The sequence below is a fragment of the Saimiri boliviensis genome, chromosome 8, assembly GCF_048565385.1.
Source record: "Saimiri boliviensis isolate mSaiBol1 chromosome 8, mSaiBol1.pri, whole genome shotgun sequence".
Taxonomy (NCBI): Eukaryota; Metazoa; Chordata; class Mammalia; order Primates; family Cebidae; genus Saimiri; species Saimiri boliviensis.
The window spans coordinates 43438538-43510626 of NC_133456.1; the positions used below are offsets into that span (position 1 = coordinate 43438538).

Sequence of the window (72089 nt, forward strand, 5' to 3'; positions counted from 1 at the left end):
TTTGATCCATGGATCATTTAGAATTGTGTTAATTTCCAGATATTTGGTGATTTCCACTTATTTTTTGTGATTGACTTCTATAATTGCATTATTGTCAGGGAACACACTCTGTCTGATTTCTATGTTTTTAATTTTGTTGAGACCTATCTATGGCCTTATATGTAGCCTATCTCTGTGAATGGTCCTTGTTCAACTGTCTGGAAAGTGTATTCTGCTCTTTTTAGATGAAATGCTCCAACAATGTTGATTAAGTCTACTTGATTGGTGGCGTCGGTCAGTTCTACTACACATCTACTTATTTTTCGTCTACTTGTTCCATGTATGACTGAGATAGGAATGTTGAAGTCACACTCAAATGGATTTGAGTTATGTTTTCTGGATAATACAATTAGTTGCCTACTTAAAAACAAAACAAAAATAAGGATAAAAGGCTAATAACAGTAAGCACTTTTTTAGAGAGTTGTGTATTTCTGTCTCACGTGAACGGTGGATGAACAGCAACATGCTCAAGAATTTCTTCCTTGTTTTATTAGTTTATGGAAATATTAGGAGACAAGAAAATACTCGGAAATGGCGTCTTTCTGGGGGTCTTTACTTCTTGTAACAGGCTCCTGATGTCACGCCAAGTCTGGGAGTCGGTGGGAAGTCTGGTTGAGTTGGCTACAGTCTCTAGGCAGCAATGCTTCTTCTGGTCTACACTGGCATACTAAGACCAACCAGGAATGTACTGAAGAGGAGTGACTTGCTTACCCACTCAGCCCAATTACGGTTGTACCAAAGTGAGCTTTCACGGAAATTCACAGCACCCATGTTGTATTCAAAGCTCCTCTCCTTATTAGCACATTTATAAACAAAATTTTAGGCAGAAAATTTATTATAGCATTAGCTCTTCTAGCTTCACAATATTTCAGAAAGGAGCCAGGTATTATCTTGTTTACTAGAGAGAGAGACACTGAAGACCAGAGAAACAGGTACTCCCCCAGTCTTCTGAGTGGTGTAAATGTAATAACAACAGTATGTTGAAAAGTGATGTGGCATTGGGAAGCATAGCTTTGTCGAGCTCACATGCGTGCTCTGAAGTTCCTGTGATAAAAGTAAAATACTTTTAAAAATTATTTTGAAAGCTGCTGCATTTCTGAAATATGCCATAATAATTCCAACTTCTGGCAATGGAGCTGACATATTTCAGCTCAAAGCACACACATACAGATGTCATTTTAAAAGCAATAATTCAGCAATTACCCATGATGTGATCACATTTCTAACTTGATTGACTAGCAGTGCTCTGGAAGAAATGTTGGATTTTAATTGACGATATCAATATGAAGTTTCATACAATAAAAATGAAAGCAAGGGACAAAGGCAGCAAATCACTGCTTGACAATATTTAAAGGCAATGTCTGGTTGTGGTGAGATTCTCCTGCACGTTGTGGTTTTGCAGTGTGTTTGCGTAGACTAGAGTTTAATTCGGTATTTGAAAAATGTTGCCTGTTTTTGTTCTTAACTGTCATCATAACAGATCTGTGATTATTTGGTTTTATATGTAGTAGGATATTTTTTGTGGGACTCAGTTTCATTTAAACAAGCTGTCTTCCATGTAACATATGCTTTTGCTAGTGGATCATAATAGTTATTAATAAAAATTAATACATTATGTTTATTCATCTATTTCATTGGAGATAATTGATCATCTTTCTTAATTATAAGACAAAATGAATTCCAATGATTGAACTAAAAAGCTGAGACAAATGTAAGGAATAAAAAGAATTATTATCCTTGACTAAACACAGATAGTGATGTGATTTCTTTGTATATTGATGTGAATATTATCACTGAGTTAAATTTCGCGTTTTTATGTAATTTTAGGATTCACATGCATGCCCTTAAGCAACTTTCCTCAGAGTAAAGTTGTCGTGGAATATGAGCAGTTTAAGTGGAAGTTTCCCATATGGATATGACGTAGACAGGTACCCCAAAGTGTGGTCTGTGGACCCTCCTTGTCTTCACCACCTAGACGCTTGTTAGCAATTCAGAATTGTACTGAACCAGAACCTCTTTATTGGTGATGACCTCAGGAATTTGCTTTAACAAGCTCTTTTTTGTGTGTGATTCAATGAATGTTAAAGTTTGAGGACCATTGATCTACACATTATACATGTCAGTGCTGGTATCAGGTATAAGAGGTGACTCAGACTCTGTATTCGACAACCATCGTAAGATCTGGGTTTTCCCCTCCTCCCGTGGACACTTACCTGAATAAATAATCAGATTCCTTTAGGGAAGAACTGGTTAATTACTACCATTGTGTCTCGACTTCTTCCTCATGGGGACCTGATCATTCCTTCAGTAGACCGTTGAGTCAAAGAGCTGGCTCGGGATTGTGAGACTCCATTGGGGCAACTTTATTTATAGAGTTGTTAGTTTTGGAACTATCACTACGATACAGTTTTAGAACATTTCCATCATCCCCTACCCTTAACTTTCCTTAAGCCTATTTGAAATCAATCCTTGCTCCCACCCTTAGTTCCAGGCAGCCTCAGATCTGCTTTCTTTCTCTACACATTTGTCTTTTTCTTTAACATTTCATATGAATGGATTCATTCAATGTGTACTCTTTTACATTTGGTTTCTTTCAATTTGCATAATGTCTTTGAGGTTCATCTATTTTGTAGCACGTATCAATATTCTGTTCCTTTTTATTACTGAATAGTATTTTGTTGTATGAGGATCACATTTAGTTTATTCATTCTCATGTTGATGGATGTTGGATTGTTTACAATTTCAGAATATGATGAATAATGCTGTTAGGAACATTTATGTACAAATCTTTGTGTGGACATACCTTCATGTCTTGCGGGTAGATACCTCAAAGTGGAATTCCTGGTCATATTGTTACTGGCGGTGGATGTCCAGGTTCTTGGCATTTTGAACAAAGAATTGGACAAAACAAACAAATACAACAAGGAAAGAATGAAGCAACAAAAACAAAGATTTATTGGAAATAAAAGGACACTCCACAGTGTGGACGCCAGCCCGAGCAAGCGGCTCAAGAGCACCAGTTACAGAATTTTCTGGGGTTTAAATGCCCTTTAGAGATTTCCCATTGGTTGCTTGATGTATGCTCTATGTAAATGAAGTGGACAAAGTGAAGTTACAGAGTTATTTACTTGGTGTACAACCTATGTGAGCGATGAGCATGATTTCTGCCATAGCTGAAACTATAGCTGCCATAATTCTTTATTAATACTTGGGCGTGGAAGGTTGGGGTTTCTCCGTTTAACTTAGTTCTAGGAATTCTTTAGGTTCCCTGTCTGCAGAGCCTATTTACTGCCTCGATATCACTTCTTATCGTTGCTGTTGATTACCTGAAATCATCAATACATTTAAAAATATTACTTCAGATGTACAATTTGGCTGAGAAAAAATTTTTATACATTGCTTTACTCAGATCATGTCAGACAATTATCAAAGATTTTCTGACTGTACAATACTGGAAGATTCATCAGTTTTCAGAGAATTTTATTGACTTTGTCATTTTCTGAATAATAATTGGTCCTTTACTTTCTGTTCATAGACGCAATTCTGAAATAGATTTTTTTTTTTTTTGAGACGGAGTTTCGCTCTTGTTACCCAGGCTGGAGTGCAATGGCGCGATCTCGGCTCACCGCAACCTCCGCCTCCTGGGTTCAGGCAATTCTCCTGCCTCAGCCTCCTGAGTAGCTGGGATTACAGGCACGCGCCACCATGCCCAGCTAATTTTTTGTATTTTTAGTAGAGACGGGGTTTCACCATGTTGACCAGGATGGTCTCGATCTCTTGACCTTGTGATCCACCTGCCTCGACCTCCCAAAGTGCTGGGATTACAGGCTTGAGCCACCGCGCCCAGCCTTGAAATAGATTCTTATTTGACAGAGGCACCTTATCAATCATTTTGCTTGCTCTGTCCCCAGTCACTGCTTTTGCATTTATTTGCCAGTAGGATTATATGTGTTTCATCAATTATTTTACAACAACATAGGGAAGGTTTCTCCAGCTTTTGTATTCTTTTTTTTTTTTCCTTTTTTTTTTTTTTTTTTTTGAGATAGAGTCTTGCTCTGCCACCCAGGCTGGAGCACGGTGACACAGTCTCGGCTCACTGCAACCTCCGCCTCCCGGGTTCAAGCGATTCTTCTGCTTCGGCATCCTGAATAGCTGGGACCACAGGTGCGTGCCACCACACTTGGCTAATTTTTTGTATTTTTAGTAGAGACAGGATTTCACCATGTTAGCCAGGATCGTCTCGATCTCCTGACCTCATAATCTGCCCGCCTCAGCTTCCCAAAGTGCTGGGATTACAGGCATGAGCCACCGCCCTCAGCCTGTATTCTTATCCTTATTACACAGCATGTTAGTTTCTAGGATGCCTGAATGACCTTCTACCTTGCCTCATGAAATTTTAATAACTTTCTCATAATGTTCTTTGTATGTGTCAGATGATACCAGTATTTTGAGACACAACCTATAATGAAATATATTAACTCACAGCTGGCAATTAAATTGCAAATTTCAAACATTTTTTGTCATTTTTGTCATTCAAACATTTTTGTATAATATTATTTTTGTTGAAGCTTGCATTTTATAACACCAACAGGTGATTCTGTCATTAAGTTTTGCCATGACCAACACTAGTGCTCCTATTTGTTATAAATCTCTTCTATTATGTCTAGAAAATTTTTAAACCTCTTAACTATAATAGAATCATTTTTTTTTTAAAAAGGGTCCTTCAAAACCACAACGTGATACCATCTCACACCAGTCAGAATGGCTATTATTAAAAAGTCAAATTATAGCAGATGCTGGCGAGGTTGCTAAGAAAAAGGAATGCTTATACGTTGTTGGTGGGAGTGTAAATTAATTCAACCATGTGGAAGACAGCACAGCAAATCCTCAAAGGTCTAAAAACAGAGATAACATTTCACCTAGCAATCCCACTAGTGGGCATATATCCAAAGGAATATATATCGTTCTGTTATAAAGACACATGCATGTGTATGTTCATTGCAGTACTATTCACAATAGCAAAGACATACAATCAACCTAAGTGCTCATCAGTGGCACATTGGATAAAGAAAATCTGGTATATATACACCATAGAATACTGTGCAGCCATAAAAAAGAACAATCATGTCCTTTGCGGGAATGTGGATGGAGCTGGAGGCCATCAGCCCTAGCAAACTAACACAGGAACAGAAAACCAAACACCACATATTCTCACTTGTAAGTAAGAGCTAAATGACAAGAATACATGGACGCCTAAAGGAGAACAACACACACTGGGGCCTATGGAATGGTGGAGGGTGAAGGGTTGGAGGAGAGAGCGGATCAGGGAAAAGTAACTAATGAGTATTTGCCTTAATACCTAGGTTGCAAAATAATCTTACAACAAACCCCCATGACACAAGTTTGCCTGTGTAACAAACTTGCACATGTACCCCTGAACTTAAAAGTTAAATTTAAAACAAGTCCAACCTGGATTATAGTTCATAATAGTATAGCTGTACATTTGACTCCGAGACGTGATGAACTGATATGTCACTAAGAAACACATGATAATGAGAATGAAAACTCAATATATGAGAATCTATAGTGGTCATTTGCACATTCACAGTATCCTTACATCCAAGGCAGACATTTTAATTATTGACAGTTTGATCCATTCATGGGTCCGCATGAGTAACCAGGCTCCGTCTGTACTATGGATTACCGTGGCACTACCTATTCTGGCCTTACTGCAAGTAATACCATTCATAAATGGTATAACCTCACCAGCATCTGTTATTTTAAGTTTTTAATAGTAGCCATTCAGACTGGTGTGGGGGATGGTATCGCATTGTGGTTTTGAAGGACTCTTGTTTTAAAAAACTGAAGGTGTTTTTTTTGTTTTGTTTTGTTTTTGAGACAGAGTCTCACTGTGTACCCCAGTCTGGAGTACATATGGTGCAGTGGCACCATCTCGGCTCACTGTGTCCTTCCCAATTCTCCTGCCTCAGCCTCATGAGTAGTTGGGATTACAGGTACCTGCCATACCCAGCTAAGTTTTTTCTTTTTGTATTTTTAGTAGAGTTGGGGTTTCACCACATTGGCCAGGCTTGTCTCGAACTCCTGACCTCAAGTGACACACCTGCCTCAGCCTCCTAAAGTGCTGGGATTATGAGTGTGAGCCACCATGCCCAGCTGATCCTCTTTTCAGAAAAAAAATTTGTTTTAAATTATAGTTACAAGGTCTTAAAATATTCCTAGACATAACAGAGATTTATAACACATAAGAGTACTAGTGTTGATAGTTGTAAAACTTTATTAATGACTGAATCACTTGTTAGTGTAATAAAGTTTGTTCTCTGAGTTTGTTTCCTGATACATGTTAAAAATATTGGCCAGGCATGGTGGCTTATGCTTTTAATCCCAGCATTTTGGGACACCAAGGTGAGTGGGCCACTTGAGCCCAGGAGTTTGAGACCAGCTTGGGGAACATGGTGAAACACCGTGTCTACAACAATTTTTTTTAAAAAAATTAGCCAAACATGGTGGTATGCACCTGTGATCCCAGCTACCTGGGAGGCTGCAGAGGGAGGATCACTTGAGCCTGGGAAGTTGAGGTTTGCAGTGAGCTGAGATCCTGCCACTGTACTCCAGCCTGGGTGACAAAGTGAGACCCTGTCTTAAAAAACAGAAGATAACTGTTAAAATGTTAAAACTATATAGCTAGTAAATGTTCAAATGTTAACCTAAAGTTATGCTGAGGACTAGCAGTGCTATCTGGGGTATGCTTTGGGAAATGCTGCTCTAACCTATAACATCAGGACCTTGAATCACCTAAATAAACCTACTATCTTCACGTCACTTCACCATTCACATTGTGCCACTAAAAGATGTACACTGTTAGCCAGGCCAGGTGGCTTATGCCTGTAATCCCAGCACTTTGGGAGGCTGGGGCAGGTGGATCACTTGAGCCTAAGAGCTCAAGACTAGCCTGGGCAACATGGTAAAACCCCATCTGTAAAAAAATTAGCCAGCCGTGGTGGTACGTACCTGTAGTCCCAGCTACTCCGAAGGCTGAGGCAGGAGGATTGCTTGAGCCCAGGAGATTGAGGCTGCAGTGAGCTGTGAATGCACCACTGTACTCCAACTTGGGTGACAGAGTGAGACCCTGTCGCAATAAAAATAAATAGACATAAACTGTCATGAAGATTCTATCAGTATTCTTGATTCTTGCTTCTGAATCTAACTTATTAAAAACTTACCAGTAGTTGGAATGATTAATAAATGAAAGAGACAAAGGAAAATTTGAATAAAAACCTCTTTCACTCTCTCCTCCACATTCATCTAACTGTGGAGTAATCAGGTGTTTTAAAAAAAAAAATGTAACTTGAGAAAGCTGGATTCCAATCCAGGTTTTTTAGTTTAGGGCTCTCAAGTCGTTTAAGCCATTAAACACATAGTTTCCTCCTGTGTATGAAAATAATTATATCCATCTGGAAGGATTTGTGAAGTTTTAAGATATCAAATGTAGCATGCCTGGCACAGGGCCTGGTGCATAATAGATATTCAAAATATTACAGGTACTTTTATTTTTATTTTAATTTTAGAGTTGGGGTCCCTCTCTGCCACCCAGGCTGAAGTGCAGTGACCTGGTGATCACAGGTGAATGTAACCTCAGACTCCTGGGCTCAAGCAATCCTCCCACCTCAGCCTCTTGAGACTTAGGGCTACAGGCATGTTTCAACACGCCCAGTTAATTTTTATTTTATTTTATTTTATTTTTTGTAGAGACGAGATCTTGCTATGTTGCCTCAGTGTGGTTTCAAACTTCTGGCCTCAAGCAATCCTCCTGCCTTGGCCTCCCAAAATGCTAGGATTATAGGTAGTTTTAATTCTTCTTTTCATATACTGGTTGAGCTAAGACTATCTCCCCCATATACTTTGTGTGCTACTGTAGAAACTAAGTTATATTGTAAAATATTTTCCAAGTTGGGCCGGGCATGGTGGCTCACGCCTGTAATCCCAGTACTTTGGGAGGCTGAGGCGGGCAGATAATGAGGTCAGGAGTTCAAGACCAGCCTAACCAACATAGTGAAACCCTGTCTTTACTAAAAAAAATTACAAAAATTAGTTGGACGTGGTGGCATGCAGCTGTAATGCACCCAGTGACCCAGGAGGCTGGGACAAGAGAATCGCTTGAACTCAGGAAGCAGAGGTTGCGGTGAGCCGAGATCAGGCCACTGCATTCCAGCCTGGGTGAGAGATTAAGACTCTGTCTCAAACAAAACAAAACATATATATATATTTTTTTTTCCAAATTGCCTCCCTATTAAATATGAACAAAATTTTCTTTGAAAATCCCAAAGGCACCAACAAATCTAAGGAGGATAAAGAATGGAAAAAGTTAAATACTTCTAAAATATAGTACTTTTGTCACAGTCAGAATAGTTTAATAATATGTTCAAAATGTTGGATGTTTTGAGATCTTTAGATGAAAGGCACTGCAGAAATAAGGTGTCATTACAGTTCATTTGACTGCACCTTACCAAACAAATTTTTTAAAATGACAGAATGAAAATATGTTGCTCACCCTTCCTATCATATTATCCCTTCAAACATGCAGAAAATCTTAAACTATTAGTGAATTTGAATAACAATATATAAAATTATGATCCCCAAAATGAAAACACACTATTGTATCCCTTAAATAGTGAACTAATAATTAAATAATATGTATCTATTTATTTATTTTTGAGACAGTCTTGCTCTGTGCCATAGGCTGGAGTGCAGTGGCATAATCTCAGCTCACTGCAACCTCTGCCTCCCGGTTTCAAGCAATTTTTGTGCCTCAGCCTCCTAAGTAGCTGAGATTGCAGGCATGTGCCACCATGCCCAGCTAACTTTTTGTATATTTTTAATAGGGATGGGGTTTCACCATATGGGTCAGGCTGGTCTCAAACTCCTGACCTCAACTGATCTGCCCACCTTGGCCTCCCATAGTCCTGGGATTCCAGGCATGAGCCACTGTGCTGGCCTAAATAATATTTTATAGAGAGGAAATGGTAAAAGGTATTTGGGCAAATAAATATTTAAAGAAAATACTTGTCAACGTAAGATATGTAAAGCTAAGATGATCTCTCATCTTAAATATTGTCATAACTTTTATTATTTTTCTCTCCAAGAAAAAGTCAGAAGTCTATTTGTGCTGAGAAATCAGGAATGAATTTCCATATCATGTGGTTTAGTTTGATGATAGTTTTAGGAGAAACAGGCTACCTGGAATGATGTGATTTTTCTCAATTCATTTCCGTTTTCCTTCCATGTTCATGTGTTTTTATTCATCCAAATATTATGGGATGAACCCACATCAAAGGAACTTGACCGCAAAATGTTGAGAACACAAGAAAACCAGTGAAAAACCTTAACGCCATTCAAAGACCTTTGTCTCTTACAGGCACTGTAGTAACACAAAAGACTGTGGTCACCCTTCTGGAATAGTGAGTGAGCCAAGTGAGCTTGTGTTTGATTCAGGTCATGTGCCATTTGGCTGGGCTGTTCAACACAACTGTAAACTCGGAAGTGGATTTACCAAACACATTTATTTTCTCTTAGATTGTTTACAAAATCTTTCTAAATAATTTTGAAACTTAAAATGTATATTTCTTATTATAAAAGCAACGTGTGTTCACTAGACAACAGTAGAAATACACATTTCTACTGTAGTACAAATGCTAGACAACAGTAGAAAAAACATATTTTGGGTTCTGTGTTGAATATTTTTTGTCTAAATCCTAATCTGTCCAAAAACATTGTCATCTTTTCCTTTCTACAAACATTATTTAACTCTTATGAATAAACACAATGTTTTTTATTATTGGGATAATCATTTTGCATATTCTATGTAAAATTTACTGACCTAAGAAACAAGAGACAAATAAGAACATACAAATAAATCTCCACCACTAACCCTGTCATTAGATATAATCACTATTAACTTGTTAGCTGTCTGTTTTTCCAGAATTTTCTCAATTTGCAAATCATTGTCAGAAGCAATAGGTCTTAAGTTGATTTATTTGTAATCCAAAAATGCACTGGCTCTGTGCATTCTGAAGGTATACATTTTTCCATCTTCGACTCCATATCCTGCTAAGGACTGTGAGAAAGTCACCATTGACAAGTTCCTAGTTGGCAGTGGGCAGGGTCTTGCTGAGGACCCCAGGCTGGGCTGCTGCTGCTGGTTCATCTGCGTGTTCCCTCAGCTGCCGCCTTTCAACCTTGTCTATCCATGGCGGCCTCTAGTGCCGTGGTGGCGGTTCCTGTTCCTACAGCAGTTCTCCCTCCTTCTTCCCTCTCTACTAGATTGTGGAGTTTGCTTGCCATAGTTTTATCCACTGTGGCCGCCGGGCTCTTGGGAACCAGCAATACATCTTGTCTTGTTCTTGCTGCCTGGCAAAAGACGTATTGGCTGACCTGATAGCTAAGGAGCAGGCAGGCCAGACTTAAGACTTTCAGGAAGCAGCATGGCAAGGTGGTGGGCCACATCACTGCAGACATGATGTGTGGTGGCATGAGAGGCATTAAGGGATTGGCGTATAAAACATCAGTTCTTGATCTGGATGTGGGCATCTGTTTCCAAGGCTTTAGCATCCCTGAATTCCAAAAACCAGTACTGAAGGCTAAGGGTGGGGAAGAACCCCTACCCAGGGGCTTATTTGGGCTGCTGGTAACTGAATAGATCCCCAGAGAGGAACAGTTATCTTGGCTCTCATGAGAGTGGGCAAAGATGGCAGCTCTTCCTTCCTGTGTGGACATTTTCCCACCAATCTACACCCATGTCTGAGCTCAGTGCAGCCGTGGCAGCCTTAAATAACTGCTGAGCACATGTAGAGGGTGCCAGTGGAATCAAGTACTGGGATTTGATTTATGAAGACTGTGTGGATCTAATTGCAAAGCTACCTTGTGTTGCAGAAAAGGTCTACTGAAATCTCTACCAACAGGGCAATGGTATTGGGGCCACTGACTCGAAGCTGGACCTACAGTTTCACCAACATGCTAGGCTACACTGATGCTCAGTTCACTGAGCTCATGTGCCTGTAGCTCATCATCCACAGTAACCAGGAGGGCAGCAATGTAAGTGCTCATACTAGCCACTTGGCAGGCAGTGCACTTTCAGACCTTTCCCTGTCCTCTGCAGCAGCCATTAACAGGCTGGCTGGTCCTCTACAGGGACTGGCAAATCAGGAAGTGCTTGTCGGGCTAACACAACTACAGAAGGAAGTTGGCAAAGATGTGACAGATGAGAAGTTATGCGATTACCTTCAACTCGGGATGGATTGTTCCAGGCTATGGCCATGCAACACTAAGAAAGACTGAGCCACGATATACCCGTCAATGAGAGTTTGCCCTGAAATACCACAAAATGATCCCACACTTAAGTTGGTTGCTCAGCTATACAAGGTTGTGCCTAATATCTCTGCGAGCAGGGTAAAGCCAGAATCCCGGGCCCAATGTAGATGCTCACGTGGGGTGCTATACAGCACTATAGCATGCTGGAGACACATGGCCACATGGTCCTGTTTGGGACATCACAGGCATTGGGGGTACTGGCACAGCTCATCTGGAGCCGAGCCAGAGGCTTCCATCTAGAAAGGCTGAAGTCCATGAGCACAAGTGTTCTGATGAAGTTTGTGGACTCTGTCAGGATAAAACTGGACTGGGGGAAACTATCACCAAGTGAGGAAACCTTGCCCAGGTGTGGTGGCTCATGCCTGTAATCCCAGCACTTTGGGAGGCCCAGGCGGGCAGAGCCATGAGGTCAGAAGATCAAGACAACCCTGGCTAACATGGTGAAACCCCATCTCTACTAAAAATATAAACAATTAGCCGGACATGGTGGCACATGCCTGTATTCCCAGCTACTAGGGAGGCTGAGGCAGGAGAATTGCTTGAGCCTGGGAGATGGAGGTTGCAGTGAGCTGAGATCACCCCACGGCACTCCAGCCTGGGTAACAGAGCAATACTCTGTCTCAAAAAAAAAAAAAAAAAAAAAAAAAAAGCGAGGAAGCCTTAAAAAAAATGTATACTTTTGTTTCAGGTAGCTTTTAAAGACTTAACATTAGATTTTTTTCTGAGACACTGATAATATGTTTGAGGTTAAAATATAAATCAAGACTTTAAAAGATAAAAAATTATCCTTTCTTTCCAACCAGCTCCCTTCCCCTGCCTAGTATATGAGTTGCCCATCAGCTTCACTGCCATTAGCTTACATGAAGTGTATACAGAACATGGGAATGGAAGCAATGCTGCCTGCCTCTCAATATAATGTTTGCATTCATTCATTCACTCATTGATTCATTCATTCATCAAATGCTATGTGGCATGCGGTGCCTCAGGTGAGAGAAATATCACAAAGCACAGCACCATATCCCTAATGCTGAGAAGCTTACATTTTAGATTTGGGAGATGGACACAGGCTATATATAAGTTATTAAGTAAACATGAATGTAAGCTTGATAGGTATAAGGAAAAAAATAAAGCAGGTGAGCTGGGCACATGGGTGGGTGGCTCATGCCTGTGTTTCCAGGACTTTGGGAGGCTGAGGTGGGAGGACTGCCTGAGCTCAGGAGTTTGAGACAAGCCTGGGCACATAGTGAGACCCTGTCTCAACAACAACAACAAAAATAGCCAGGTGTGGTGATACATGCCTGTAGTCCCAGCTACTTGGGAAGCTGAGGTGAGAGGACTGCCTGAGCCGAGGAATTTGAGACTGCAGTGAGCCATGATCGTACCACTGCACTCCAGCCTGGGTGACAGTCAGACCCTGTCTCAAATAAATAAAGTAGGATAAAGTGTGTAGAAAGTACCAGGGTGTCAAGGGGTTGAAGTGGGTTTTTACTTTATTTAGAGCAATCTGAGAAGGGCTCACTTAGAATTTGGCTTGAAGAAAACATGAGAGCAAGTCATGCAATGTTCAAGTAAGATGCAGCAGGCAGAAGAAAAACCTATGCCAGGGCCCAAAGGTTGAAAGTGTTCTTAGTGTGTTTGAGAAACATCAAGGAATGTGCAAAAAGGCAGAGTGATAGAAGCTGAGATCAGAGAGGCGAGGGTTGGGGAGGGGTGTCACGTGTGTCCCTGGAGGCCATTGTGGGGCTTTCGCCTTTTATTCTGAATGAGGTGGGCAGCCTTTGTAGTGTCTTGAGCAGAAACATGATATGATCTGGTTTATTATTTTAAAGGCCCAGTTGGGTGCATTCAGGACTGGCTACAGTTTGAAGGACCTGGTGAGAAATGAAAGTGTGAGGCTACTTGTTCAAAAAATTATCAAGAATTTCAAGATGGGAACAGCACAGCATCAAACTGAGCACTGGGTCCTTGTGAGTGAGGGGCGCTGTGTGACCGCACATATCACACACCCATGATGCTGGCTCTGGATGTATTGAGTATAGGCTGCCAGGAGTGAAGGGTGGACGCAGTGAGAACTATGAATAGTCAATGCAGAAATCTAGCAGTGGGTGAGAGCATACAGGAAGTGACAAGGAGAAGGCTCACACTGTTGTTTTTATTTTTGAAGGTACAGCTGATGGCATTTGCTAACGGATGGGTTGAAATTTACTGACATAGAAAAGAGGAGGAGCAGGTCTTTAGTGTAAATCAGAAGTTTATATTTGGACTTTAATAAATGTGAAGGCCTTTGAAAGCAAGTGGGAAAATGACATGCGGGCAGCTGGATACATGTTTCCGGAATTGAGGAAAGAGATCCAGATTCTGGATCCAAATTTGGGAGTCTCATCTCCATAAAGAAAGCATTTAAGACCACAGATAGAAAAAAAAAAATGGGAAAAGAAGAAAAGAGAAGATAGGGAACAGATATCTAAAGGAGAAGGACAAAGTTTGGGTGTAAGACCCTCAGAGACCAGAGACATTTAGAGGAACAGACCAAAGAGACTCGAACTGTGAATGAGGAGAGATGAGCCTGAGGCCGCGTGAGGAAAATGCGTCCAGAAGAAAGTGTTAATCATGTCAAATGACCCAAATAAGTTGAGGACTGAGGATCGACCATTGAATCTAGCCACATAAAGGTTGTTTGTGTCCTTGGTAGGAACTGTTTTGGTTTAACAGTGAAAATAAAAACTTCTCTAAAGTGCAAATAATTCAGAATGAAGGGAGAGGTAATGAAAGAGAGCAAACACAAAACTCTCAGTTTTTTAAAAAGGAAAACAGGAATGAGTGATGACTGCAGGGAAACATGGGGTCAGGTGATTGCTTTTTGTTTTGTTTTTAAATAGTGAGAAATAAAAATGTTATTATTTACAGGGAATTATGTAGTATAGAAGGAAAATTTGACGATGGAGAAACAAAGGGGAAATATCTAGAGTGACATCCCAAATAAAAGAGAAAGGATGGAGTACGGGGCGCAAGGGAAATAGATGGCTTTGCACAGAAGCACAGACAGTTCATTTATATTAACAGGGTTGCAGGGAGATAGCAGGGTTATGGGTCCAGATGCAGGAAGCAGGTAGATGTTACATTGAGAGGGTATAGGAACTCTACTCAGATTAGTTCTCATTTCTTGACTACAGAGGAAGCAAATTCAACAACAGAAACTGAGGATAAGGAACATGGTGTTGCAGTTCAAACTAGTTCCAGCCAAAATAGACTCTAGTCGCCGGCAGTCATAGCAACCCAAGCTGGCTAAATAGACATCTGAGGTTTTGGGAGTCAAGGTAAAGGTATGAAATAGTTGTCTACGAGCAGGCAGAAGAAATGGATTAAAGAAATTAGAACTGCTACTTAGCGCTAAGGGGCCACTTGAGATTAGAGGTGATACATGAAGAGTCAGATTTCAACTGAGTTTTAAAGAATGTTAAGAACTTGGACGGAGAGACAAGGGAGAGAGCTTTAGACAAAGATGATCTGTAGACCCAAGGCCTGACATTCTCATCATTATTGTTTGCCGTAGTTTGTGTATCCTCTAAAAGCCCAAGTCGAGCATTTATTTGGAGGGAGATTTCAGGAAACACAAGTGAGGAAGTGAGTGAAAGAAAGGTGGGGTAATGAAGACAGCCAATAAAGGCAACCACTGTGTTCAAATGGCGCTCATTCCCACTGAGGATCCTCAGAGAAAGTTCAACCATGCCTCAGAATTATTCCACCAGTAGGGAGGGAGAGGCGGGGCATTCATCCACCAGCTATCACATACCCCTTCCGTGGTTGAGGGGTGTATCTCCAATATTTTAGTTTGTACGTGACTGTGGCCAGCAGCTCTTGAGGCATAAGAGAAAGCCTGCAGAAAGGGAGTTTCAGCATAAGAAAAACTATCCTGATTGCTCTATCACCTCATTAAGGCAATTTCTCCCTCAATCTTCCCCAGTTCAATAAATAGCACCACAGTGTACTCAGTAGCAGGAGCCAAAACTTAGCAGTCATTTCTTCAACGTTTACATTTAGTGAGTACTTATCCCATGCCCAGTGCTCATCCAGGTGCTGGGTGCCAGCAAGCCCTATATGCTGAATTCCTATAACATCCCGAATCAGTCCTCCACTCTCCAAATCCCTTTCTGTATCTATCGTTTGCAATGAGGTTGGCTATTTAGAATTGTTGCTAAAATGAGATGAAGGGGCTGAGTCTTCGTCACCCTTATTGAGCCACTACCATGCTCCATTTACGTCTTTTCCCCATATGTTTTTGTCTCTGACCTTCCAGATGCTTGTCCGCCCAACCAAATCATTCACCTTGCGTATAAGTCTTTGTATATTCCTGGCTTATGCCACTTCTCCTTCGACGCTCTAAGTCGATGACCAAGTGCACAGTTTAAAGCTATCCCCAATGGGAGCATTTTTCTCTCACTTCTGTCTTTCCGGGCACTGTGAGTGGAAATCTGTTCCCTCAGTGACATGTTGTAATCCTTACCCTTGGTACGATCTCTGAGTGCGATCTTAATTGGAAATAGGGCCTTTGCAGATACAATTATTAATATGAGTTCATACTGATAAGAGTAGTCCTAATTTCAATGTCAAAGCTTCTTATAAATAGAAATTTTAGAGACAAAGGGAAATAAGGCCATGTGGTGGAGGTAGAGATTGCGGTTATGTAGCCACAAGCCAAGGAATGCCAATTGCCAACAACTACCAGAAGCTAGAAGTGGCAAGGAAGCATTCTTCCCTAGAGCCCTTGGAGGGATCGTGGCCCTGCCAACATCTTAACTTAGGCCTTCTAGCTTCCAGAAATGTGAGAGAATAAATTCCCGTTGTTTAAGCCCTTTGGCTCGTGATGTTTGCTACGGAAGCCCTAGGGAACTAACAGCACCCTTGCTCACCCTTGAGTGGACTGGGATATAACAGCAGTCCATTTTCAGCTTGCATGTACTTATGACACCTCCAGCAGTGAAGCAAAGCTATTTTTCCCTTAATTGTTGGTCATGAGGGATCCCCACCACTTACGACGTGGCACAGGTGTGAACTGGGAAAGTGTTAATGCAGCAGTGGTACATGGTGTGAAAGTCTGGGCAGTACACTTTTTAATGCCCTCTGGCCCTACTCACAAGTGATTATAACTGATCCTATTTTCACCCCACAATGAACTGCAGCTGTACCACCTTACCTCATGATGTGACGAATCTGAGAGGATGCCACTCACGATGGGCAGCTCTCACCAACGGTCACTTCATGTCCTATGATCAGAAGCCTTTTCGCTACCAGGGTTCAGTAGCCCTAATAAACCAGGAAACACCAACATCTGTTTCTCAAATGGTGTTTACTTGTTTGCTGCAGATGGCATGGTCTTGCTCAGACTGTAGGAGCTCCGTGTTATGATTCTTCTCCTGTGGCTTCCCTAAACTCCACGTTACCCTTTCACAGCACAGATACCTTTAGCAACCTAGACTCTGCTGGGTCCTATGGCCCAAGACACTGGTCTAATTGCACTGCAGTCTGGACCTGCTGCAGATGCTTTCCTACTATAAGTTCCATTCAGGCTGGTAGCCTTCCTGTTTGCCTGGTCAATGGGCTAGAGCTGTATTTCCAAGTGTGAAACATGCTGCTCCCGAACCCAAAGACACCCAGCAAGCTTTATGCGTCCTTCCTAGTGCTGGAAGTGGTGAGATGCAGTAATGTGTCCTTTACTTTTAAATGAATGTTCTGGTGTGCCTCAAACTTGACTCCTGAGAATCTTGCTCCTCAGACTTGCCCCCTAAAATCTTTACTGTTGTAGTAGGGTCATTACGGTAGATATTTACTGTGAACTTACTTAATAGGGATCCAACTTATCTTTCAATCAATAGGTTTCAGGTCTGAGAATGAGCTCAGGTCTGGAAACTAGGGAAAGGATTGTGAGTTTTTGTTAGAGTGACTGACCCCATTTTTCTGCTAATGCACTCTTGATCATCTTTGATTATATATACACATCAATAATTACATATAGCAATGTCTTGTTGTTGCTCATTTATCCCGCACCTCTAAATACCATGTTTCTTATGACATCTCTGTAAGCCCTGCCAATCAGGTCATCTTGGCTGTCTTTCCAACTCTGCTATTCATTTCCCCAGCTATTCACACCTTGCTCCTGTCATTGTAGTGCTACCATCTGGACCCTGTTATTTCATGACTAGATCATATCCAGTGACACTTAGGGCCGGGTTTTCGAACAGCATCTCCTGCTGTTAGCCATGACTCAAAGAGGAGAACGTTAACTGTTCTCTGGGTCCTCCCGTAGAACGCAGTTGACAGATGAGTCGTTAGGTTTTGAGAAGTATATTCATTCTTGCATGCTGTCTTCTCTGAGTCTTTTGATTTCTTCCTCCACTGTCCTCCTCAAAAGATCTGGCATTTATATTGCATGTCGTGTGGGCCATTGATTTATTCCAGCTTCCAAGAGCTATCCTAGGAGATATTAGTAGCATCTTCTTTGGTCTTTGTTAGGGTGTTAAATTCTGTGTTATAGGAAGGTACTTCTGTATCAAAAAAACTCTCTTGTTCATTTTTATGTTGCATCTCTCAAACCAGCAATCATTTCCTGTTCTATATATACTCTCCTGGCTCCCACCAGTTCAGATCAGGTAACCTTATACTCTTTTAGTGTTCAATTCCTTTCCCTTCCTTAACAGACCCAGAAAATTTTCAGGTTATCCTGAGATTTGGCCCTAACTAGGGGTCTAGTGGATAGAAGGTAGGTAGGGGTAGATCTTGAGGGTGTGCTGTTCTTCAAGAATAAATCATTGCGTCAAATACAAGTGAGAGAGGCAGGCTAGCCTTTTTTTTTTTTTTTATGGAATCTTGCTCTGTCGCCAGGCTAGAGTACAGTGGCATGATGTTGGCTCACTGCAACCTCCACCTCCCATGTTCAAACGATGCTCCTGCCTCAGCTTCCCAAGTAGCTGGGACTATAAGCACATGCCATGACACCCAGGTGGTTGTGTATTTTTAGCAGAGACGGTGTTTCACCATGTTGGCCAGGATGGTCTCAATCTCTTGACTTCATGATCTGCCCATCTTGGCCTCCCAAAGTGCTGGGATTACAGGTGTGAGCCACCGTGTCCAGCCAGGCTAGCCTTTAACAGGGAGGCGCGAGACACGTTTGCCGGCCCATAGGGTTCAGCTATATTTGGGTGTACAGGTTCTCAAGTGTGATTGACCCAGATCCTAATCCAAGGGTCCTACTTTCTAAATGAAGCCTTTTTCCTATGTCGTAGAGCTGCTGGGGTTAACAGTTCAACCTTCTCTGGAGCTCCTTCTCTGGAGCTCCACTACATATACAATTAAATTCTTGCACTGACCTTAGCTTTCTTCACAGTTTAGCAGGTGATTCAGCTCAAAAATTTTATTTAAAATCTACTTTCTAGTACCCACCAGCTTAGACTGAGTTTCCCAGAAACAGATCTGAGTTGGAGATTTGTGTGTATGATGTTAATTGGAGAGCTCCCCGAGAAACAATTAAACAGAGACGGGAAACAACTGAACAGAGACAAAAATCCTACAGTGAAAAAACCATAACAAAAGTCTCAGATAATCCTTTGGGGTTCTCTGGAGCTAAAACAGCCCTTCAAAATTATCTACAAATGGATGCAAGAGGAACACATCTTTATACTTCACATTAACCAGCCATTGGGTGCAGGCGACCCTAGGAAAAAGCTTGTAACCTTGGATGAAGCAGATTCCTTTGACAGAAAGCAATTCCAGAAAAGAGATACCTATGAGATATCAGTAGCCAGCACTCCCAGAAGCTCACAGTTGAGTGCCTTTGTCCTGACAGAGGTATCTGAACAGTGCACTGTGGTATCCCGCCATTTCCACTTTTATCTTTTTATTTTAAGACAATAATTAGAATAAGCTCCAAGAGAACAGAGACCTTGTCTGTCTCATACATTGATATCCCCAGAATTGAGAACAGCTCAGTATTTACTCAGTAAGTATTTGTTGACTAAGTGATTGAACTGAATGAGTAATTAAAGTATATTTATAGGCGCCACATTTTGTAAACTATCACTTGGCATATCACAGAGAATACTAATAAATGAAAACACGAATAGGGAAGCCTCTCATAATGCTTCTTTACACTCACACTAAAGTATAAAATCTCTAACGTAAGATTTTTTTAAACCCCCAGTACAGCACAGCTGCTCTGTGAAAACGTGGCCAGACTACTATGTTGAGCAGGTCCCTGATCCCTTTCCTCCTGACTGGATGGGACCTCTAGGCTAGGGTCTCCAGCCACTTTCTACAGGTGCCTTGGGGCAGGCCACAGGCCCACACCTCCCCGGGACAGAGCTTTCGGAGGGGGGAGCAGGCTGCCATTTTTACTGTTTTGCACCTTCCACTGCTCATACCTTCAGGTACTGGAAAATCCAAGGTGACTAGGAATTAAAGCAATCCCCTTGCAGCAGCCCTACAAAAAGTGGCTAGACTGTTCCATGAAGCCTGTGTTCCCATATCTCCTCACCCGGCACGTCCTCCAGGCCTGGACCTCTACCTGCCCCATGCTGGGGCTATTAAGCCAGTAGCGGCTCTGCAACTACCCAGACCGAGCTCCCAGTGGAGGGAGAGGGAAGGGTGTTACACGTTCATCTTGCAACCCTCGTCCTTGCTGTCTCCAGGCTCAGGAGAGTCTGTGGGGACTGGGGACTGGGCTGGACCCCCAACAAAGAGCAACCACCACACAGAAAAGTGGCCAGACTCTTCTCCATGAGGATCCTGGTCCTTACTTCTCCTTACTGGGCAGGGCTGCCTGACAGGGGACTCCAGTACAACCACCCAACCCTTGCCTGATCACTGCAATCAAAGACAGCCCAGAATTTCTTCAAGGAGGAAATTACAGAGTCAACCCACAACCCTTCCACCACTACAGGTGCAGTGGCACAGCCTTTACAACCCTTGGACTGGGAAGGAACAAAGGGCCTAGTCATCACGCTGGCACCTCCAGCACACCACAGCCGCCACATGGAGAAGAGCCCAGCTCGTCCTCCCTGGGAACCACCATCCCCACTCTTCACCAGGCAGGGTCCTGGGCTCATGAATGCAGAACGGTTGCTCCACCTGCAGCTGAGCATACCCACTGGTAATGGTCCAGAGTTTTCCCAGGGAGCGGCTCCCAGAGGCATATAGCAGCCCCTCTGCCACGGCCATGGTAACAATTCTGTGCCTCCTACTCTTGGTCTGGGGAAGAAGCAAAGAACCTGAGGACTGCACATGAGTACGCCACAGCCACTATACGGAATGGAGACCAAGCTGTGCTCCCTGAAAGCCTTCAACCCCCTGCCCCGCAACAAGCAGACTTCCAAGCTCACACCAGCAGTGCAGTCACCCCACCTCACTGGCTGAACACTCCCCAGTAATAGTGGTTCTAAGTTTCGTAGAGGTGGAACCCCCAGGGGCAGCCAAAAGCCTCCCTGCCACTGTCTCTGCAGTTGAACTGCCCTTGCCACTCGCAGACTAACAAAGGAGCAAAGACCCTAAGTGCTTTATCCACACCTCCAACAAACCAAACTGCTGTCAACCTAAGGAGAGAAGGCCAGCTCGTCTCCCAGGGATCTCACACCACCCTGCCCCACTTGTCCCTAGACAGGGAACCACCAGGTTGGACCCACAGCACAAACACTCCATCCTGGGGCAATTGAACTGAGTGATTGCTGAACTGCATCTCTCTGGGGTGGAGCCCCCAGGAGACAAGCAAAAAACCCTTGACCACAACCACTACTAAGGTTTCTTCCTGTACTGCCTCCACGTCGGGGGAGGTACATAAACCCTGAGATTGCCCCATAGCTCTGGTGGGCAGCCCAAAAGTGCCAAGCCTCAATCTACAGCCAGCACTCGAGTGGTAGAGGAGCCTACGCTTTCAGAGCATTGAGAGGGAGCATTGCTGCAACAGTAACAAAATATAGGGGAGCCACATGACCAAGCAAGAGCCTGCAAGGGACGACTACGCCTAAGCATCACCTACTGAATCATACTTTAAAACTTCAACACCAAAAATACCTTGCTAACATACCCTCTTGTGTAACCAGACACAAGAAGTCTGCTGCAAATAAAGACCCTGCACAAAGCCTTGGCCCTGTGAAAACATCCAGCAAAGAAGTTTATTGACTGTACTCAATCTATACTGCAGTTAAAGGAACACTCACACACAGAGAGAAGAAAGAACCAACACAAGAGCTCCAGTAACTCCAATGGTCAGAGTATCATATGTCCTCCATACAACTCTACCAGTTCTCCAACAAGAGTTCTTAACCAGGCTGATTTGGATCAAGTGACAGGAATCGAATTCAGAATATGAATAGGAACAAAGATAATCGCGATTCAGGAGAATGGCAAAACCCAATACAAGGAAACTAAGAATCACAATAAAATTCTACAGCACTGAAAGATGAAATGGCTGGTATAAAAGGAACCGACTGGGTCTGATAAAGCTGAATAACACAATACAGGATTTTCACAATGCTATCACAAGCATTAATAGCAGAATAAACCAAGCTGAGGAAAGAATCTGAGAACTTGCAGACTGGCTCTCTGAAATACGACAGTCAGACAAAAATAAAGACAAAGAATGAAAAGAAATGAACAAAACCTCTGGGAAGTATGTGATTATGTAAAGAGGCCAAATCTGTGAATCACTGGCCTCCCTAAAAGGGATGAGGAGAAAGCAAACAACTTGGAAAACATATTTCATTATATTGTCCATGAAAACCTTCCCAACCTTGCCAAAGAAGTCAATGGTAAAATTCAGGAAATAGAGAGAATCTCTGCAAGATTCTACACAATATCATCCTAAGACACGTAATCATCAGATTTTCCAAGGTTGAAATGAAAGAATGTTAAATGTGGCTAGGGAGAAAGGGCAGGTCACCTACAAAGTGAACCCCTTCAGGCTAACGGTGGGCCTCTCAGCTGAAACCCTACAAGCCAGACAAGATTGGAGGCCTATATTCAATATTCTTAAAGAAGAAAATCTTTGACCGTGAATTTTATATACAGCCAAACTCAGCTTCCTAAGTAAAAGAGAAATAAGATCCTTTTCAGATAAGCAAATGTGAGGCAGCTTATTATCACCAGATTTGCCTTATAAGAGATCTTGAAAGGAACACTAAATATAGAAAGGAAAGACTGCTACCAGCTAATACAAAAGCACACTTAAATACACAAACCAGTGACAGTATTCAGCAACCTCACAAATTAGCCGTCATAATAACCAGCTAACAACACAATGACAGAATCAAATCCACACATATAAAGACTAACCTTGAATATAAATGAGCTAAATGCCCCACTTAAAAGGCACAGAGTGGAAAGCTGGATATAAAAGCAAGATCCAGTGATGTGCTGTCTTTAAGAGAGCCATCTCACATGTGATGACAGACATAGACTCAAAATAAAGAGACAGAGGAAAATCTACCAAGCAACTGGAAATAGGAAAAAAAGCAGAGGCTGCAATCCTAATTTCAGACAAAACAGACTTTAAGCCAACCAAAATCCAAAAAGACAAAGAAGGACATTACATGATGGTTAAGGGTTCAGTTCAACGAGAAGACCTAACTGTCCTAAATATATATGCACCCAACATGAGAGCACCCAGATTCATAAAGCTAGTTTTTAGAGACCTAGAAAGAGGCAGACTCCCACATAATACTGGGGAGCCTTCAATAGTCCATTGAAAGTACTAGACAGAAAATTAACAAAGATATTCAGGACCTAAACTCAACATTGGACCAAATGGATCTGATAGACCTCTATGGAACTCTTCACTCCCACCCCCACCAAAAACAGGTATACATTCTTCTTATTACCACATGGCACATACTCTAAAATCAACCACATAATTGGATGTAAAACAATCCTCAGCAAATGCAAAAGAAGTGAAATCATACCAAACATACTCTCAGTCCACAACACGATAAAAATAGAAGTCAAAACTAAAAAAAAATTACTCAAAACCAAGCAAGTACATGGAAATTAAACATGTTTCTGAATGAATTTTGAGTAAATAATAAAATTAAGGCAGAAATCAAGAAGTTCTTGGAAACAAATAAGAACAAAGATACAACATACCAGAATCTCTGGAACACAGCCAAGGTAGTGTTAAGAGAGAAGTTCATAGCACTAAACACCCATACAAAAAACTTAGAAAGATCCCAAATTAACAACCTGACTCCACAACTGAAAGAATTAGAGAAGCACCCAGCACTTTGGGAGGCTGAGGTGGGCAGATCACGAGGTCAAGAGATCGACACCATCCTGGCCAACATGGTAAAACCTTGTATCTACTAAAAATACAAAAATTATTTGCGCATGGTGGCAGGTGCCTGTAGTTCCAGCTACTTGGGAGGCTGAGGCATGAGATCACGTGAACCTACCTGGGAGGCAGAGGTTGCAGTGAGCAAAGATTGTACCACTGCATTCCATCCTGGCAACAGAGTGAGACTCCATCTCAAAAAATAAAAATAAAAAAGGATTAGAGAAGTAGAACAAATCAACCCCAAAGCTAGTAGAAATAACAAAATTCAGAGCTGAACCAAAGGAAATCAAGACAGGAAAAACCATCCAAAAGATCAACAAATCCATGAGTTTTTAATTAATAAAATAGGCCACTAGCTAGACTAATTACAAATTAAAAAATTCAGATAAACACAGTTAGAAATGATAAAGGAAATGTCCTATTGACACCACAGAAATAAAAACAACTATCAGAAACTACTATGGACACCTCTGATAAATTGATTCTCTGAACAGACCAATAATGAGCTACAGAACTGAATCCGTTTAAATAGCCTACCAACCAAAAAAACCCAAGACCAGATGAATTCACAGCTAAATTCTACCAGATGTATAAAGAAGAGCTGGTACCATTCTTATTGAAACTATTGCAAAAACTTGAGAAGGAAAGACTCCTTCCCAGTTCATTCTATGAGGCCAGCATCATCCTGACACTAAAACCTGACAGAGACACAACAAAAAAGAAAACTTCATGCCAATATCCTTGATGAACATCGATGCATAAATCCTCAACAAAATACCTGTAAACCAAATAGCAGCACATCAACAAGCCAGTCTTCCACAATCAGGTAAGCGTCATCTCTGGGATACAGGGTTGGTTCAAGATACAAAATCAATAAACGTGATTCAACATATAAACAGAACTAAAGACAAAAATTCCATGATTATCTCAATAGATGCAGAAAAGACTTCAAAAAATTGAACATCCCTTCATGTTAAAATTTTCAATAAACTAGGTATTGAATGAATGTATCTCAAAATAATAAGAGTCATCTATGACAAATTCAGAGCTAACGTCATACAGAATGGACAAAAGTTGGAAGCATTCTCCTTGAAAACCAGCACCAGACAATGATGCCCTCTCTCAGCACTCCTATTCAACAATGTATTGGAAGTCCTGGCCAAAGAATCAGTCAAGAGTAAGAAATAAAAGGCATCCAAATAGGAAGAGAGGAAGTCAAACTATCCCCGTTTGCAGATTACATGATCCTATATCTAGAAAACTCCATAGTCTCGGCCCCAAAGCTCTTTCAGCTGATAAACAACTTCAGCAAAATTTTGGGATACAAAATCAATGTGCAAAAATCACTAACATTCCTGTACACCGACCACAGCCAAGCTGAGATCCAAATCAGGAAGGCAATCCCATTCACAATTGCCACAAAAACACTAAAATATTTAGGAATACAGCTAACCAGGGAGGTGAAAGATCTCTACAAGGAGAATCACAAAACATTGCTCGAAGAAATCAGAGAAGTCACAAACAAATGTAAAAACATCCCATGCTCATGGATTGGAAGAATCAATATTATTAAAATGACTATACAGCCCAAAGCAATGTGTAGATTCAATGCACTCCTATCAAACTACCAATGACATTCTTCACAAAACTGGAAAAAAACTATTTTGAAATGTATATGGAGCGAAAAGCAGCCCAAATAGCCAAAGCAATCCTAAGCAAGAAGAACAAGGCTGGAGGCATCACATTATCCAACTTCAAACTATACTACAGGGCTACAGTAACCAAAATAGCATGGGTCTGACACAAAAACAGACACATAGACCAATGGAACAGAATAGAGAGCTTGGGAATAAGGATGAACATCTACAAACATCTGATCTTTGACAACACTGACAAAAATAAGCGATGAGGAAAAGACTCTCTATTGAATAAATGGTGCTAGGATAACTGGCTAGTCATATGCAGAAGATCAAAACTGAATCCCTTTCTTAAGCCATATACAAAAATCAGTTCAAGATGGATCAGAGACTTAGATGTAAAACCCAAAACAATAAAAACTCTGGAAGACAATCTAGGCAGTACTATCCTAGACATAGGAACAGGCAAAGATATCATGATGAAAACACCAGAAGCAATCAAAACAGCAGTAAAAATTTCACAAATGAGATCTAATTAAACTTAAGAGCTTCTGCACAGCAAAAGAAACTTATCAACAGAGTAAACAGACAATCTACGGAATGGGAGAAAATATTTGCAAACTGTGGATCTGATAAAGATCTAATATCCAGCATCTGTAAGGAATTTAAGTTTACAGGAAAAAAACATTGAAAAGTGGGCAAAGGACATATATAGACATTTTTCCAAAGAAGACATGCATGCGGCCAATAAGCATATAAAATGATAAATATCACTGATTATTAGAGAAATGCAAATCAAAACCACAATGAGATACCATCTCACACCAGTCAGAATGGCTACTATTAAAATGTAAAAACATAACAGATGTTGGCAAGGCTATGGAGAAAAGGGAACCCTTGTACGCTGTTGGTGAAAGTGTAAATTAGTTCAGCCATTGTGAAAAGCAGCCTGGAGATTCCTCAAAGAGCTAAAAGCAGAACTACCATTCGACCCAGGAAATCCATTACTGGGTATATATCCAGAGGAATATAAATCATTCTACCATAAAGATACATGCACATGAATGTTCATTGCAGCACTGTTTACAATAGCAAAGACGTGGAATCAACCTCAATGCCCATTAATGACAGATTGGAGAAAAAATATGTGGCATACATACACCATACACTACCAAGCAGCCATTAAAAGGAAAGAGATCATGTCCTTTGCGGGACATGGATGGAGCTGGAGGCCATTATCCTTAGCAAATTAACGCAAGAACAGAAAACCAAATACCATGTGATCTAACTTATAAGGGGGAGCTAAATGATGAGAGCTCATGGACACAAAGAAAGTAACAACAGATACTGGCACCTACTTGAGGATGGAGGGTGGGAGGAGAGAGAGAATCAGGAAAAACAACTAATGGAAACTAGGTTTCATACCTGGATGTTGAAATAATCTGAAAAATAAACACTCATGATACGAATATACTTATATAACAAACCTACACGTGTACCCTTGAACCTAAAATAAAAGTTAAAATAAGATTTTTTAGTTTTCTGAAGTTGCAACCACTTCTAACATTTGTCAGAAAACTGACAAATGGCGGGGGGCGTGGGGGTGCTACATATTCATTTTAGCCACTACCTTCTACTCTGATGCAGAATCTTTAAATGACTTGGCTGTTACTGGTGTTAAAAAAATATTAAAGGGGTTATTATAAATTAAATCAGCCATTATAGTTAGATGGACTTACATAGGTAAATTTGGTTTTGCACCTACGTTTCACTAATACCTACTTTCAGCTCCTCCCTACAGATGTCTGCTTTGATTTTAAACATAGGTTTTCAAACATTTTTATGAGACTGTAAACATAGAATCTTCGGAGACATTTTTCTCTAGCCATATTCCATTGAATACTGGCACTCTCTCTTATGATGTGAGAACAAAAAGTAAGTCTGAAATGTCATTTTGTCCATTCTTTAAATGTTTCCTATTGCAAAATGTCATAAACCTTAGTGTTCCTAATTTTAATAACTGCCATGTGTGATTTCAAGTGTACAATCGAAAACAAATGACCGAACTTGTTATGATGAGCAAACATCGGTAATGGCAGTAGTGAAGGGTTTTGTGGATCCACTGCCCGACCAAACAGGCCTAACTAGTAAAAATTATTTGTTAAAAACCTCAGCCACTGCACTCCAGTCTGGGCAACAGAGCAAGACTCCGTTTCAAAAAAAAAAAAAAATCTCAACCATTTCAAGTCTCTGATACTTGTTATATGGGCACATAGCAGATGGAGAAACATTTCTTTAAGATAATCTACTAAAGCCAAGTAAGAATAGCAAGACTTTGTGGTAGTTGATCCACGACTCTCTCTTCAGCGCAACTTGATTGAAATTCCATTCCAGGTTGGGGTAGCCAATAAATGGATGCCTTTCCTAAACTCACAGACAACGATACAGCATCTCACAGGGAGGCACAGCCTTCCAGCATCTGTCATACTCCAGCTGTGTGTCGTAGAAGCTAAGTCCCTGGTGAGTGTGGTTGTGGTCATGGTGACCTTCATTCACCCAGCTGCAATGCATAAAGAGGAGTCTCTACCCAGACATGGCAGGCTAACAGTACCGGGGCCCTGGTAACTTTTGCCTTAGCTCACTGCTGGAGTGGAAGAGCCATGCCAGGAGAAGCAATCTGGGAAGACCAGAGGCTACCGCTCCTGCTCAGTACCCAGATCGGCCTGCTCAGAGACTCCCCCCACCCCCAGGGGTGGCAATCCATAGGAACAGAGAGCTCCAAAGCTCTCCCCACAGGGACTGACTTTATTTGAAACACTGTGTAGTAAAGTTTGAGCCCAAGGGTGCTCTCAAAAACGATGGAGATGTTGGCAGAAAGCAGTTTAGAGGAGGTTGGTACATCTAGGGGGTAACAACGGAAACCACAGGTCAGCTAATTTACCAGAGAGAACCAGCAAGACAGTTAAGAGAAGCCCTCCTGGGGAACAAACCTCAAAAACTGTCCTCCAAAATATCATCCTATCCCTGAAAACTGGCCCAGATTCAATTAGATCAGACTGTGGAACAATGTATGCCCAAGGGCATTGCCAAAAACAAGAGATCAATCAACCAGCAGTCAATAGAGCAATCAGCCAGCGGTTAGTAGAGCCTAACAGCTCAGTGTGATACCAAGGGAGGCAGACAGCTTAACAAAGAGATGGGAAAAAGGGGCAGTCACAGAAAGTTTTGCCGAAATCACTGTCAAATCAAGATGACTGCGTGCGTGCCCAAAGCTACGCCCTCCGAAGAGCAACATCAGAGGTTTCACACTGTAGGGGAAAGAGACTTCACTAAAATTATCTATCTGAGTCATTAAAAACACAAACAAGCAGGCAACAAGGAAAACAAGCTCCAGAGTGGGGAGAGGGGAACCAGTATCCAGTTGCTGCAATACATTGCCCAAATGTCCAGTTTTCAACAGCAACAAAGAAAGAGACATGATAAGAAACAGGAAAATGTGACTCATACAAAGAAAGAAAAAGCAGACAAGAGGAACTACCTGTGACCCAAGACAGTACTATGGTTCCATGTAACAAAACCAAGAACATTGGTAAAGGTAACTGAGCATTTACAAAAACAGCATACACACATTTCTTTTAACTGATGTAAATGCAATTATGTAAGACTATACATACAAATTGTATTGTTGGACCTATAACACATGGAAATGCAATATATTTGCCAATAACAGCATAAACAAAGTGGGTGAGAGTAAAGTTGTATTGGAGTCAAGAAGAGACACCAGATGGTAACTTGAATGCACAGGGACAAGTGAAGAGAACCAGAAATGAGAAATAAGATCGATACCACAAATTCTATAAATATACACGTTTTTTTTTTTCTCAGCTTCTTTCATGGACAGAAAAGCATATAAAATAATAACAAAATTTTAACACGTTTGAAACATATTGTAATATAACAACAATAACTCAATAATGGGAAAGTGAGAGAAGACCTATATAGGAAACATATTTCTATAGTTCACTGGAATTAAATTTGTTTAGACTGGGCACCGTGGCTCACGCCTGTAATCCCAACACTTTGGGAGGCCAACGCAGGTGGATCATCTGAGGTTAGGGGTTCCAGACCAGCCTGGCCAACATGGCAAAACCCTGTCTCTACTAAAAACATAAAACTTAGCTGGGCGTACTGGCGGTTAACTGTTATCCAAGTTACTTGGGAGGCTGAGGCAGGAGAATCACTTGAACCCAGGAGGTGGAGATTGCAATGAGCTGAGATTGTGCCACTGCACTCCAGCCTGGGTGATAGAGCTAGACTCTGTCTCAAAAAAAATTAATAAAGAAAATAAATTTGTATAAATGTAGACTTGATTCTGATAAGTTATATGTTCAAGGTAAGCCCTAGAACAGCCAATAAGAAAGTGGGGAAAAAGTGAGAAAAGAATTAAATGTGAAGACTGAGGCAGAGATTGTAGTGATAAAGGTGCAAGCCGGCGAATCCAAGAGTTGTGGTATTGGGGCTTAGAAAACAATACCCTAAAACGAAGGCCTCAGAAGCAGAAGTTTTTCTCCGACCTTCTCCTGCTCTCCTGTTTCTCAGTCCCATTCTCCCCTGAGGCTAACCGTAGAAACTAGAATCCCTCTTCTCCAAAGCCATCAAACCTAAAAGAGTACTCTCACTTTCCCTCTTCCTTTCAGTGTCAAAACTGGCCATAAGAAAATTTGGATCTCCCTTATTTGACTGTGGGTCATAATACCCCTATGCCAGAGAGAGCTCTGCCCCACACCCAGAAGGCAGGAATGCCAGAGAGGCCAAAAGAAATCCAGACGGACAGGCCTTGCAGGCTTTCCCATGTGATCTATTAGCATTAGATCACACCCTTCTCCAATCTTACTTCTGCACAGCTGCTCGGACTTTATTGAACCTAAGCCTAAAAATGGGCAAATTTCCCTGTTCTTTAAGTGTTCATTCTGGAGGCTCCTATGTATACACGTTAAATCAATTTGTATGCCTTTTCTCCAATTATCTGACTTTTGTGAGTCGATTTTTCCAAGAAACTTTAGAGGGCCAAGGGGGAACTTCTCCCTTAAGAGAAGAGAGAAGTTTCTTCCCTAGCGCCTTCAGAGTAAGCACAGACCTGCTGATACCTTGATTTGGGGCTCCTAGCCTCCCAAAATATGAGAATGCATTTCTGTTCTTTATTTTTCTTATTTATTGTATTGGGTTGTATTTCTTTGAGTCAAGGTCTCACTCTGTCACCCAGGCTGGAGTGTGTTAACACATTAACAGCTCACCACAGCCTTAACCCCCCCAGCTCAGGTGATCCTCCCACCTCAGCCTCTTGAGTAGCTAGAACTACAGGCACCTGCCACCAAACTCGGCTAATTTTTGTATTTTTTTTGTAGAGGCAGAATTTTGCCCAGGCTGGTCTCAAACTCCTGAGCTCAAGCGATACGCCTGCTTCAGCCTCCCGAAGTCCTGGGATTACAGATGTGAGCCTGTAATCCTGGACATCTCTTGTTTAAAGCCATTCCGTTTGTGGCAATTTTTTTTTTAACAGCAGCCCCAAGGAATCTAATAATACAGACATCTAAAACAGTTCTTGAGTATTTTGGGAAATGGGTGTTGGTCTTTATTATTTCTTAACATTTAGAAAGTGAAGACAAGTCTCAGAGAAACTTACCCATGATGATGAGTCCTGCCCTCCCCCCATTCATGTATTGAAATTCTAACCTTCAGTACCTCAAAAATGTGGCCTTATCTAGATAGAGGGTTGTTACAAATGTAATTAGGGAAGATGAGGGCATTCTGGACTGGGATGGGGCCCTGATCTAACCTGATTGGTGTCTTTGTGAAAAGCAGACCTTTGGACAGAGACACACAGGGGAAGGCCCTGTGAGCGCGAGTTGTGCTGCCACAAGCCACGCACCCACCACAGGCCACACGCTAGGAGTCCCGGCTCAGACTCTCCCCCGGGCCCATCAGAGGGAGCAAGGCCCTGCCAACACCTCCATCTTGAGCTTCTAGCCTCCAGAACTGTGACACTATAAATTTTCGGTTATTTAAACCACCCTGTGGGTACCTCCTTATGGCAGCCCTGGCAAACTGTAACACCCGTTATGCCATTTCCAAGTAATAACAGCCACTAATGTTTTGGTTTCTCTTCTTTCAGTTTCATATCCATAAATATAGAGACCGCAGTTTACTTATACACATACATACATATATGTAATCTCCATCTAAATATTAGAGGCAGGTTCCTCTGAAGAACACTGTCTATGGCCGGGCGCAGTGGCTCACACCTGTAATCTCAACACTGTGGGAGGATGAGGCAGGTGGATCACTTGAGGTCAGGAGTTTGAGACTGGCCTGATCAACATGGTAAAACTTCATCTATGCTAAAAATGCACAAATTAGTGGTGGCAGGCACCTGTAATCTCAGCTACTCGGGAGGCTGAGGCAGGAGAACTACCTGAACCCAGGAGGCAGAGGTTGCAGTGAGCTGAGATTGTGCCACTGCACTCCAGCCTGGGCGACAGAGTGAGACTCCATTTCAAAACAAAACAAAATAACAAAACAAACAAACAAATTGCCTAAAATTTGGAAATACGGCAGAAAGATAACTGTGTGACCTTTCAAACTCATACTAAAGACTAGCTAACAAGCTGGTCTGAGTCATCTATCACACTAAACAAAGATAATTTTGTTTGAATTACTATTTTTCATTATGGACCAGATTCTATAAAGTACATGTCAACTTGGAGAAAATGGATAAATTGCGAATTACTTTTTTTTTTTTTTGGTAGCAATTCAAATGATTTTTGTCCTATGAAAAAGATAACCTCTAAGCGTTACAATTTCATTGTCCGGTATTAAATTAGCAAACTTATTTCAGGTTTCTCCCTTAAGTAACTCTCCTTTTAATTTTTCATATCCTTTTGGAAACAGGCTTACCATCCCTGCTGATTCTTTCATTAGTGAGTTCAAAACATCTTTGACATCTGTATGCTGTATACCTATATAAGAGTCATGTTTTTAATTTTTTGAAAATTATACTTTGACATGATCAGTGGTTCTCAGACTTTCAGATTTTATAAAGAAGAAAAATGATTAAAACAAAATAAAGCTGGATGCCAGTTTTACTTTTCCAAGTCATGTCCATTTAAAAATCACAAATGGAAAACTATCCTCTACCAATATCACGATTTTATAATAGGGAGCGCAGGGCTTTTTAACACCAAAAGGGTAGACTAAAATACAGTACAAACCACGTAATACTATGAAAGTTTACCTCATTCCATTTATTTTCCTCATTGCACTGCATTTTGGTAAGAACCTCAATGGCAGGTGTCATTTAGCAAGACTGTGTATAGATGACTGGTTTCCTCTGGACTTGTGCAGTTTCTTTGATTCATTCATTGCAGGTCTTCACTGGGGTCTTTCTATGTTCCAGGAAGTGCCTACTATGAGAGAAAGAGCAGCAATGATATGCCCAAACATATATCTATCTTCTATGTACAAACATGGTTCCTGAGGTTGTGGAAAACATATTCTAGTGGAGGAAGATTGACAATGAATAATTGTATAATTGATTATATAATCAAAATCTTGACCAAATTATGATACAATTAAAATATTATGAAGAGAGAACACAAGTTTAACAATGTGCATGGAGCTGCTTGTATGCCAGCCATTTCTCAGTGAAAACTACTACCCTAATAGAAGGGCCCAGCAAATTATCCTCAGAATTGCTTCTCTCAGCAAAAGAAAGCCACTCCTTAAGGATTAAGTGTGTGCCTGAAGGTAGCAGATAGTCAACAGTAATAGACTTTGCCTTGTGGGGCTTGACAAAACCCTCAGAGAAAACAGGGACCTCTGACCTTCCCCTTCCTTCCTTCATCCCTAGAAGAAAGAAGCCGGTCACAGAATAGTTCCCTGTAGAGAAAAAATTAAAATGAGGTTAGTTCATAAGTTAGTCTTTCTGAGAGACACAAAAGTATGTTGTTCAGCTGATAATATTATTTAGTTAACTGGCCTTAATGAGCTTGCAGTCCAACACACCTAGGCCCCATGGCTATGAAGCAATCCTACAAGGACGGGAAAGAGTATTATCATGTGCAAATATCCCTTCTTTCAAACTTTCTCGAGAAAAATTTTGACCTGATTGCATAAGTGTGGGCCACGTGGGCTTCAGAATAGTTTGTAAATATGTAAGAAGAGAACCACAGGCAGTTCAGACACTTCATGCTCTCCCATGCTACGTTTGAAAGGTGATGGGAAGGCCAGGAAACGAAAACTCCTCGAAACGTCTTTAACGAATATGGGGGTGAATAGAAGAGAGAAGGACAAGGTAAGGGGTTTTGACTGAGAATTTGAGACTATTAAATTGGTTGAGAAACATGAAGTAACAGACTCCCAGGAAGCAAAGCCTGTTATAAATGCAACCAAAAAAAGAAAAATGATGGCAGATTTCTCTTTGTTAGGTAGTCAGGGAAAACACTTCTGTATTTGTGTATGAGGGCAATTTTCACAAAATAGGTTTGGCAGAGAAGTGGGGTAATAAATAACGTTTTCACTCTTCTACCATCACCAAGATTTATCTGTATTTCTCTGTAGACTTCATGGTTTGGGGATGACCTACACAAATAAAGCTCAGTGAAGGTGGGAATAAAAGGCTTTATACACTTTTGAAAAACCAAAAGAAACAGGTATTTAATTTATAGAAAACCGGTCAGGTAAGATGCTCTGAGAACAAGAGGCCCATTTTGCAACTCAGGGTAAGAAATGATTGATGAAGAGTTTAGCAGTGTTGACTCTGTCCTCTTCCCACCCTAATAAACCACCAGAAGAGCCTATCGATCAAACAACACTGAATTTATTAGTCATACAGTAATGAGAGACAACACCGGTTTGATAAAGCATTTATAGCTTCTCAAAATGGGGGCATGATGAAAGAGTAGTTAGAGGGTTTTAGAGCTACCCAGTTTGGGAGATTTGAGGCTGAGTCTTGCAAAGTAGGTAACTTGGGACTGGGCAGAGTTTATGATATGGTAACTTTGGCTTGATAAGCTCAGCAAGATCAGGTACTTGAAGAGAGTCTTGATAAACAAATTGTTATTCTTGCTAAATAAGCTATTAAGTTGGTTCACAGTTTCATTTTCTTGGAAATGAGTTTTTCCTGGTGTAAGACAAAGTCATTGTTTTTACTTGCCTCAGTATTGTTTCACATAAGAATAGGAAAGTTTGCCCAGTCCCAGCAGTTTTTAACATAGGCCTCAGAACTATATTGCTTTCAGTTCTCAGAAGTCTTTCATTTTTCTCCAGCCTAAGCTACAGAATAGAGCATTATCATCAAGGGACATGATCAATCCAGATTTATATCACTGTTTGATGTGTTATGCTTACATGAAGGGTTTCTGATGATAGTCACTCCACGCTTTACTAGTAACAGATTTCTTGTTCATTTGATTGGCAGGTCATGTTTTGGTCATTTGACGGAATAGCGACTGCATAGCAGAATTTAAGACTCTGGAGAGCACACATTTGAAAGTGGCAGTATAGATAATTTTTATGAGAAATACTATGATATGAATGAACTTGTAGTCACTTTTAAGGCAGAAGCCAAGAGTGACCAAATCTGATGCCCAACACGAAAAGGCCACACAAGCAGATCGGGGATATTAGCCAAGTTACATAATTTCACAATTTTTACGTTTGCTGCCCAGATAATTTTAGCAACATTAAAGATCCAAAAGAGGTCTGTAATAACGCGGGTACAATATTCTTTCCCTAAGTCAGCACACGTCCCACCTCAAATGACCTCTGTGGTGAACCATCACCTGTCCACACTCGTGAGCCCCTTAGGTGAGAAGTTCTGCAGCTGCAGCAGTGTCGCTGTCCTCCCACTGTTCTCTGCACCATTGTCTGCAGAATCCTGCCTACTTGTCAAGTCTCATGGGAAGTGTGACATGGAGAAGAAAGCAGTCTGAAATGTTCTTTCAGTGGTTACTTTTAAAATGTAAATCAAAGTTCAGCATTTTTTCCTTTTTGAATTAAATTATCTCAACGTCTTTTTTTTTTTTTTTCTCAGAAGGGAAGTTTGCGAGTCAAAATGGATGTGCAGTGATACTAAGAACTCTCCCGAAGGCAGACCTCAGTTTACTCACCTTATAAATCCCTGTTCAACTTACAGATTGCAGATTGCAGTCAATAGTCTTTTTGTGGGGATGTTAAATGGACTTGGCCTGGCATAAAGTCCATCACCTAGTGCTAGGCCAATTCCGTTTGATATACCCATACGAGAATTTCCACTGAAAGCAGATCATTGGGTAACCCCTCGCAACTAGTATTGGATTTGAAACACAAAAGACCATCGACTGCAATCTGTAAATTGGATAGGGATGGGGGTTTAGCTTAACTAATGCGCCTTTCACGCAGGGTCTGTAAAAGTTAGGCAACCTCTAAATATACCCCAGCTGTTGCCTGGCTTTTTCTACACTCTATTTCTGTAAAGGCTTCATTGCAAAGGCTAACTCTTCTATTTTTTTTTTTTTTCCTACAGAAAAAGATACACCTCATTTCTATGTTTGACATAGCAGAGACGTTAGATTTCTTGACTATCTGGTCTGTTACGGTTTTTGTCACTTAAATAAATTGGTGGTTGAATCCAATTAATTAGGAAACCAACTTATTTATAACAAGGAAAAGGTATTAAATAAAGCTGGGTGGTACCCAATAAAAATAAGCATAAATCCAAAGGTCAGTTTGATTGTATTTTTTAGCCAAATTGCAATAAAATTGCTGGCAGGTATTGGAATCACACCAAGAAGTATGTAAGCATGCCAAAAGATTATTAAGGATGGGAACCATACAAATATTATGTCTAAGAAGTAATAAGTTTCTGTTAGCAATCAGAAACTTTAACAAAGAGGAGAAAAAATAGCTAGGGAAATAAAGAATGACATATGGCAGATTAAAGCATGGGAATCACTAGCTCTGGTCATCTGGATCTTGTTCATAGGTCGTGAATGGACTTTGTCAACTATTCACGGTTGTTTCCATGATCTGTGGTCTTTATATGAAGCTGTCTCCACCCTCAAAATCTATGCTTTTGGAGAATTCCTAAGTTCCCAAGGATCCTCAGCTTGAAGTCCTGCTAAGATAGTCTTTCCGTGATTCAGGGATGAATTATATTTAATTGAGAGATGTAGACCTTAGAATCCACATCTTACAGTTTCCCTTTTATATTATGCATTAATAGGATCTGATAAATGTCATTTTCATCAAGCCTCAAGGACATATTTTTTCCTGTGATGTCTCTTTCAAAATCTAAATTTTCTGGACATATAGCAAAGCAAAGCTCTCTTTTAGGTATAACACACAACAAATGTATAAGGATGTAGTTAATAATAACTCTGGGAGTAAGAACACATTATGAACAGTGAAGACACTGACAAACTTCCAGGGCCTTTGATTTGTGCGAAAAAGTATACTATGATCAGCGTTGATTAACATTAAGTATTGGAATCAAGTAACCTAGATATCAAATATTTTAGATAATTATTTTACCAGTCTGTGTACATGAACAGTACCATGCTCATTGTAACATAAAAATGTGTATAATATTTAAATGTTTTGTTAATTAAGGTAGAACATCCAAACTTTTGTGATATGTCCATTTTTTTTTGTTAAGGTGAAAAAATAAAAGGTCCCTGTCTTCATTTTTGACTTAAAAACATTTGGTGAATGCTAAATAAACCTAATGATTGCTGTTATTTTACTTTATGAGGTAAAGGGACAGAATTTTGTGTTACCTGGTAGAAATTCCAGAAAATCTAAAAATACTTTCAATTTAAGAGACATTTTGGCCAGGCACTGTAATCCCAGCACTCTGAGAGACTGGCGGGTGGATTACAAGGTCAGGAGTTTGAGACCAGCATGGTCGCCTTGGTGAAACCCCATCTCTACTAAAAATACAAAAATTGCTGGATGTGGTGGCAGGTATCTGTAATTGTAGCTACTCAGGAGGCTGAGGCAGGAGAATTCTGGGAGGCGGAGGTTGCAGTAAGCAGAGATCACACCATTGCACTGCAGCCTGGGCGACAGGGCAAGACTCCATCTCAAAAAAAAAAAAAAAAATCTTAACAGTTTGAATGATCTGAATTTATGGCTGAATTCAGAAAATCATAAATTAAGATTGTTTTTCAGAAGAAGAAACATTTAAATACAAGTCCTACTTTTAAGCAATATTTTGAATATTTTGAAAATATACACTGATACGTGACTTTTAGTAATTTATTTTTTCTAAAAAAATTAGAACATTTTTATCAAAACAAATGAGGAATATGTCAAAAACTTCAAGAAATATCTTGGTGATAAAGAAGTTCTTTATTATTGAGCAAAGAACAGCTGAAAATTTTACGGCTTTGGTGAGGGAAAATAAATGGAAAGATCTAAGACGTTCAGCAAATTCCAAGCAGAATCAACTTAAGAAAAATCTTCCAAACACACTATAACTGAACTGCTGAAAACTAAATATAAAAAAAGAAAATTATTGAAAAGAGTCGTTGAAAAATGTCAGTGGACTGGGCATGGTGGCTCGGCTGCTAATCCCAGCATTCTGGGAGGCTGAAGCAGGAGGATCACTTAAAGCTAGGAGTTTGAGATGAGCCTGGGCAACAAACGAAGACCGCATCTTGATAATGTTTTTTTAATAGCCAGGCATGGTGGTTCCCTTCTGAAGTCCCAGCTACTCAGCAGGCTGAGGCAAGAAAAAGGCTTGAGTCTCAGAGTTTAAGCCTGCAGTCAGCTATGATCGCACCATGGCACTCCATCCTAGGCAACAGAGTGAGATCCTGTCTCTAAGAAAGAAAGAAAAAAAAAAGATAAACAAAAAGAAAAGGGTCAGTGATTTGAATAACTGAAGATTTCTCATCGGAAACTATGGAGGTCAGAAGACAGAGTAATAACATTTTTCAAGTGCTTAAAGAAAAAAACTATCAACCCAAAATTCTATTGCCAGTGAAAAAATTCTTCAGGAGTGAAGGCAAATAATTCATTCTCATGTGAAAGAAAACAGAGAGTTTACTGCTATAAGACCCTCCCTGAAAACAAATGCTAACAGAAGTTCTTCAGGCGGCAAGGGATTATAACAGTAAAACTAGGAACTTTCTGAATTAAGGAAGAGCAACTGAAACGAAATCTGTATTAATTTCCTAGAGCTGCCATAACCAATTATCACCTACTTGGTGGCTTAAAACAACAGAAATTTGTCTCTTCACAGTTCTGAAAGTCAGAAAGTGTTGGGAGGACTGTGCAGTCTCCAAAGGCTTGGGAGAAGAATCCTTGTCTCTTCCAGCTTCTGGGGCTGTCAGCGTACCTTGGCTTCCTTAACTGCATCACTCTACTTTCTGTGGTCACATTGCTACTGCCCTCCCCTCTCCCTTCCCTACCCCCCCTCCCCCTCTCCCCCTTCCCCTCTCCCCCTCCCCCTTCCCCTCTCCCCCTCCTCCTCCCCCTCCCCTATCCTCCGTTTTCTTTTCTGTCTCCTGTAAGGACACTTGTCTTTGAATTTAGGACCCACTTGGGCAGTCCAGGATGATCTCATTTTGAGATCCTTAACTGATTTGTATCTTCAAAGACCCCTTTTTCCAATTACGGTCATATTCACCAGTCTCAGGGGTTAGGACAGGGACATATTTTGAGGGTACAGCATTTAATCCACTACGCAGAGTAAATCTATAGGTTATTTTTGGCATCTTATGTACTCCTAGTCCATTTTGGCTGCTGTAACAAAATACCATAGACCTGGTAGCTTATAAACAACAGAAATTTATTTCTCAATTCTGAAGGCCTGGAAGTCTAATTTTGAGGTGCTAACAGAGGTGGCCTCGAGTGAGGCCCATCCCTAATAGGTAGCACTGCACTTCTGTATCCTCACATGATGGAAGGGGCAGGGCAGCTCCCTGTGACCTCTTTCATAAGGGCACTAATCCCATTAGCCCTCATGCCTAATTACCTCCCAAAGGCTCCACCTCTTAAAACCATTGTCTTAGGGATTAGGATTTCAGCATATGAATTTGGGGAGTGGCTAGTGGTTATACACATGTGTTCATAGCACATACTTAAAATATATCTGTATCTGTCTCTCTCTCGATATATATATTTCTATTGAAATTAAAAATTATAACATTGTGAGATGGGGTTTTCTATGCAATTTTTTCTGTGCGTAAGATGTAATATATGTGACAACTACAATATGGGGAAGGTAAAGGAAGTTATGGATTGTAAGGTTTCAGTAGTTTGTCTGAAAGAGTAAAATATTGATTCTCAGTTTATATTTTAGGTAATAATTTAAAAGAAGGTAAGTATGTATACTATAATCCATAGAGTAACTATTCGTGTGTGCATGTGTCTGTGTGTGTATGAAGAGGTGTAGTAAAACACTAACAAATAAAAAAATTCATGTAACCCAAAAGAAAAGAAAAAATGGAAAAAAGGGAACCAGAAGAATAAAAAAATAGAATTGCAATTAAACAACTAATAATAATATGATAGACCTAAATCCAGCTGTATAAATAATGTCATTAAATGTAAACATTTTTGTATTAAAAACAGGGATTGTCAGATTGATGATAAAACCAGGACATAACTATATAACATAGCTAAAATGAAAGACAAAACGTTTATCATCTAAAATCAGGAACTAGGCAAAGACAGTCACTCTCATCATGTCTCTTCAATGTTTTATTGGAGGTTTTAATTGGTGAAATAAGCTAAGGGGAAAAAAGGCATAAAATCAGAAAGGAAGAAATAAAATAATACATATTGGCTGGGCATGGTGGCTCACGCCTGTAATCCAAGCACTTTGGAGGCCAAGGCAGGTAGATCACCTGAGGTTGGGAGTTCAAGACCAGCCTGACCAACATGGTGAAACCCCGTCTTAAAATAAATAAATAAAATAAAATAAAATAAAATTTAAAAAGAAAAAAAATCATGCCAGTTAGAATGGCGATCATTAAAAAATCTGGAGACAACAGATGCTGGAGAGGATGTGGAGAAATATGAACACTTTTACATTGTTGGTGGGAGTGTAAATTAGTTCAACCACTATGGAAGACAGTGTGGCGATTCCTTAAGAACCTAGAAATAGAAATTCCATTTGACCCAGCAATCCCATTACTGGGTATATATCCAGAGGATTATAAATTGTTCTTAAGGACACATGCACACAAATGTTCATTGCAGCACTGTTTACAATAGCAAAGACCTGGAACCAACCCAAATGCCCATCGATGATAGACTGGACAGGGAAAATGTGGCACATATACACCATGGAATATTATGCAGCCATTAAAAATGATGAGTTCGTGTCCTTTGTAGGGACATGGATGAACCTGGAAACCATCATTCTCAGCAAACTGACACAAGCGCAGAAAATCAAACACCACATGTTCTCACTCACAGGTGGGTGTTGAACAATGAGAACACATGGACACAGGGAGGGGAGCACCACACACTGGGGTCAGTTGGGGGAAATGGGGGAGGGACAGAGGGGGGTGGGGAGGTGGGGAGAGATAGCATGGGGAGAAATGCCAGATATAGGTGATGGGGAGGAAGGCAGCAAACCACACTGCCATGTGTGTACCTATGTAACAATCTTGCATGTTCTTCACATGTACCCCAAAACCTAAAATGCAATTAAAAAAAAGAAAAAAGTAAAATAATACATATTAACAGACAACATGATTGTTTACACAGAAAATCCTAAAGAATTGATTTTAAAAATCCAAGAACTAATTCACTAGCAAGGAACAACTAGAAATCAAAAGTTTCAAAATCAGGATTATTTTTCTAAAGACTGAAAAGTTGCTTAGGTATAAATCTAACAAAATATTTTGAGGATATACTTGCTAAAAGTCACAAAACACTAATGAACAATATCAATAAATGTGTAAATATAGTGTATTTATAGTTGAAAAACTCAACATTGGCAAAACGCCAATTCTCTCCACATTTACCTATAGATTTAATGTACTCCCAGAGAGAATGCCAGGAGGATTTTTTTTTTCATAGATATAGATAAACTCTTTCTAAAGTTTATACTTTAGAAGGTGCAAAGAAACTAGAATGGTCAAGATTATTTTGAATGAAAACAAAGTTGGAAACCTACGCTATCCAGTTTTAAGATTCACTATAAGGTTACAGTTGTCAAGATCTCGTGGTGTTGGCAAAGGGATCAGTAGAACAGTTCCAATGGATCAGTATCTAGATTTGGATGTAAATTCACATGTCACTTACCATATGGTCAATTAATTATTTATAGAGATGCAAAGGCAATTCAATGGGAAAAGTATAGCCTTGACAAATGGTACTAGAACAATTGGACCCTCATATGCCAATAAAATAGACATCCACTCTTACTTGAAATCGTATACTAAAATTTAACTCATAAAAATAAATGGTAAAAATACAAAAGTTTTAAAACAGGAGAAAATCGTTGGGATCCTAGGCAAAGAATTCTTTGATATTATACCAAAAGTGTGAGCCATCAAAGAAAAATCAATGTATTGAATCTCAGAAAAATTTAAAACATTTGCTCGATATTCTTTTTTAAGAGAGTGAAAAGACACGCCATAGATAGGGAGGAAGTATTTGAGAATCCTGGATCCAACAAAGAAGTTGAGTTCAGAATATACAAAGAATTCTCAAACCCCAACAATAAGAAAACAGCCCAATTGAAAAATAAAAAGTCAAAATACTTTAAGAGACACTTAATCAAATAAAAAATATGATGGTCAAATTAGTGCATCAAAGATGCTCAACATCATTAGTTCATAGAGAAATCCAAATGAAAACCAAAATGAGATACCACCACCCACCTATTACAATGACAATTTCTTTAAAATGGCAATATCAATACTGGCAAATATATGGAGCAATTGAAACTCCTATAACTTGCTGGTGGAAATGCGAAATGAAATAGCTGCTTCAGAAATGGTTGGCAGTTTCTTATAAAGTTAAACATACACTTATCATATAACCCAGGAATCTGATTGCTAGGTATTGACTCTAGAGAAATAAAAACTTATATTCACACAAAAACCCAGAAATAAATGTTTATAACAGAACAGCATTATTCATATTGCCCTAAAATAGAAACAGACTAAAAGTTATTTGAAGGTAAATGCATAAACAAACCACGGAGTACTTCTCAGCAATAAAAGGAAATAAACTATTGGTACATGCAACAACATGATTGAATCTCAAATGCATTTACTAAGTTAAAGAAGTAAATCTTAAAAGGTTAAATATTTATGACATTCTAAAAAATACAAAAATATAGGGAAAGAAGACTGGTGGTTGCAAGGGTTGTGCTTGAGGGGAGAGTTTGACTATCTACTGAGAAGGCAAAAAGACATTTTGGGGAGGGTTTGGAATTGTTCTGTACCTATCTGTGATGAAGCTTACAAGAATTTGTGCATATGTTACAGTCACAGAACCATACACAAAAATGGAATTTTACTTCAAAAATTGAACTAGAAGAGTAGTGTAGAGATTAAAGTACATAAATATATATTTGTTTAAATGTCTGCATAGCCAATTTTATTAATTACCACCTTTAACAAAATTAACCAGCTTTTATTTTCCCATACACAAGAGAAAACTAGAAGATAGCTAACCAAGATCAGTGAAACTATTTTTTATGAGCGTATATATTATTTTACTTAAATAAATTTTAAGATGGCAAAGTAAATGCATTTAATGGAATTTAAGGACATTTATACATCTCCTGAATCTGTAGTCATTTTATATATAAAGGTAAAAGAAATTTAAAATTATGTTTAATAACCAAAGCTTTCTAGTTTTTCTTACAGAAAAATTAGAGATCCAAAGATTATTTATGAAATAAAACGTTAGTTTAACATCTTAGAGTGACTAAATATCTGGAAAGTACAATTTAAGTCAGAAGATTAAGTCCTATGATTAGAAATAAGAGAATGCTATTGATATTAGAAAAGTTCATAAGATTATACTCTTTTTTAAAAACATGTCAAATCTATTTCACTTAAATTATTTATATATACACATATATAGATGTATGTGTCTTTTTGTGTGTTTATATAGAGATATATATATATGTATATATATACATATCTTTTATCTTAAAAAATTTCTGCCAAAAGTTATGTCTTCCACGACCCAAGAAACTAATGGTGGACTTTTAAAAATAGAAATTATTGGAAATTAAACCCAAGTATTTTGTTAATAAAATATTTTGCAAACATTATGTTTTACATAATGATAGAACCAAGGAGAAGACATAGAGTCGTTTCTAATGTAAAATTAAATTACTCTAATTTGTCCAAAGGCTCATCTATTTACCAGGCACATTTTTAAGATTCTTGAGTTTATTCTAAACTCTGTGCCTAGCGTTTCTTCTCATTTGGAATCCGAGGTCATTAACCAAATTTACCGTTAATCTTCTTCTCTGAGTAAGTGTTTTGTCTGAGAAAACATACAAAAGAAACACAGTTTAATTTTTTTCTTTTGTCTTGACTTCCTTGATGATTTCTCAGATACTCTTGGAGTGTGTACATGAATATAGAACCATTTTTAAATAATCGGTGAATCTCCAAAGTTTCCTAAGAGTACAGAAAAGGAGAAAGAAAGGAAGGAAAAACAAAAACACACAAATAGCTGGCATCAGAGAAATAGGATCTGACCACTGTAAGGGCTTATTATCTCCCCTCTGTGAGGAAAGGTGCTATGATTTGGATGTTTGTCCTTCCAGACCTCATGTTGAAACTTGATCCTCAATGTTGGAAGTGGAGCTTACATGGGTGGAGGTGTTTGGGTCATGGGAGTGGATGAACAGGTTAATGCCCTCAGAGATGAGTGAGTTCTCAGTGTGTTAGTTCCCCCTGAGAGCTGGTTGTTAAACAGAGCCTGGCACCCCCCTCCTGTCTCTCTGGCTTCCTCTCTCACCGTGTGCTCTCTGCATAACCTGGCTCCCCTTCTGCCTTCCACCATGAGTGGAAGCAGCCTGAGGCTCTCACCAGATGCAGACGCAATCTTGAACTTTTCAGCCACCAGAATCATGAGTCAAGTAAACTTTTTTTCTTTATAAATTAATTCCCCAGTCTTGGGTATTCTTTATAGCATTACCAAACAGACCAAGACAGGGTGTCTTAATCCATTCAAGCTACTGTAACAGAATACCATAGACTAGATGGCTTAAACCACAGATGTTTATTTCTCACAGTGCTGGAGACTGGAAAGTCCAGCATAAAATTGTTGAAAGATTTGATGTCCTGTGTGTTAGTCCAAAGTGCACAATTTTTAAAGTCCCTTGCCATTTCCCAGACCTTGGTCAAAGTAAAACATTCCATGGGGATTCAGGCTGTGAGAAACAGCCTGCCCAACCACCTGACTTTCTTATCATATTCTGCTGAGAGAAAGTGCAAGAAACATCACATTCTGCCAGAACAAGGGCCAAACTGTCTCATCGTGGGAACGTATTATCTATATTTTCCCAGGCACCCGGCCATGTTCCCCAGACCCCTCATGCCCAGGCCCATAATTGCCCCAGCGTGTAAGCAGTAGTAGGCACTGGCCTTAAGCTGTGCCCTCCTCTGCAGGTCTAATACTGGACATAGAGCCTGTGTTTGCTGTAGAGCCACCACTCTGTGTGTGTGTGTGTGTGTGTGTGTGTGTGTCTTTATTTAACCCTTGCCTTCCCTTCAAAACCTAAAACTGTGAGGGTCTGCTTCGTGGTTCGTAAAAGGCACCTTTCTGCTGTGGCCTCAAATAGTGAAAAAGCAATAAAGTAGTTCTCTGGAGTCTTTTTTATGAGGGCACAAATTCCATTCATGGGAGCGCCATCCTCATGACCTAGTCACTTCCTAAAGGTCCCATCTCCTAATATCATCACATAGAGGGTTAGGATTTCAACATATGAATTTTAGAGAGACACAAACATTCAGTCCATAAGAAAGGGAGAACACATAGATGTAGGAAAACTCATTTTTCACACACATATGTGTGCATATACACAGGATTAGGTGACAGGAGAGAGAGAGAGCATGTGAGAGGCACTAAGCCCATTTAAATAGTAACTCAGGCCCTTGACAATTCTATCAAATTTACAATTTAAAATGGTACTTTTTAATTCCCTGAAGTACAAATGCAAAGAGTAGGGTTTCTTTTTCTTTATAGAAGTTGCCTCTCTTTCAGATTGACAGGACAGAGAATCTCCTCATGAGAGTGTCTTCCCTTTTTCTTTCAATGTACCTCTCAAATGAATAATCTTATTCATGTCAAAATTTTCCCCAAATGACCACTGAATATCAAAGAGAGAAATGCACATGAAATAAAAGAGGAAGCGAGGAGGCATTCTGCCTGGTGGGCAAACAGAATGAGAAGATGCTATTAGACTTGCAGGGGCTACTAAGAATGATTGATGTTTGTGCAAACCTCTGATCTCTAGAAACTGACCAAAGATTATATTTATCACCAGTTGGGATCCAGTGAACCGCCCCCTTCTGAGCAGCAAAACCAAATAAAGCAGTTCTCAAGGATACAAAGACAAGACTGAGGAAGATCCTAATAAGGTGTTGCAAGGTGACACAGGGCAAACTTTGTCCCAAGGAAATTGATTTGACAAGAACTTCTGGATGTGTCAGTTCTTAGGGCTGTCTTGTCTGTCCTCTTTCTATTGACTTTGACTTACTAGACTCAAGCAGAAAGTGACAAGGGAAGAGAAGGTAACAAACAGAAGCAAGTTTCCAAAGTACAAGGTTTAAAACAGAAAGAACCAATCAAAGAATGCATCTGGAGGACTGCTGCAACCTTGTGATAAATGACCAAATAGTATTTTTATAGACGGTGGAATGAATGACAGACAAAAGGTTTCAACTGATTAAAGAAATCACGGAGTGGGCCGGGCACGGTGGCTCAAGCCTGTAATCACAGCACTTTGGGAGGCCGAGGCGGGTGGATCACGAGGTCAAGAGATCGAGACCATCCTGGTCAACATGGTGAAACCCCGTCTCTACTAAAAATACAAAAAATTAGCTGGGCATGGTGGCGCGTGCCTGTAATCCCAGCTACTCAGGAGGCTGAGGCAGGAGAATTGCTTGAACCCGGGAGGCGGAGGTTGCGGTGAGCCGAGATTGCGCCATTGCACTCCAGCCTGGGTAACAAAAGCGAAACTTCGTCTAAAAAAAAAAAAAAAGAAAAGAAATCACGGAGTGCGTCATTCTCAGTTTATTTGGAACTAGGGTTGCTGAGAATTTCCTCTTTGTAAACTTCCATGGAAATCATAATTTTTACTAGTTGATTTCAGTTAATTAGCCTACTGAATAATTTGATGTTTGCACTCACTAAAAGATTATGGGGCACAATAATACAATTTACAAAATACTTCTGAAGTGGTGATGTAAACACAAAGAAGGCCTTGTACCAACCTTCAAGGGGTTTTCAGTGTAGGTAAAAATCATTTAAAATAAAAAGAGGGCTTCCTTGTTTTATACCTGTGTTTTAGAGAATGTGTGTTTCAGTGTTTAAAATAATGCTTACTCTTGGTTCATGATAAATAGTAATTTATATATTGGTTTAGTTTATTTAAACCAATATTTAAATAAATATTGGTTTACTTTAACAAATCACATTAGGGGAATGTTTTCTAATCTTCATTTCCTAAGAGATTTTTGTCAGGAATGTGGTTGAATTTTATTCAGTGTCTTTTCTGTATCTCTTGATATAATCATGTGATTTTCAGCTTTAATAAATGTCTTAATATTGAACTGCTTTTATGTTACTAATATAAAACAAACTTGCTTTCATATTTCTTTATTACACTTCTGGAATAATTTTATAACATTTTATTTAGGATTTGGCATTATATTTATAGGTGCTATTTCAAGTTTCATTAGGCCGAAAGACAGCTAAGAATTGCTTTAAAGAGCAAATAAGAATTCCTCATTTCAGAACTGTTTGATGGAGCCTTTCTCTAAAATCTTCTAGGGCTCTTTCCCTCCTGGGTGAAAAATCTTCCTATCAGCCTGGGTAACAAGAGCGAAAACTCCGTCTCAAAAAAAAAAAAAAAAAAAATCTTCCTATTAAAAAAAAAAAATGGAATAAATCTTTCTATTAAAAATGTTGGAAAATAAAAAAACATGGTAAGAAAAAAACTTACCAGTTTGATTCATTCAGTGACTCCACATGTATGTGCTGAATGCCTCTAGCCAGTAACCTGCTGAGGGGGTCCACGCAGGAGGAATCACCAGGGTAAGCAGCACACTGTCCTCCTACCTCTGCCTATTTGGATCTAAGCATCAGTTCAGATTTCCTTCCTCCTCTTGAATCAGTTTGATTATTTTTGTATTCTTAGTGTTTATACATTTAATCTGGGTTTTCAAATTTATTATCATAAGATATATGTTCTAGTCCCTTAAAATTTTTTAATTTCTCTCAATTTCCCCATATAATTGTAATAGTCAACTTTTTTTTTTTTTTTTTTTTTTCTTGAGACGGAGTTTGGCTCTTGTTACCCAGGCTGGAGTGCAATGGCGCAATCTCGGCTCACCGCAACCTCCGCCTCCTGGGTTCAGGCAATTCTCCTGCCTCAGCCTCCTGAGCAGCTGGGATTACAGGCACGCGCCACCACGCCCAGCTAATTTTTTGTATTTTTAGTAGAGACGGGGTTTCACCATGTGGACCAGGATGGTCTCAATCTCTTGACCTTGTGATCCACCCACCTCGGCCTCCCAAAGTGCTGGGATTACAGGCTTGAGCCACCGCGCCCGGCCGTAATAGTCAACTTTTTAATATTTTTTTCTTTTTATTTATTGGTCAGGAAGAAGATATAAAAAGATGAATTATGTTAAAATGGTTAATGTATACATAGTATTTCCAGTCTGTTCTACTGTGCTCATATTGTTTTATTTAACCCTCACAAAACCCTATTCGGTGGAGCTAAGCTGAAAACCTGTGCCCTTTTAAGGATCCTGTGCCCATTTTCTGTGGCTGGTATGTTGAAATCTTCATCTCAGTGTCTTGCTATTATTTCTTTTCCCTGAAGGAGTATTTCTATTCCTTCCACTACAATTTTTAAAGTATTCACTGTCTGCAAGAAATAATCACTAGGGAGAAAAAAATGACAATAACATCACCACCACAGAGAAAATGATAAGTGATTTAAAAAAAGAAGTACCTCTTGCTGCCTGCTCAAAGCAGGTACAAATGTTTGTTTTTTATATGACTAAATATTCCAAAAGCTTTTACCAAATAAAAGTAGGGAAAAGTAGATATACAGGGGTTATAAATATTACAAATCTGCTTGAGTAGTCAAGACACGGAAGATAATATTTTAAAATATTTCTACTAGGGAAGAGGTTCTGGAATTTAATTCATGTAGGTACAGAAGGCAGAATTAAAATTTAAAAAATTTATTAGAAAGCAAGTTTTGAATAAGTATGAGGAAGAACTTTCTAGTCATTGTAGCTTCTAACCATGGATGAGAAGGGCTGTCTCACAGTGTAATGGATTTCCTCCCCTGACCATATAAAAATTTGAGAATAAAATGGCATGCTTATAATTACATAATTCTTGAAGTAATTACTGATTGCTAAATTTGATTTTCTTTCATTTGCAAACTTATATTAATTCATTCCAAAACTATTTAAAAATAAGATATAATCATGTATTTTAAAGCAACATTTTAAAAGTATTTATATGGATTATCTGTGTATTAAAATTATATAAGCAGGAAATGTTTTTCTTGGTACCCTTTTGGGTACTATAGTCAATAACCTATAGGGGCTGGGCGCATTAGCTCATGCCTATACTCCCAGTGCTTCGGGAGGCTGAGGTGGGTGAATAACTTGAGGTTAGGAGTTTGAGACCAGCTGCCTGGCCAACATGGTGAAACCCTGTCTCTACTAAAAAGGCAAAAATTATCCGGGCATGGTGGCACGTGGCTGTAATCCTCGCTACTCAGGAGGCTGAGGCAGGAGAATTGCTTGAACCTGGGAGGTGGAGGTTGCAGTGAGCTGAGATCGGGCCACTACACTCCTGCCTAGGCAACAGAGCGAGAGAGACTACATGTCAAACAAACAAACAAACAAACGAATCACCTACAGGTTAGGACATCTCTGTCTTTATTTCCCCTGCACATCTCATCTTAATTAACCCTTTAATTTTCCCTATTTCTCAAAGACTCCACCAACTGGCGAGCTGACGGTTTCAGGTATCCTGTTAGTTTCAGGTATCCTGACAGTTTCAGGTACCCTGTGGCAAGGCCTGTAATAAAAATTGCTGCATCGGGCATGCTCCACTGGATGGACCACCAGTAAGCTGACAGGGCAGCAAACACCAAGACAGCGTTTGTGTTTATTTCCTTTTGTTCCCGAGCCCAGCATGATGTCTGTCTTAGTTTGTTCAGGCTACAATAACAACATACCAAAATCTGGGCAACTTATAAACAACAGACGTGTATTTCTCACAGTTCTGGAGGCTGAGAAGTCAAGTTCAAGGAACTGGCAGAATCTGTGTCTGGTGAGGGCATACTTCCTGATTGATGGTATCTTCTTACTGTATCCTTACACGGTAGAAGGAGAGAGGCAGCTCTCTGTGATCTCTTTTAGAAGGGCACTAATCCCATTTTGAAGACCGAATCTCCCGAAGGTGCCACCTCCAAATACCCTCACATTGGGGTAAGGATTTTAGCATCTGAATGTTGGAAGGACATATATATTCAGCCTGTAGCAATGTTCTTGGGAAGCTGCTGTTAGTTACTTAGAAAGGGTTGGGAGTCAATCAGATTTAACCATGTGTTAAAGTCGGAACTCTGCTCACTGCACAAAATCTCAATTACCCCTAGCTGAGACCAGACTACGGCTCAGAAAGTGAAAGTCCACCAGACCCATCTTAGCGTGTTTAACCCAACTGTCACTAATAACACGAGGTTAAAAATGGAAATCCCTGAGCAAACACTAAACTGAACAGATCAGCAATACAACGAAGTGCATGTGGCAAACCGGTCATGACCATATCAGACATAAGAATTGACTTCTCTTTCATTTAAACATAAATGCCACACAGGCAGAAAAAAGTCAGAATAAAAATTCCATGGGGTGTTTTCAGTGTGTCCAAAATGGGATGACTCTCGGCCATTGGTTTAGTCCTTCCAGCCCTGTTGGAGAAGGGAAGAAAGTAGACGTCTGATGGCCTTTCGCTTAGCTCCTGTCTGATGCTCGGGCAAGGAGTGTAGCCTCCTGTGAGTGTGTGGACTGTGGAGCCGAGTGATCTGCATTTGAATCCGGGCTTTGCCTCCTGCTGGCTGCGTGGCCTGGAACAATCCCTGTGCCCCACTCAGTGTCTCATTTTCTCCTCTGTGCATTCGAGATAACAATAGTAACGACGTCACAAGGTTGTTATGAGGATGGAATGAACTAACTTGTAAAACGGTGTTCACTCTGTAGCTGCTCATCAAAATAAAAAGGTTCCAGAGCCATGTGGGAGAGAGAATAAAATGGTAGCTACTGTGTTCTGTATCTTAACAGACTGGTTAGGGCTTCTCTTGAATCTACAAGGAAAGAATTGCCTTTGATGCTAAAATAAGAATCTGATTTAATATGGGACAAAGATACAATGACATGAATGCTACTCTCAAATGGACCTTAATGCAGGACCATCTTGCATGTGATTAAGGGCTTGCACTTTGGTTAAGAAGTATCTTGAAGATTCTGAAACCCAGAGCTATCCATAATCCTTTCTGCAAAGATAGCAGCAGCAGACAGCAAGTAGCAGCTTTGGTGAATGAGTTGAAAATTTCTTCAGACTCCCATCATAGTTACAAGAGAGAACAAAATGTTAGCACTGTAAACAAGACTGTGACTCATCAAAATATGGTCCCTGAAATTATGCTCATGAAAACCAAAATGCTATGCGTAAGAAATCATATAGCAGCTTCAATGTACTGTAAGATTATGTCACTATTCTGGTTTTATATTAAACGACCTGTCATTCCACGTTTATGCTAACCCCACACTATTGAGGGGCATTTGGTATTATTTTCATTCTAGAATAAAATGTTCTCTAACTGAAAAATTGCTCGAATGATTCACAACCTAAGAAGTACATGTGGGCAGCTCATAATAAAATAAAATCATTACCTTTGCTAAAGCATTAGAATAATTTTTGAAGCAGTATATGTGCTTTGGATTCAATAGTATTTACTGTTTGTAAAAATAGCAGTTGAAAAAAGCATGTACTGTTTTTTTCTGACCTGCTGACTCACCTGAATTTCAGTGCTTCTACAGGATGTTGGGTGCACTTTTTAAGAAAGTAACATCCTAAATTTAGCTACAAATTAGGGTAATCTGGTCACAGCATTCATACTTTTCACACCACCCCCATCCATTATCATCTAGTTAGGTCAGTCTCAGCTCCAGTTTTTGTTATTCTTCAGACACCGTGATGAAGGCAGTTTGAGTCGTGCGTCAACAGGTAGCTCTTGTCTCACTTGAAATCAAAGGTCAAGCTCTATGCATATACCTCTGGAGTGGACTTGGCTCAATTAAAACTCGTTGAAAAGCTCTCTGCAGTGCTATGCTACAAAGCAGTTAGTTGCTAAGGGATCAAGAGACCTGACTGGCTGTACTGGAACATACAATGTCCACACCGTTCACATACATTTCCATCTGTTCAAATTCTTGGACTCTTGAAAGACAGAGATCTGAGAGTAAGAAGAGGAACACAATTAACAAAGCTCTTCCTCTTTAATTCCAGGGTTTCCTAATATCCCCCAAAACTTTAGGTAGCAAAGGTAACAATTTATTAGGCAGGAAAAAAGTTCTTAGGAGTGGAGATTTTGTTTGTATAAGGAAAAGGGTCGTGTATTTTAGGTATCTGTAACAAAAGAAGGTGGATCTTTATTAATTTTATGGGTGAGGAGTCATTTTTCATAGGCATAACTCCTTTGTTGTTTCATCAGTAAAAGACCAAGTAATTTATATTTGAAACTCAGACATATAGTTGTATTGATTTAATTAATGCAGAAATTGGCAAACCCCACCCCTGAAACCCAGTGTAATCACCTGTTTTTGTAAATGTTTGTTAGGACATAGCCACGCTCATTTATCTGCATGTAGCATATGGCTGCTTTCACTCAAAGACCGAGTGGAATTCAATTTAAAATAATTACAATCTGAAATTTTACAGAAAAAGTTTGCTGAACTCTGGATTAATGCATGATTTCATAAAACTTTCTCAAACACCTCATGGGTTTTCTGTACGGTTGCTTGCCTTATGGGTCCTGGAGGAGGTTGGGGATTGATGTGGTTGCAGCTGGGCTAAGATCTATTCAGTGGTTTTATGGGACTCTATGCTGCCTTTGTTTACCCACCAGGCAAAGTTACTTCTTCCTTTGTGTCTTTCTAGACCCCAGAGACGTCTATTTTTAGAGCCATTATTTTAAATGCTTGTGTTTCCTATTTGATGTTGAGTAACTTCACAGTAAGGCTCATGCCTGACTGAATTTTTACTCCCAAGAGCTAATACAATATTTGGCATAATACTAAAGAATTGAAGCAATTGAATTAAATTGAGCAGAATCTCCCAGCATCCTCAAAACAGGAACATTTTGTGATGGGTGCAAAGAAAAGAGGCTGAGAGTGCATACTCCTTCACATCAGTTTAAATTGCTTTTTAATAATTTAATATCAACTCTAACCCTAGAGTTACATTAAAGAAAAGGAATTGAAAGCCTGTGATATGTCTTGATGACACAGCTCAAAATTAGTAACCAGGAAGTATAGTTAAAAGACGAAGATTCGTTTTTGATTTTGCTTTCAATTTTCCTTTGAATACAGTTGAACACCATGAACTTCTAATAACTGAAATGACAGAGGGAATGAAATTTAATAGTTAATTTAGTAACCTGGCTAAATAGTAATGGCTTTTCAATTGTTTTAGGGGGAAAATGACAAAATAATTATAAGGTCATACTGAAAAATGTTAAACTTGCTTTAATGATTCAGAAAACACTGGAGGATCTCGAAGTAACATAGTTAACATAATGAACATAAATAGTAGGTGGTCAAATACTTATTGATTTGACTTCTACGCTTCTCAGTAGACTGTCTAAGAAATTAGGTGGAAAAATATGCTGACTCTATGGTATATTTTTGAAATTGCTGCAGAAATGATTGATATTGGCTTGTTTACTTGTCATTTATATTTTTCACATGAAAGTAAATTGCAGTTTTTAAAAAGACAGTTACTTAGTTTCTTAGCTATTTGCATTGTAGATAAAGGAAGTTTTACAGTTCTCCTGTATCTTGAGATTTGGCAGACTTCTAAAACTCTTTTCCTTTCACTTTTGATGCCAATCGTTAAGTTTTAGTTTGTACCCATCTTAAACATAAAAAACAAATATCCTATCAGTCTTCTTCAAAAAGTTTGAAAAAGAGATAAAGTAATAGCATATCCTTCTACCAGCGATTGATTTTCTGTCTCAATGCTCAAAGTAATGATTGGTATGGACCATGGCTCTAGATGGGTAAAGATAAATTTAAATCCTGACCAAGCCACTTATTAGTTGTGTGATCATGGACAAATTATGTGATCTGTCTATGTTTCAGTTTCCCCATCTGTGGAATAAGGATACTTAAATCACAGGAATATGATAAGGATTAATAAGTAAATGAATATAAAGCCTTTGCCTAGAAAGGTCCTGGCATGTAATTAGAAATCTGAAAATGATAACTATTTTTTTCCTTAGAATTTAAATGATTAGAAGTTATTTATATTTTATTTTTAAAATAAATTTTATTCACATTTTACATAGAGTCAAATTCATTTTTTTATTTTTGGTGTGTAGTTCTGAGTTTTACCATGTGTATTGATCCAGGTAAGCGCCATCACAATTGAAGTGCAGGATAGTTTCCTCATCCCCCCAAAGTCCCCCAGGCTAGCCCTCTGCAGCCATACCCTTTCCGCAGCCCTAACCCATGACAAACACTAACCTATTTTCTATAGCTATAATTTTTCCCTTTCTAGAATGTCATATAATTGGAATCATCAATTTTTGAGACTGGTTTCTTCACTCAGCATAACGCATTTGAAATTCACCCAAGTTTGTATGTGTGTCAATAGTTTGTTCCTTTTATGGCTGAATAGTCCTCTGCACTGAACAGTCAGTTCTTCCATTCACTCATTGATGGGCATTTGGGTTGGTTCCAGTTTTTGGCAGTTTGTGTATATGTGACCAAATGTGTACATGTGAACATATGTTATGTGAACATCTGTTTTCATTTCTCTAAGGTAAATATTCAGGAATTGGGATTTTAGGTCATATGGCAAGATATATTTAACTTAAAAAAAAAAACCGTCACAATGTTTTGCAGAGTAGCTCTACCATTTTGCATTTTGGAAATGTATCAGATTTCCACCTGCTCTGCCTCACCAGCACTTGGTACTGTCAGGTTTTTTTGTTTGTTTGTTTTTAATTTTAGCTTTTCAGATAGGTTTGAAATGGTATCTCCTACCTTTAATAATAACGGTGAGGATATTTTCATGTGGTTATTTGGAAACTTTGTGGGGTTTTTTCGGTGAAGGGCCTATACAAATATTTCACCCATTTTTAAATAAGGTGGTTTTCTTATTGATGAATTTTTAGAGTGTTTTTAAAATATTCTTTCTATATTCCAGATATATATATATATATATATATATATGTAAGAGATATATCTTTGTCAGATATGTGATTTGCAAACATTTCCTCTCAGTTAATGATTATAGAATTGATAGGATTGATAGACTGTAGAATTGATGGTATTTTCAATCTTTTTGTTTTTATTTTTTGAGACAGGGTCTTTCTTGCTCTGTCACCCAGCCTGGCATGCAGTGGTGTGACCATGGCTCACTGTAGCCTCCACCTCCTGGGCTCAAGCTGTCCTCTCACCTCAGCCTGCTGAGTTGCTGTAACTATAGGCATGTGCCACCAAACCTGGCTAATTCTTGTATTTTTTGTAGAGACAAGGTTTTGTCTTGTTACCTAGGCCGATCTCAAACTCCTGGGCTCAAGCGATCCTTTCACCTTGGCCTCCCAAAGTGCTGGGATTATAGGTGTAAGCCACTGTGTCTAGTGGTCTTTTTCAATCAACATCCTTTCATAAAAGTGTTAACGTTTGACGAGGTTCAATTAATCAATTTTTTTTCTTTTATGAATTGTCCCTTTGATGTTATGTCTAAAATCTCTGTCTAACCTCCTGTCATGAAGATTTTCTACGTTTTGTTCTAAAAGTTTTATATTTGTATGTTTTGTATTTGGATCCAGAATTCATACTGAGTCATATTCCAGAGTGGCTCATCAGTTGTCCCGATCCCTTAGCATCCAACTCCTTTGTAGCATAGCTCTGCAGAGAGCTTTTCAACACATCTTAATTGAGCCAGGTCCACTCCAGAGCTATTGAGGTTTGAGATTCATTTTTTGCATACAGATGTTCAGTTGTTCCCTTGTAAGATGATTATTTCTCCATTAAATTGCCATCGCATCTTTGTAAAAAAATTAATTGGCCATATTTATATGGGTCTGTCTTTGTACTTTATTTTTTTCCATTGATTTTTGTGTTTGTCTCTTCACCAGTAGCACACTGCCTTGATAATTATAGCTTTATAGTAATTCTTAAATTACTTTCAAGTTCATTCTGCTGTTTCAAAATTGTTTTGAATTGTTTCGTTGTCTTTCCATATAAATTTTAGAATCAGCTTGTATATGTTTATAAAATCCTATTGGGATTTTGACTGGAATTACATTGAAATTGACACTTTTATTATGCTGAATTATCTAACCCATAAACACAGTATGTCTCCACTTATTTGGGACTGCACTGACTTCTTTCATCAGTATTGTATGGTTTGCAGTGTACGGGTTTTGCAAATACTTTGTTAGATTTCTACCAAAGATCAATCTTTGTATGTTGTCCTGAGACTTTGCTAAACCCACCTATTAGTTCATGATGGTTTTTGGTAGATTATTTTGGTATTTCTTCATTGACAATTTAATGTCTTGCAAACAGGGAGAATTTTATTTCTCCTTATCCAATCTTTACGATGTTGAATAGGAGTGATGGAAGTGGACATGTTTCTGTTGCTCCTGATCTAACAGGGAAGGTGTTCAGTCTTTCATCAACAATTATGAGGTTAGGTAAAGATTTTTATTTTTGTCGTTGTTTTTCATAGATGCTCTTTAGCATATTAAGGAAGATTTCTTCTCTTCTTACTTGGCTGAGAGATTTTTAAAACATGTAAGTGATGGCGAATTTTATCAAATGGTTATTCTGCATCTACTAATATGATAATATGGTTTCTCTTCTTTAGATGGTTAACATGGTAGATATATAGTTGGTCATGGTGTCCAAAGGTCATAATTTCTTTTATATATTACCATATACTATTTGCTGATATTTTGTAAAGAACTTTTATGTCAGTGTTCAAGAGTCAATGATTCTGCTCTGTAGATTTATTTTACTTTGCTGATCTTTTTGTGTGGTATTGATATCAGAGGAATGCTGGCCCCATAAACATATTTGGGAAGTGTTCCCTAAGCTTTTATATTCAGGAAGAGGCTATAGAATTGATGCTATTTCTTCTTCAAATACATGAGTGAAATAATCTGAGCCAAGAGATTTCTCATTTAAAAGATTTTTTTCTTAAAAAATTAATTAAATTATTTTTTTAATAGTTATAAGCTTGCTCAGGAATATTGATTTCATTGTGGATGTGTGTTGGTGGTTTATGTATTTTGAGATAGTGGTCCATTTCATATAAATTATTGAATTTATATATAATTAATTGTCCATAGCATTCCCTTATTTTCCTTTTAATGTTTATAGGGTCTGTAATGACATTCACCTCTGTTATTGGTAATTTATGTCTTCTCTCTGTTCTTTTTCAGTTTTGCTAGAGCCTTATTAATTGTATTAACCTTTTTAGCAGTTAATAAAAACTAATTTTTCCCCTCTATTTTTAAAATTTTTTTATGTGTGATAGAGTCTCACTCTGTTGCCCAAGCTAGAGTACAATGGCACAATCTTGACTCACTGCAACCTCCACTTCCCAGGTTCAAGCAATTCTCCAGCCTCAGCCTCTCAAGTAGCTGGGATTACAAGCATCCACTACCATGTCTGGCTAATTCTTTGTATTTTTAGTAGAGATGGGGTTTTGCCATGTTGGTCCGGCTGGTCTCAAACTCCTGACCTCAAGTGATCTGTCCACCTCAACCTCCCAAAGTGCTGGGACTACAGGCGTGAGCCACTGCACCTGGCCAAATATAATATATTTTTTAACTTTCCTTGAGATTTTCTCTTTGACTTCTGCGTTGTTTAAAGCATGCTAATTTCTAAGTGTTTAGAATTTTTTGTTATCTTTATGTTACTGATATCTACTTAAATTATATTATGCTGAGAGAATATATTTTGTATGATATCAATTTTTTAAAATTTAAATTTTGTTTTGTAACCCAGGATATAGTCTGTATTGGTGATTATTCCATATGCACTTGAAAAGATTGTGTGCTTTGCTTTATTTGATGAAGTTTTGCATAAATATGAATAATATGAATTTAATCCACTTAGTTGATAATGTTATTCAGTTCTACATCCTTTCTGATTTTTTTTTTTTTTTTTGAGACGGAGTTTCGCTCTTGTTACCCAGGCTGGAGTGCAATGGTGCGATCTCGGCTCACCGCAACCTCCGCCTCCTGGGTTCAGGCAAGTCTCCTGCCTCAGCCTCCCGAGTAGCTGGGATTACAGGCACGTGCCACTATGCCCAGCTAATTTTTTTGTATTTTTAGTAGAAACGGGGTTTCACCATGTTGACCAGGATGGTCTCAATCTCTTGACCTTGTGATCCACTCGCCTCGGCCTCCCAAAGTGCTGGGATTACAGGCTTGGCCACCGCGCCCGGCCCCTTTCTGATTTTTGTCTGCTTCCTCTATTAAATACTGAGAGAAACTGAGGTTGTCAAATATAAGTTTATTTCTCTTTCTTTTCTGTCAGTTTTTGCATCACATATTTTGATGCTCTGTTATTTTATCCATATTTATTTAGAAGTGATTTGGCTTCTTGGAAAATTGATCTGTACTATATTATATTAGTATAATATCCCTTCTTAACACTTCCACTTTCTTTGGATTAGTGTTTACATGATATACTTTGTCCGTCCTTTTACCTTTAACCTACCTGTAGTTTTTCTTTGTAACTATTTCCTGACAATCTCTGTGTTTAGACTATGTACCTTCCATTTGTGTGTTTACACCATGTACCTTTAATGTAATATTGGTATATTGGATTTAGGTCTACAATTTTATTTTTCCATTTTTTCTTTTCCATATTCTGCCATTCTGTTTCTCCTTTATGGCCTTCCTCTGGACTATATAAATTTTGTAGTATTCTGTTTCATTTATCTGTTGTGTGCTTGACTCTCTTTCTTTTTTTAAAATAGTTTATGTAGTGGTCACTCAAGAGTTATACATATTTAACTTTTCGTGATCTCTTTAGAATCCATATTTTACCACTTCAGTTAAAATGTAGAAAGCTTACCACCAGATAGCTCCTTTAATATTCCTCAATTTATGTTGTAATTTTCCCACATATTTCATTGATGTACATTACATAAATTATCAGATAATATGATAATTTTGTTTTTATCTATCAAATGTATTTTAGAGAGCTCAAGAGAGGTTATATTTACCCAAGTATCTATCCTTTCTGTTGCTTTCTCTTTATTCCTGATATTCAGGGTCTTCCTTTTACTTTTCATTTTACTTTGGTCTGAAAAACTTCTCTTAACAATTCTTTTGGAGTAAATCTTCCAGCAACAAATTCTCTTGGTTTTTCTTCATTTGATAAAGCTTTTTTTTTTTTTTTTTAAATTCCTAAAGGGAACTTCGGCACTTGAAAATGCTGAGTCACTTCTTTCTGCCCTCCAGGGTTTTAGTTTAGAAATCCACCGTTGTCTGAATTATTCTTCCCATTTTCTAGGTAATGTCTTTCTTTCTCACTACTTAAAATTTTTCTCTTTATTTTTAGTTTACAGATGTTTGATTATAATGTATCTTGGAAAGGGATTCTTTGTGTTTATTCTGCTTGGGGTTGACTAAACTTCTTTAATCTATAAATCTATGACTTTCATCAACATTAGGAAATTTTCAGCCACTATTTCTTCAGATTTTTTTTCTGCATGCACCATCTTCTTTTTCTTTCCTCATGGGACGCCAATTCCACAAATACTAGACCCAAAGGTACTGTTCCCAGGTACTCTTTCCGGTCACTTTCTTTCTATGATTAAGCCTATCCAATAAGTATCCTGCCAAGTCTTATATTAGCCTGAGGTTTTACGTTTTCAAGAGTATTTTAATTAGTAGTTTCTTGTTGCCAGCCAGTTAGATCAATAAGTAAGAGAAAACTATGTGTGCATGTTGTGGTTTGTGAACATGTCCACAAACTTTTTGTCACTGTTTTTGTTTTGTTTTGTTTTGTTTGTTTTGTTTTGTTTTGTTTTTTGAGACAGAGGCTCACTCTGTTGCCCAGGCTGGAGTGCAGTGGCATGAGCTTGACTCACTGCAACCCCCACCTCCTGAGCTCAGGTGATCCCCCTATCTCAGCCTCCCAAGTAGCTGGGAGCACAGGCATGTACCACCACACCCAGCTGACTTTTTCATATTATTTTTTGTAGAGACAGGGTTTCACTGTGTTGCCCAGGCTAGTCTCAAGCTCTCAGACTCAAGCTATCTGCCTGCCTTGGCTTTCCAAAGTGCTGGGATTACAGGCATAAGCTGTCATGCCTGGCCTAACACTCTTTTCATCAAAAGGTTTGCTTTAACTACCTTCCTCTGTAATATTGTTCAGTGTTATATATGTCACTTGCATAGATGCATTGAAAAGTAATGCTGTGTCGCTAACACCACAGTCATGCTAAAAAAGTCAAACAGCTTCCTTGTGGCTTTCTTTCATGTGAAACTCATCCTTGGAAATCAGCCACCATGTTGTGAGGGCACATGTAGATGGCACATTATAAGTGTTTCAGCTGACATCCACAGCTAATCCAGCAGACGCTGAGCGGGGCAAAGATACATTCACTCTGTCAAGCCTTGTCAAATTTCAGATTTCTGGGAAATATAAATGTTGCTATTATTTTATGCCCTAAGTTTTGACGAGGTTTGTTATATAGCAAAAGAGATCTAGACTTCTGTGAAATAGAAGCTGAATGTTTCTGTTAAGCTCTCTTTTCTCTTGATATGGAAGTTTTATTATTTACTGTGTGAACAAAATACACATCTACTTATTTTATTGTTTTGTAATTTTTAAAAAATTTGGAATGAACTTGATGTATTGAGCAGATACTGTTTTGAATTGCCTCTTTTGAACTGTGACTGCATACTAGGTACAGCAGAAAGAGCAAAATGGATATGTGGTGAGCAGGTAGGTAGACTTATCAGAGATAAGATTGATCAAAGTTGTTACTTTTTAAAAATTTATTACTTGAGCCTTTTGGCAGACTGCTAAAGCATATTGTGTTCTTTTCACTGTTTTTATACTTTGTTCTGAGGACACTATGGTCTAATGACCATGACTGCAGGTCTCTACAAATCAAGGCAAACAAGTTGCTACTCTGCTCTTGCTTCCTGTTATGGTAATTATATCAAGGTTGCCTCTGATAGTTAAATGCTACCAGTTGCTCTTCACAGTTATGCAATCCTACCAGCCCCACTGACACTAAGGATTCTAGTCCCAAGATAGCACCTCCCCTAGTCAATCCTGGGCTACAAAGTAGAGTCACCTAAGAGTGTCTCAGTGATGCTGGTGTCCCCGCCACTGGTGCCTTCCTTGCTTCCCTAAAAAATAATGTGTCTTCCCTTTCCGTGAACCACAGGCAGTAGGTTCTCATCGCTCACATAATTAATCAATTTAAAGATGCCCATTTCCCTGATCATTTTGTTCCCTCTATCCATTACCTGAACACAATCTGTCATCTCTAACTCATTTATTATAAGACAGTGTCATGTCCAAGTTCAAAGGAATCTTGCAGCATCATCTTAGAGCTGGCTCCTGGTGTCCTTGCTAGTACATTAACTTCTGAGAGAGTGCACCCATGTTAATCATCTGCGCCCACCGTCAGGCTTGTATTATGCTCCATGTCCTTGGGTCTATTATTCTCAAGATCCACTCCCAGCTTTTGTCAGTGCATTTGAGCCAAGGCTTGCAAATCTTTTGGTAAGCTATTTATGCTTGTAGCAAGAACTATTCTTCCTTGCTTGGACTGTGCTGAGATCTTTAGTTACTGGCCGGGAGTCAATGAAGGGAAGTGAGGGCAGGTCTTCAGCATTCTCTTACAAGCATCTATGTTAAGATCACTGCGTGGTCTCCTGGCAACAGAAGGCTGCTTTTCTAGCAAGGGGCAGAGACTACTTTTGATGACCTAGAGTTTTAGGGGAAGCTGGGCATTCTAGGCTCTCAGTCATAACTTACATATCCCATTTTTTAAAATTACATTTACCCCCATACCATTCAAGTGATATAGTTGCAGCACATGCCTTTCGCCCGTACCACATCCCAATATACCATAGATAAGCGTCTTAGTCATTGTGAGGCCACAGCAATCTAGGAGTTAGCTCCTTTTCCAGCACTTGTCACATGTGACAGTTGCTGTCTGACTGTTTAGTAATTCAGTTTCAGAGTCTATACTGAGGGGCATTTTTTTAGAGCCTCTTCCCACACCCATGCTTAAATTGGATTGTCATGAAAGCAGAGGCTGAGATGATGACTGGGTGCAGGTAGGTTATTTGGGAGTTAGTCCCAGGAAACAGAAGTGAGAGAGTGAAGAGAATAAGACAAGAAAGAGAAAAGTCAGTAAATCTTATGCTGGTTGCTGCTGAGAATAACTGGAACTCAGTCGTACTTGCAAACTTTGAAGTTTATAGAATGTGCCGCAGAATTATCTTGCTAAATAACTCGACACTGCTCTGTTTACATAAGCACTACCGTTTAGCATGGTTCGAGTGTGGCCTCATGGTTATTAACCCTTCCGCACTTCTGAGCTGCACCTGTGCATCTACTGAGTGACCTTCAAAGACGTCAGAGAGATCGCTAAAGCAAACAAACAAACAAACAAAAAACACCAAAAAACCAGGGAGATGTTATACCTGCAGGGAGTCACTGACTATATGCACGGAATTGTTTTTTTTTTTTTTTTTAATTTATTTTATTGCATTTTAGGTTTTGGGGTACATGTGAAGAACAGGCAAGATCATTGCATAGATACGCTCGTGGCAGTGTGGTTTGCTGCCTTCCTCCCCATCACCTATATCTGTCATTTCTCCCCATGCTATCTCTCCCCACCTCCCCACCCCCCCGCTGTCCCTCCCCTTTTCTCACCAACAGACCCCAATGTGTGATGCTCCCCTCCCTGTGTCCATGTGTTCTCATTGTTCAACACCCACCTATGAGTGAGAACATGTGGTGTTTGATTTTCTGCTCTTGTATGCACGGAATTGTTACGTCAGCTGCACTGAAATCAGATGGACTCGGCAGGTATGGCTTTGGGTACTACCACTATCGACCATACCTACATTTATAATGGAAGGAAATGCTAAATTTCAGTTTGAGGTTAGAATGGAATTTCTCTTCCATCTAAGCTAGCAGAACTTTTGGTATCCCATGAAAACCATGGCAAAAACTCTAGGCCTAGGCCAGCTGTGGTGACTCACTCCTGTAGTCCCACCATTTTGGGAGGCTGAGACTGGTGGATCGCTTGCGTCTAGGAGTTTGAGACCAGTCTGGGAAACATGGTGAAACCCCATCTCTACAAAAATACAGTGGTGGTTAATTTGTTAATTTCTACCAGCGGTTAATTTCTGATTTAACCAGTGGTAGAAATACAGAATACTGTGGTGCTGGCTACTGAAGAGGCTGAGGTGGGAGGATCACTTGAGCCAGGAGGTGGAGGCTGCAGTGAGCCAAAATTGCAACACTGCACTCCAGCCTGGGTGACAGAGTGAGATCTTGTCTCAAAAGAAAAACAAAACAAACAAACTCCTGGTCTAGAAGCTCAGTAATTGTTCATTCTCTTTCCTGGCATACGGGAAGCCTCAATCTTCATCTAAGTTGATCATGTGACTCGGTTCTGGCCAGGCTAGGGGACAGAAGCAAAGTAGATGACTTCCATGCCAGCTCCTGAAATTATGCCAGTCTTTACTTGATAGCCAAGAGAAAATTCAGTGTGAAGATGATGGAATCACGCAATAGATGGAACCTGAATCCTTGAGTCATCACTTGGAAGAAAGCAGCCCAGGCTAGTCACACAACTCCCATCAGACAGTGACCAGTATAAGAAAGAAGCCGGTGTGTGTGTGTGTGTGTGTGTGTGTGTGTGTGTGTGTGTGTGAATTCATGGGTATTTTCAGTTGCTTATTTTAGCAGTATATATTACTTTGGCTGACACAGTCAGTGTGGTGTCTTAAATAAGACCAATACTTTCCTGATTTTTACTGCACGTTGGTCATTGAAGAAAATATTCGTTATCATCTCTTTATCTTATAGGCATGTGATGAGAAGGGACAGAATCATGTTTTTGGTTTCCTTTTAGCCTTTTAAGGACTAGACAGGAGGTCAACTCAAAGCAGTGGAATAATTATTTCCAGATAAATGATTCCTTTCCTCCTAGTTAGGGAGAATCGTCCATTGCTATCTTGTAGTTGCTGAGCACAACTTGACAAAGAAATCCTCCTTCACAATCCCCAGACAATAAATGTGAGCAAAAAGAACCAATATGAAATACTGTCTGCTTTCTCTTTTATCATGACTGCTTAAGAAAACACCCTGGATGCCATACATATGAAAGACACACAGATAATCACTCAGCCTTTAGATGAATAAAAATAAAGCTTGTTTAATAATGAGTCTTATTTAAAAAAAAAAAGCAAAAGGGTGCTATGTATCCAGTGTGAAACGGCCAGTGACAAAGAAGTAAGAATACTCCCTCTTGTGGTTCCTGCGAGAAATAATTCCTGCTACAAGATCCTATTGAGAAAAGGGAAATACTGGATTCAAAGATCACTTCAGTGGATAATTAGAGCTTATCCTTTTCACTGTGACCTGATTTAATGACGCTAAGGAACCACTTTAGGCTGTGTTGGTGTGGCTCCTCTGGAGAGTGTGAGCTTGCACCGCTACCCTCACGGGACAACGAGCATGTGACAGGGTGACAGGAGGAAAGGACTCTTCAGCCTGAACTGGAAAAAAGCTGCTGTCTACTTGGATTTTTTTTCCCTGAAGGGTAAAAGAAACTGTCATTGTCACCAAATTTCCTCTTTCCCTAACTTGGATCTGGTTTCCCAATGCGGTCTCGTAGTTGCTCTTGGGGAAGCTTTGATTTCAGAGGAGTGAATTTGGTTTAGGGCCCTATCTCCTCTAAAACACGGCCTATGCTATGACTTTGTGTGGGGGAATAAATGCGTTTCTCTGATATGTGCTTTCCCCTTTTCCACGTGGAATCTTACTCAGAAGCTTTGTTTTTCTCAAGGGAGAGTTAGTTGGCTGCAAAAATGCCAGAAAACAGGAATTTCTGCATTTCTTAGGAAGTAAGAACACAACTGAAGACAGCACGGATCCAACGTCAGCAGACATCTGATGTGAAACTGCGATTTGTTTTCTCGCAATTGATGTCTCTTACTTTCTGCTGCTACTGTTTCACCATTAGAAATATGATATCCTCCAGTCATGAAGAGAGTTGACATCTGCGTGGGAAATCAATATCTATCTATCTACCATCTATCTATCTATCTATCTATCTATCTATCTATCTATCTATCATCTCTCTCTCTCTCTCTTTCTCTCTGCTCTGTAGTTAAGAACTAAATATTGTTCTATTCTGCCCAGAGAGGTCCTGGTTTATACCACTGTCTCGCTTGGTTTAAGATTTTTTCCTTTTCCATTTTTCCAATGAAGACTATAAGGATTTTAATTTTATTAGTCACAAAATGTAACTTTAGAAACATTGGAGGTAATTTTATTAAAAAAAATGTAAATATTATAATAAGAAACACATTCTTTAGAAAAATACCAGACATGTTAGAAGCAAAAACTCTGATTAAAGTGCATTAAAGTATACCAAGAATAATGGTGCAACTTTTAGCATTTTTTAATGTTCAAACAATCAATAGAAATAAGTTAAAAAAATTTTTGCAGCCTCTAAGATGCTACCAATGAGCCTCATCTCCTGATATTTATTACCTCGTGCTATCTCTTCCTGGGCAACATTGAGGGCGTATCACTTCCCTGAGCAAGTTACAGAGACTGTGACTTCCATCTTGCTAGGCGACCCTCTCTGTTGATTTGTCAACATGATACTTTAGTGAAGCAAGGTGCCAGGTTGAAGAGGTCCCTTTAGCAAGGAATTAATGGTAGCGTCTAGTCAATAGCCAGTGAGTAACTGAGATCTTCAGTCCAAAGCCTGTTGGCTGCTAACAACTAAGTGAACAGAGTGGATACTTCCCCATCCAGCCTTCAGATGAGACCCCAGCCTTGTGAACGCAGCCAAGGAGACATGCTAAGACAGAGGACCCAGCTAGACATGCACAGATTCCTAATCAATACAAACTGTGAGATAATAAATGTTTTGTCCTAAGCTGCCAAGTTTGTGGTTTATTTATTGCACAGCAATACATAACTAATACAAACGCTATCCTTTCTCCCAGCCCAAATCCATTTCAGATCTTAACTTCACTGGGGTCCAAAATGAGGCTTAACCAATACTGAATTACCCAAAAGGTATAATAAATATGTCTTTAAAGATCAAACAAAATAGGGGTCATTTTTTTTGGGGGGGGGGTTGAAATTTCAAATTAAAAATAATAAGCAAAAACACATTGAGGCTGGGTGTGGTGGCTCATGCCTGTAATCTCAGCACTTTGGATGGCTGAGGTGGAAGGATCACTTGAGCCTAGTCTGAGACCGGCCTGGACAATACATGGAGACCCCCATCTCTCCAAAATATTACACAAAAAATTAGCCAAGTGTGGTGTTGTGTGCCTATAGTCGCGGCTACTTGGGAGTGCTGAAGCAGAAGGTTTGCTTGAGCTGAGGAGGTTGAGACTGCAGAGAGCTGAGATTGTTAGGCCACTGCACTCCAGCCTGGGTGACAGAGTGAGTCCCTGTCTCAAAACAAACAAGCAAACAAAAGACTCACTGGGGGCATCATTATGAAAATAATCGGAATTTTGTTTAAATGCTTCATTACATTTTATAATTAAATCTATAAAAATCTTAAAATGATTTTAGGCTCTGGCATGGTAGAAGCCAACACTGAAACTGACTTGAAAGTGCAAGAGGATTATTGGAGGAGAAACGGCTATGAAAGGTTAAAGGGAGAGGAAGCAAGAGTGGGCAGGAAAAACCTTCATATCATGCTGTTGCTCTGACATGAAAGGCAAGAATGAAGAACGCAGATAGGGCAGGGGGAGCCTCAAACCGTAATGCAGACCTGACAAAGTCTCGGCCAATCCAACGATGGGCAAAGATGGTGAACAAAGATTGCCATTTGAGGAGTCTCGCATGACGCATTAAAAACCCAGCCCTCCCACACACAGTGTGCCCGCAGCTGAAGCTGCGCAGAAAGAACAGGACCTCAGCTAAAGGCTGAGGCATATCTTGGAGGTGCTAATGGTTGGCGAATTCTTGTTTAATGAGAGATTCCAGCAGTGCATCTCCCGGGTTCGCGGCAGAGTCATGGCGCTCCTCTGCTGACTTAATTTGTCCCCTGCTTATCCCTGCAAACGTACCTTGTTTTTGGTTTATGTTTTGTTCTTCATGGATTTTCTGTTTCTCTACAATTTAATCTTGCTTGTGGCACCTAATTTACCAATTGGGCCCACAGGCGCCACATTGATTTACAGCTTGGCTTTTCCTAGCAAACTGACTTCGTATATGTGTCACTTTCAAATTCCCAGAAAAGAGAATTTGGTCAGGTAACTGCACTGGGGCCATCAACTACAATGGGAAAGAGGGCCAAGTTATCTGAGACACAGAGCGATTTTTAGAGAGGCTACCAACAGAGTAATGGAAAATTTGCCGATTTCTGTGGCTTAACAGAATACAAATTATTTCATTCACATGAGTCTGATGCAGATGTTGGGCAGTCTTCCTGGCTGGGTCTCTTCCAAGTGCTGTCTCAGAAACTCGGGCCTTCTCTCCTTCATAGATAGCCCTGATATCTTCACCAAGGGCCTTTATTGTCACTTCAGAGTGATGGACAGTGTAAAGAGGACACATCTGCTCTCAGCTGCCTCAGGCAGGAAGGGACACATCACTTTTGCTCACATTACATTGGTGCAAACTTGTCATGTGCTCCCATCTTACACACAAGAGGGCTAGAAATGTAGTTTACTAGTATGCCCGGGGGTTGGGGGGGGAGCATTTGATAAGTATCTTCTCCCATAGTTTGCCCTTTTGATCACCAAAATACTAATTTCATGCTTCCTCCCACATATAGCATCTATCAGCCCCTTTCTTAAGTGGAAAACACAAGATCTCATCCGGTCAGTCCCTCCTTCTAGCTCTAAGTCCAAGACGATCAAGTGATGTGAAATGCTGTCCTTCTGTCTTAGATGTGGCTCCTTAGGGTTGTGTAGCCCATGACCTAAAAAGACAGTGATCAGTTTGCTATTCTCCATCCCCAACACACAGTGTTAACAGGCACAAGACAACCTGTAAATATTTTCATTCAAAAATTAGCAGAATGGAAGACACAGGAAAATGATCAGGCTATGGCAACTCTGAAATTCCGCTTAGCCAACGTTGTAAAGATTTGTCACTCTGGGGTGGGAGAAGTCCTTTGATTAGTGCCAGTGTCTACTGTTCTTAAGGATTTTTATTTTTTTTTTGGTCTGTTGCTTTCGGTGGCCCCTGACTTTGTCCTTTAGCGATTTCTTCCAAGATTATTTCTTTCTATGGCCTCCTCTGAACTGGGTATTAAAAGTAAGCCCTCTTTGGGAGTTCTACAACTTTCCTAATTTTATTTGTTCATGGAAGTTAAAGATCCAAGCTTTCTGTAAGCCTTACAAGTCTGACATTTTAATTTCAGGCTTCTGGTACTGGGCAATGTATTTCTCTAAAAAATTTAGTAGCTTTCTACCTACTTATTTTCATGTATTTACCAAACCCATACATAGTAGCTTCCTGGATAGAGTCCTTCAGGGTGCTTTACTTGGCTTCTTCAGCTCCCTGTCTCATGTACTCAATTTAATGATGGCAACCCTGAAGCGCCAGGCTAGAGTGGGAACACCACCGTCTCGGTTTGTTTTTGCTGAGAGGCTGAGTCATTCTATCCAAGAGGGGACTAGGTTCCCTCTAGGTTTCGTCTCTGTTTTTAAGTCTAATCTTCTATGATTTCAAGTTCAGAAATAGCTGGCTTTTCCACCCAGCAAGCCCTTGACTTTCTGTACTCCTCATTCCCTTTAAAGTCTTTCCCCAAACTGGCCAGTCCTTTCCTGAGCTTTTTCCTTATAATTCTTTACTGCCAGCAGTCAGTAACAACCAACACATACGGGTTTCTAACCTTTATGCGTAAATCTGCTTGCTAAGTAGGTATGTAGTACGCCTTCCACCGTATGGCAGATGACAGTTTTAACAGACATTATGTCACTGTATGGCATGACTCTCTAGGCGTTCTGCCTATTACTGCTGCGTTCCTGCTCTTCATTGCCCAAGTGCCGAGCTAGTGACACATATTTCAAGTTTTTATTATAGCAATGCTCCATTTTCAAGTACCAATTTTTGTAGCAGGATAAATAATACTGCTGTAACAAACAACCCCCAAATCTCAGTGGCTTACTATAGTATAAATTTATTTTCCAGGTAGGCAGAGTCAATTACAACTGTTCCTGGTCAGGCAGCTCTCTTCCAAATGGTGACCCAAGGATCTAGGCTTTCTGTGTAGTATTTCTGCCATCTTCAAAATGTGGCCTCCAAGATTACCCCGTGAGGGGAAAAGAAACTGCCCCAGACCGGATGAGACACGTAACTTCTGCTTCTGTTCTGTTGGAGAGGTCCCTCGTATGGGCCACCTGGATGCATGGCCATTGGATGATACTATCATTCAGCTGTTGGCCCAGAAATAAGAAACAGGTTTGGGAAATATGCAGTCAGTCTCTGCCACATTATCTTAGAATTGGAGGAATGAAGAAAGGAGGCTGTGGAAGACATAACGCAGTAGGAAAACAGGAAAGGTGTTATCTGTACTTTATAGGTAAAGAAACTGAGACTCACAAAAGTTAAGAAAATAGCCTATAGCCACCCAGTCAAAAAGGGGCAGAATTAAGCACCAGCCATGAGTCTATGTGACTTCTAGTCCCAACACCTACCATTACATCTCAAATCTCTTTTTGTAGTTTCCAGCAACTAAGCACTATTTACATCTTTAGCTGTGGTTAACAGAAGCTAAGATTTAAATGATTGGGTTGTTACTTCTCATTTTACCTGAATTTTAATACTTGCACATATTTTTTTGGAAGCCATGGCTAGGTATAAATGTGGAAATTATTTATATATACTTGTGTTCCAATAATTTAGACTCAATGTCAACTTTCTTCTTGTGAAAATTCATTACCCTAATTCTTCATAAACAAAATAGACTCTCCTTTTCCCCATGTATCCACCTCCTTTATGTTTCATTTTTGTTCTGATGTGAAACCACAGAGTTGGAAATAGAAATTATTATAGGATTATTATACCTCTTACAGGAGATTCTACCATTTTTCCTTTGTTAAGCATATACATATAACTCGACTGTTGCTCAGAGTCCTTAGTTTTGAGGGGGAGTATAATATAAACCTGGAAGGCATCTCTCCTCACGCCCATCATTCTCTTCCACATAAATTATCTTGAGACTCATAAAAGGAAAATAAAATTCTGAAATTAAATTCTTCATTGCCTTTGTTGGCTGATTTTATCAACTGTCTAGTGAATGGGTGGTTTAATAGAAGAACTCCTTAGAAACATACAATACATTGACTAATCTATTTGGCTATTTTCCACATTTTTTTCAGAAGTCAGGACACAAAATCAAACTTTTTTTTTGGTCGAACAATGAACAGCATTACGTGGATCTTAGACTTTGAAAAAAAAATATGACACATATTATGTAGCCTTAGTACTAGTGCTATGTCCTGCTTTTTGAAGTTACTTTCTGGCAAGGGTGATTTTACCCAACCCCAGTTACCAATCAACGTTGAAAAATATTAAAGATTGGTTGGTGGCCTTGATCTTTCCCACTTACATTTCTGTCTGCCTTCTTCGCAATTCAGTCAGTTCACAATTGAGCTGGGAGTTTAAAGCAAACTGGATGAAAAAAGTAAAAGAGGAGGCCTAAATCATTCTTTCTCACAATGCAAATGCCATTCTTGCTTTGATTCTGCTGTTCTCTATGCTATACTTAGAAAACAAGGCCGAATTTTTTACTTAGCTCTGAACCTGCAGACCTTCTTGCAGAAAAGACACTGAATATTTCTCTACCTGTCCTTTCTGGCAATGTGTTTGGTTAATTAGTACTTTGCCCTTACTCTTCCCAAGCACAAAAACTCTGAGGCTTCTCCTTTGAGGAAGCACAGAAGCGAGGGACGCATAAATCCCCATTTGTCTCAAATGACAAGTCAGACATTTAGCTGCTCAGCAAGAAACGTGCTCTCTGTGTTCCTCTGAGAGCAGCAGCTCAGAGTGCTCAATGTTCTCTGAGAAAGGAAGCTTGGAGATTCCATCAATAGTATGTAAATGGAGCAACAGAACAGGCTGTAGACTTAACTGGAATTCAGACAAGTCTGGGCATGCCTGGTGTACCGTAAGGCCATCTCCCCAAGAGTTTTCCTGAAGGACTGAGATTTCCGAGAAAGTATTTGTCCTAAGAGAAGATGAGTCTGACTGTGATAAAGCCTTAGTTGTCTGCGTGGATGTGCGATTCTGTATATAGCTTCAAAATTTGCACTTTTCATTTGACTTGTAGCAAAGGCCCCTTTATGTTTTGGTTGAAATACTGTGGAGAGCAATGAATCTGTACATAAATCTCCAAAGATCTGATCTTCTAAAAATTCTCACCTACAAATGTACAAACAATGTTTTACTAGACCTCTCTAAAATAGCGGGAAGCAGAGACGAAGGAGGCTTTTCAAACAGGAAGGATTCTAAAGATGCACCCATGCCCGAGGTTTCTGACCTCTGCTATTTCATTCAAATACAAACCGTACTTCTCTGAAGGGATTTTGCAGATATAATTAAAGTCTCAAGTGAATTAATTGACCTCAAAGTATGACGATAATCCAGGTGGGTCTGATCCAATCAGATGACCCCTTTTAAGGCAGAGTGTTTTCTGTAGGATCGGAAGAGGAAGTCAGAGATTCAAACCATGACAGGGAGTAGAGGCACTGTTGCTGACTTGAAGACCAGAGAGGGACAGGTTGTGCCACAGAATGCAGGTGACCTTCAAGAGCTGAGAGTGGTTCCAGGCTGACAGCCAGCAGAGAAACATGGACCTCTGTCCATCTTTCACCAACAGTTTGAATGAGTTTGGAAGCGGATTTCTTACTAGGGCCTCCAGATTAAAAAGCCCAGCCCAGGGAACATCTCATTTCAGCTTTGACAGACCCTAAGCAGAAAACTCAG

At 39.7% G+C, this 72089-nt stretch overlaps 1 long non-coding RNA gene and 1 pseudogene across 1 annotated transcript; one reads left to right on the forward strand and one right to left on the reverse strand.

Moving 5' to 3' along the window:
• Positions 1-508: 508 nt before the first annotated feature.
• LOC141585372 (uncharacterized) lies at positions 509-37563 on the reverse strand. The gene is made up of 4 exons (XR_012518785.1): positions 32666-37563; positions 7069-7186; positions 2843-3365; positions 509-1083 (listed from the first exon to the last, which is right to left on the reverse strand). It is a non-coding gene; the product is annotated as an uncharacterized LOC141585372 (long non-coding RNA).
• LOC141585370 (citrate synthase, mitochondrial-like) lies at positions 7182-18274 on the forward strand (annotated as a pseudogene).
• Positions 37564-72089: the final 34526 nt, after the last annotated feature.